Source organism: Tiliqua scincoides, chromosome 5 (genome assembly GCF_035046505.1).
Source record: "Tiliqua scincoides isolate rTilSci1 chromosome 5, rTilSci1.hap2, whole genome shotgun sequence".
NCBI lineage: Eukaryota > Metazoa > Chordata > Lepidosauria > Squamata > Scincidae > Tiliqua > Tiliqua scincoides.
In genome coordinates this window covers 84,085,747-84,156,462 of record NC_089825.1, presented here as the reverse complement: position 1 = coordinate 84,156,462, position 70,716 = coordinate 84,085,747, and the positions used below count along the sequence as shown (strand labels likewise).

General features: G+C 43.9%; 5 protein-coding genes and 2 pseudogenes across 6 annotated transcripts in view; 6 read left to right on the top strand and 1 right to left on the bottom strand.

Moving 5' to 3' along the window:
- The first annotated feature begins 1,017 nt into the window (after window positions 1–1,017).
- LOC136651103 (keratin, type I cytoskeletal 19-like) lies at window positions 1,018–12,263 on the top strand. Its single transcript, XM_066627232.1, has 6 exons — window positions 1,018–1,428; window positions 6,270–6,352; window positions 7,145–7,301; window positions 8,442–8,603; window positions 10,044–10,169; window positions 12,039–12,263. Exons 1-6 carry the CDS (start codon window positions 1,018–1,020, stop codon window positions 12,261–12,263), a joined length of 1,164 nt encoding a protein of 387 aa, XP_066483329.1.
- Window positions 12,264–18,961: 6,698 nt separating this feature from the next.
- LOC136651102 (keratin, type I cytoskeletal 12-like) lies at window positions 18,962–26,197 on the top strand. Of its 2 annotated transcripts, none has more exons than XM_066627231.1 (8): window positions 18,962–19,552; window positions 20,928–21,010; window positions 21,479–21,635; window positions 23,766–23,927; window positions 24,031–24,156; window positions 24,795–25,012; window positions 25,129–25,181; window positions 26,100–26,197. In XM_066627231.1, exons 1-8 carry the CDS (start codon window positions 18,962–18,964, stop codon window positions 26,195–26,197), a joined length of 1,488 nt encoding a protein of 495 aa, XP_066483328.1. The 2 variants fall into 2 exon arrangements, with proteins under 2 accessions (XP_066483328.1, XP_066483327.1); XM_066627230.1 differs by having other exon boundaries at window positions 25,099–25,181.
- A 6,547-nt stretch (window positions 26,198–32,744) lies between these two features.
- Window positions 32,745–32,860, bottom strand: LOC136654653 (5S ribosomal RNA; annotated as a pseudogene).
- A 3,890-nt stretch (window positions 32,861–36,750) lies between these two features.
- LOC136651953 (keratin, type I cytoskeletal 10-like) lies at window positions 36,751–44,307 on the top strand. The gene is made up of 6 exons (XM_066628729.1): window positions 36,751–36,978; window positions 39,647–39,729; window positions 40,809–40,965; window positions 42,275–42,436; window positions 42,578–42,703; window positions 44,086–44,307. The coding sequence occupies exons 1-6, from the start codon at window positions 36,751–36,753 to the stop codon at window positions 44,305–44,307; spliced, it is 978 nt and encodes a 325-aa protein (XP_066484826.1).
- Window positions 44,308–53,574: 9,267 nt separating this feature from the next.
- LOC136651167 (keratin, type I cytoskeletal 10-like) lies at window positions 53,575–62,857 on the top strand. The gene is made up of 6 exons (XM_066627347.1): window positions 53,575–54,003; window positions 56,648–56,730; window positions 57,011–57,167; window positions 59,862–60,023; window positions 61,364–61,489; window positions 62,636–62,857. Exons 1-6 carry the CDS (start codon window positions 53,575–53,577, stop codon window positions 62,855–62,857), a joined length of 1,179 nt encoding a protein of 392 aa, XP_066483444.1.
- An 835-nt stretch (window positions 62,858–63,692) lies between these two features.
- LOC136655061 (5S ribosomal RNA) lies at window positions 63,693–63,811 on the top strand (annotated as a pseudogene).
- Window positions 63,812–70,699: 6,888 nt separating this feature from the next.
- Window positions 70,700–70,716, top strand: part of LOC136651166 (keratin, type I cytoskeletal 24-like) — a 10,556-nt gene continuing 10,539 nt past the window's right edge. Inside the window, exon 1 of the mRNA XM_066627346.1 lies at window positions 70,700–70,716. This exon is cut by the window's right edge and continues 475 nt beyond it. Within this exon, the coding sequence (XP_066483443.1) occupies window positions 70,700–70,716 (17 nt within the window).

Below are 70,716 nucleotides of genomic sequence, written 5' to 3'. Positions count from 1 at the left end.
GACTTATCCTGGTCCTCAAACTCCCAGAGAGTTTGACAACCAGGGGATATTAGGAGAATTAGGCGATAAGAGTAAGACAAAGAGTGCTCTTTTGAAGCTCCTACCAAGCTGCAGAAATAAACCAGAGCAGGGTGCTAAACCTTACAGGATCCTAGGGAAATGAAAAGGGCTTGTAGATACCACTAACTCCTTGAGATGCAATAATCTTCTGTGATATGTCACAACTCTCTCTTGTGCTGGGTAGACCCAGGATTTTGACTATGGTAAGCCAGTGTCATGCTGGTCCAGGTGGACCACCAAAGTAATGGGAATATAGGCTTGCCTCGCTTGATTCTGTCCTGTCGCTACACAATGATATATCCATTGGTATGAATCAGATGCATAACCGAGTCCCCAACTTGCATCCCCATGGAAATGCCCTTTGCCCAACCTGTAGCAACTCAGAACACTCCTTGTTAACATGACTTGCTTTGCAAATAAAAGCTGGGAATTCATCGCTTCTGAAGACTCCATTCCTGCAGAGGTAAACTGACAAATTAAGGGTGGATTCAAGCACAAGCCTATCGCGTTCAAACTATTTTTTCTGTACAGTGGCACTTTCACCCCTCCTGTGCAGTGGCACTTTTTGTGAGCTTGTCCAGAGGGAGGGAACATATTACACACACCTTGGCAGGCCATAGAGACAGAGACAGTGCAATAAATCATTCAAGAGGTTGTAGTGTTGCTCAGAAATCATCATAAAGAAACCCGGATCCCGTGTGAACTTTGTACTGAAGTTCAGGTGAATTGTGGGTTACATGCAGAACGGTTAGTTGAAGTGCTCTTATTATCAGATGTTAGGTGGGGGCACCCACCTGACCTCAACAGTGTGTCAGCAGTGGTGGAGTTTAACACAGCTGCGCCGCCTTCATACCCAAACTATAAAAGGGTCATAGGAGTTTGCCCTGCAGAGTATTCTCTGCAATAAATGCTGTGAAGCAGCCAAGTTTCTTAGCTACTTCATCAAAAATATTACCAATGGCTTCCTCCAGAACCAGCTACATGAGGAGTACAAGTTCCACTCTCCAACCGACCACTACTCCAAGCGTAGGCAGTTCAATCTACAAAACATCTATCAAAAGCTACCGGACACCCAGCGTCCATGGAGGAGCTGGTGGTTATGGCACCCGTATTTCCAGCAGCTCTTGGGGTGGCCTGGGCAATGATTTTCAGCTCGGCACTAATGATCTGCTGCATGCTGGCAATGAGAAAATGACCATGCAGAATTTGAATGACCGCTTGGCTTCATACCTGGAAAAGGTGCGCTTCTTAGAAAGTTCCAACGGTCAGCTAGAAAAGCAGATCCGGGAGTGGTATGAAAAAAGTGCCCCTACCACTAGTCAAGACTACAGTGCGTATTATAAAACTATTGAAGATCTCCAAAACAAGGTAAGATGCTGTTTAATTTCTGAGTCATGTTCTGAGTGCCTGTATGATCCTGTACACACTGGACTAAAAAAGATTGTTGTGGATAGTCAACGTACCATTTTCCAACACACTGTTCTATTCTTACTGATGCATTAAATCAAGGTTGATGCTTCCTTTTAACTCTGACCAGGAACAACTCATAGCTAATCAATGCACCCATTTTCTCTCAATGGCAACATCACAAAGCTATCACAAGTTGCCTTTTTGCTCTGGTCCACTGTTTAAGTAAACATGCTGGCCTGATCCTGACAACTATCAAAAATGGCAGCTCTTTTATTTCCTGGCATCATCCACATTTCAAACACCTGCCTGAACTGGTGAATTATGACCTTGCATTACAAGCTGGGTGTTTCAGAACATTCACAACCTTGGTCCACACCCAAGGCCTCTAAGTGGAATTTTATCAGGGGGTGCAAAGTTTATTTGGAGCCCCTTCTGAAAGGGGTAGGGAAGGAGGTGAAAGAGGGCAGGGGAAAGGCAGTGATGGGGTTGGGTGGAACAGGGTAAGGGGGGAATGGGGTAAAGGAGAATGGCAACAGCCGGAAAAGTCTTTGGAGTCCAGGTCTACTAGGCTTCCCAATCTGGAGCCCAGGTCTACCTGCCTGATAAACCTCACCTCCTGGTCGGTCCATCTTTTGCTTTCCATCAGGCCAGCTGAGATTCCAGGAAATTCCTTTGGCCTCTGGGCTCCCTTTCTTATCCCTGTCCTGAGTCACAATTTACCTCCTGCACCCCTCTTTCATAGGCCCTATCTACACCACAAAGTCCATGAGTGGTAGATATCCAATGTGTAACAACTTACTTTGTATTTTTGCTCTGCACATTTTTGCTCAGTGAATAACTTGAGAACCATGCTTTTAAAAACAACTAAGTAGATCTGCCACTATTCTGTGTCACATCAGCAAGTTCCTTCAGAGCTCCCTTAGACCATGAATACCACCTCAGATTTCTTCCATATTAACAGTTTAATCTGGAATTTCCACCCTTTATTCACTGACATTAAATGAATGGTGAGGGGAGAAGCTGAATTACTGGTTACTTTTTTTCTCTTTTTCTTTTTTGTAATGGCCTTTTTTATTGCAACATGGCACTATTCCACTATAAAAGAAAGGATCAGGAAAAATGAAAGGAAACTAGTAACTGAAGCTTTTCTCCCCCCCCCCTCCCCCTGCACTGCACCCTCATGGAAAGAGGAACTGATGTTAAAAAGCAAAACGGTAGACGTTTTGAGATAAAATATAATATATAATATAATAATAATATACAGTATTTATATACCGCCTTTCTTGGTCTTTATTCAAGACTTTATTCAAGGCGGTTTACACAGGCAGGCTTATTAAATCCACGCAGGGATTTTTACAAATTGAAAGAAGGTTCTCTCTTTCAAGAACCACCACATTCAAGATGTTACACTCCGATCTGGTTTAACATTCTGGCCTCCATCCTCCCACGCTCCGAGCAGATGGAACAGCTCAGCTGCAGCTTGCCAGCTGCTTCAAGGTCGCACGGTGCCGGTGGCCTCGAACTGGCGACCTTGTGGATGTTAATCTTCAGGCAAATGGAGGCTCTACCCTCTAGACCAGACCTCCTGCCCTATAACAGGTAATCATGCTGCCCTGTTCCACAGAAAACAATCGAAATGGCAGAACTTGCCAGGAGGAAGCTACTAATTAAAGTTGCAAAGAACCCTTGCCAAATGGGACTTACGTTACCTTTGAGGAAACATTACAGAAGAAAAAGCAGACAAGAGAAGCAGAAGCAGTGATTAGACTAGACACAAGATGATGCTGAAGGGCAACCCAATCCTGAGCTGCTTGGCACATGGGGCTGCACCAAAAATGGCTGCTGCAGCTGCACCCAGGCAGCCACCACCACCTCCTTGGGAGAAGGGGACTTTCGTCTCCTTCCCCTGGGTAAAGTTCTATGACAACCCAAGAGTCAGTGTAGAATTCAGAGCCTCTGTGTCGGGCGGATAGCCCGACATGGAAGCTCAGGATCCAGTGGAGTGTCCCGCCTCCCTCCCCCAGGCACAACTTCTCCCTGCCCTCTCCCCGCCCTCCCTCCAGAACACCTCCTTCCCACCTCCCCCACGCCCCCACTACCTCTCTGCTGCCTGGCGGTCCATACAACCACTAAGCGGCGGAGATCTGGTCCTCCAATGGTATGAGCCCAGCACTGGGCTAGCACCGGCGCTCCACTGGCGCTAGGGCCCACAAACATGCCTTATGGCACGTTTGCAGCAGTGCGCGCTGGCAGTAAGCTGGTGCATGCTGTAGGATTGGACTCTGAGAGACTAAAGACACATACTGTACACATATAAGCCCATTTATACCCATAGTACGTACTAAAGACCCTAGTATGGAGCAATTTCAGTCTCATAACCAAATCAGAACAGATTAAAAGAGTCAAGAACAGCCAGAAATTATCAGGAAAGGGCCAATTATTGGTTTACAACCCTCTGTAAACTGCATTCCTATTTGTTTGTGGGGTAAGTTTGTGGAAGCTGCTCCACTGAATTTTTTTCATCTAGACAATAATGAAATGTGTTCTGAAACTCCGAGAGTTGTCTTATACATGCACCTTTTCAGTCACTGATTCCAGCCTTTTCTTATCACCTTCTTCTAGCTAATCTAATCTCTGTCATGAAGTCAGTCACACCCATGTAAAAGTAAATACATAGTAGATAATTACTTGGGAGGTGCCATTTATTGAAGAAGTGGGAAGGGAGAGTTCCAGTTCTTGTTTCTAAATTTATGGTAATTTCACCACTGTTGCAGATAACTAATAAATGTGTAGTTTAAATTAGAATCTGTCTCAACGTTCAGCATACTTATTCCTGTGCTACTTTTAGGAAGATATGACTGCTCATGAAATCATGCTAACAAATCCAAAGTCAGATTTAAAGATGTGTTCAAATCATACAGAAAAATATGTGTCTAAAAGAGAATGAGGTGATGGAGTAAATTTATGGCCCAGTCCTAGACCCATCATTAGTGCCACTGCTGGCACTAATGCTCTGGTGGCAAAATATGCTTCCCTGCTGTGGCAAATTGTGATCTAGAAGCATGTGTAGGCATGCGCTTCCAGACCCCCACTAGGTTGGCCACTTCTGGTAGGTATACTGTAGGACCGGGGAGTGGGGATCTGGCGTACACCCTAAGGTAAGCCAGAGTCACAAGAGGAGCCAGAAATGATCTCATGAGGTTGTCATGTTGGCAACCTTCAGTCTCGAAAGACTATGGTATTGCGCTCTGAATGGTGGTTCTGGAACAGCGTCTAGTGTGGCTGAAAAGGCCAATTCGGGAGTGACAATCCCTTCCACACCGGGAGCAAGTGCAGTCTGTCCCTGGTCTGTCTCCCTGGCTATGGGCCTTCCTTCTTTGCCTCTTAGCCTCAGACTGTTGGCCAAGTGTCTCTTCAAACTGGGAGAGGCCATGCTGCACAGCCTGCCTCCAAGCGGGCCGCTCAGAGGCCAGGGTTTCCCACCTGTTGAGGTCCACTCCTAAGGCCTTCAGATCCCTCTTGCAGATGTCCTTGTATCGCAGCTGTGGTCTACCTGTAGGGCGCTTTCCTTCATGAGGTCGAACGGCTCAGGGATGTAGCCTGTGATCCCTCAGGGTTAAATTGCAAAGCCCATTTTAAAGGCTATCAGACTTGGGATGAACAGAGCAATTTGGCTGCTCTGTTCCCAGAGCAGGTGGGGAAAACTAGGTGTTGGTGAGAGGTGACCTCTGCTTGGAGCCAGGGTGCTAATGCCCAATGGGGAAGCAACAATTGTTATGTCTCTTCTAGTGTCCATGCTTGCACTAAAGAGGCAGGAGTTGTAGTAGACAGGAACTGCTGGAGGATTTATACTGAATTGGATTTGTAAACAATAAAGTGACCCAAATAAACTGGCCTTGCCTTGTGTCGTTTATGGAGGGTGCCTGGGCAATGTACTACCCTACATCCACATTGTTACCCTACAGATGCCTGATCTTGTCTGATCTTGGAAGCTAAGCAGGGTCAGGCCTGGTTAGTACTTGGATGGGAGACCGCTTGGGAATACCGGGTGCTGTAGGCTTATACCATAGTCTTTCGAGACTGAAGGTTGCCAACCACATCCACATTCCTCAGAAACTGAGGTGAGCCTGCCTAAGGATGCACAGACAACTGGCATTGGAGGCATGAATTTCCCTTATCCCTATCAAATGTTCAAGAACTGTTTGAGTCCAGAGGCAGATAACCCTCACCTACCTTCCCAGTCACTGCAATTCAGCTGGTGACATTTCCTGATGGTTGAAGATGCACTACAGTATCCCCCTTGGAAAGATATGCTTCTAGGTGCCCCTCCTTTCAATCACCTTAAAACCTGCTGTAGGCACTTCCAGACTCTGTGTCAGCGTTGGCGATTACTACAGTCCTTCAGACACATGGGTTGTTCCAACCTGTTCTGCTCCCGGCTAGTGTGCATAGTGGCAGGCATTAGTATGAACTGGCTGTGCAACCTGCATAGCCTGTACTTCCCAGGCAAAGGATAGCATGTGCCAGAAAACATGGTATTTTCCTTTCCCCGGGACACTCCTAGCCATCCTAGCCAAGCATTCCAACACCCAATTGGCAGTAATGCAAGCTGCCTCTTGGGCAAAGCTTAGGAATCTGTTATCTTTACCAATAGCCACTGAGATTGCAAAGCAGCTAGATTCCCACCACACTTATCTTGCTTTGGTACACATATTCTGACCACAGGTCAGTTTTGGTGTTGGTTTGCTAAATTCAGATCCGTGACTGACTTCTTGATTTCTGCACATGTTGTTCCTCAGATTACTGCAGCACGACTAGAGAACACCCAGATTGTCTTGGGGATTGATAACACCAAGCTGGCTGCTGATGACTTCCGAGTGAAGTATGTACTATAAACATCAATTCCTATATATAGTAATATTTAATTACCTAAGGTTGGAGTGGATGTACTACCCTGCACAGCCAGTCTCTGCATTGTACCCCACAAAGGGCCAAGCTCTTCTTCAGTTAATGATCATATGATAATCACCAAAGCCATTGTCCAATCAATCCAAAAAGACATCTGAAAATGGAATTCAGAATTAAGCTAGCAGAGAGCACTCTGTTAGAGAGATATTGGCAGGGAAGGATAACAGCTGTGGAACCATTTACATTCTAACACAGGGGTGTCCAAAGTTTTTAGCAGGAGGGCCACATCATCTCTCTGACATTGTATTGGGGGCCGGGGGGGAGAATTAATTTACATTTTATATTTGAATAAATTTACATATGTTTACATAAATAAATATATTGAAGATGAACTTATATGAATGAATGAAGGTCTTGCAATAGCTCAAGGCCTATAAAAGGCCTTGCACAAAGCAAGGCTGGCCTTTCCTTTGCTGCTGCTACTGCATCACAGACGTGAAACAACAAGCAATGGAGGAAGCCCTCATACCACAGCTCATGCGAGAGGTCAAACAGTCGCCCTCACACCAAGAGCAGTTGCGTCAGGCCAGTGTGGGCTTCCACAAAGCTCTGGAGGGCCAGAGACACATTGGAGACTGGGGACTCCCTGAGGGCCGCATTGAGAGGCCTTGAGGGCCGCAAGTGGCCCCAGGGCCGGGGTTTGGGCACCCCTGTTCTAACAGCCCGGACTTATGCTTTCAATATGTCCTTCAAAAACATTCAATAGGTATGAGACCGAACTGGCACTCCGACAAAATGTGGAAAGTGATACAACAGGGTTGATGACAGTCATTGATGACTTGACACTGATGAAATCTGACTTGGAGCATCAGGTAGAGGGACTGAAGGAAGAGTTGGCTTACCTCAAAAAGAATCACGAGGAGGTAAGAAAACAAATATCCCATTGAACCAAAGAGTAATGAATTTTTCTCAGCTGCTGATGCAGCCTGGTCAGTATTTTATAATGGACACTGTATAACTGACAGCCCAATCCTATCTGTGCCAGCGCTAGCCATTGCAAACATGCCAGCCATTGCAAACATGCCATAAAGCATGTTTGCTACAACTCATAAGCAAGGCGTGCTGGCAGGAAGAACCACACCATCTTGCTGGCACTGAATCTATGCTGACAGCTGAGCACTAGTAAGAGCAGCACCAATAGTGCTGGTGCGGGGCAGCGTGGAGCAGAGGTTGGGAAGGGGTGTTTAGGGGTGGGGAAAGGGCGGTTCAAGCCCCAGGAGGGGACAGGGATGATGGAGGAGGCCTCTGCTGCATCCTAATCCCCTCCCCAGGCCTGAAATTCCTACATAGAGCTACTTGGACTTGCCCTTTCTGGACCTTGCCCTGCCAGAACTTGGGCCCGGTCCATGACAAAACAAACTATACAGTAGAAAACAATCTTATTTATTAGACAAGGGGGACCAAGCAGGCAACTTGTCTATCAAGGCCAGCTCTTAGCAGCTCTGGGTGGTGGGAGAGGAGAGGGGGAAGTTCTAGTGTGTTCCAGGCCAGAGAGGGGGAGGGCCAAGGGATGGGGAACAGGCTGGAGGTGGTGGATCTAAGTGGCAGAAGTACACACCAGAACCTATCCTCCACTTTCCAGCCCACCCTACACCCTTCCTCTCTTCAGACGTATCCCAGCTACATAGTTGGCATGAGTCCAAGGAGACCCATAGGCAGCCAGAAGGAAGGAAAAGTTTTTTACTTATCTTTGGTTGGCCTTCTGATTGCCCCCCTACTACCGCATGCAGTGCATGTTCCTTTGGCACAACTGTATAGCATGGCAAGGGATAGGACTGGGCTGTTGGTTGCACCAGCTGGTTATCATGAGATACGTCCAACGCACCATGACCAACTGATGCAGCTGAACATTTTCCTGAGCAGCCTTGCTTGCTTGATGGTCAAGTTTGCCTCTCAGGACCCTTGACTGGAATACGGGAACACTCACAATGACTGAATCCGTTCACTGGATTGATTTGGGATGGATATTAATATAGAATAATCATAATCACTTGTGCTTTCAGGAAATGGACAGATTGCGCAAGCAACTGGGTGGCACAGTCAGTGTGGAGGTGGATGCTGCTCCAAGCGTTGATCTAGGTCAGATTATGGAGAACATGCGCCAGCAATACGAAGTCATGGCAGAAAAGTATCGGCAAGAAGCTAAGGACCACTATGATAAACAGGTGCTTTTCTTATGGATGATTATTTCAACAGCCACATTACATGAATAAACCGCTTTACCATCTTGTGTTTAGTACTGAAATACTCCTGTAAAATAGTTCATTAGTTGCCCCATTACACAAATTGGGAATTGAAACTGCGATCGACTTCCAAAGGTCTTCCAAATTAACATTCCCACTAGTCCCACATTTAAAAAGACACAGAACAAGTTGGGTCATATCATTAGCTGGTGGAACGAGCATCTGAAATACAGATCTCTTCCATATAGAACTTCCTTCCAGGAAAGGAAAAGGGGAAAAGATGTACCCATGCATGCTGTTTGTCAAATCCACCACCGTGTGTAGATTTTTATTTTCCCAGGCACAGGAGAGAAGGACAAAGTTTTCTCCAACACTAAATTCACTTGGGGGAGGAGGGAAGCATTGAATAAAGAAGACAGTCATCATTGGAAATGATTTTTAAAAGTAGGAATGCAAGTCTGTATGGCTGAACAAGAATGTGAGGTTACCTCTTCCATATCAGAACCTAAAACTTTGTTCAATGGTCACTCTCGGAACTGACAGAACAAGCCTCGTTGTGTGTGCAAAAATCTCAGTTCAGATTGCTTGCTAAAATGGATGAAATCTACAAAATTGTAAATATGCCTAAAGAGGGAAAGGGGGGGGGGGTGATGATTGCTTCATCTGTGTGTGAAAGAAGTGGAAATGTCTCTTCTAAGATGCCACTTGCAGTTGTGTGGGTGGGTGAGTGGGGTCCAATTAATCAGAGCACTTTTTTAAACTACAATTGTATAGTTACTCCCAGGGATGTGTGTATAGTATACACCAGGGATGCCCAAACCCCCGCCCTGGGGCCACTTGTGGCCCTTGAGGACTCCCAATCCGGCCCTCAGAGAGCCCCCAGTCTCCAATAAGCCTCTGGCCCTCTAGAGACTTGCTGGAGCCCGTGTTGGCCTGATGCAACTGTTCTCAGCGTGTTCGACCTCTCGCGTGATCTGTGGGATGCATGCACATCTGTGATGCAGCAGTGGCAGCAAAGGAAAAGCTGGCCATGCTTTGTGCAAGGCCTTTTATAGGCCTTGAGCTATTGCAAGACCTTCATTCATTCATATAAGTTCCACCTCTAATATATTCATTTACGTAAATTTATTCAAATTTTAAATGTAAATTAATTCTTTTTTTCCCTGGCCCCCGACACTGTGTCAGAGAGATGATGTGGCCCTCCTGCCAAAAAGTTTGGACACCCCTTGTATACACACATCCCCGGGAGTAACTCCACCAAATGTACTCGTAGTTAGCCTTACTTCTGAGTAGATATGCATAGGATTGCATTGGCAGTTGATCCAAACATTTTAAAGCTATTAATCAAACCTACAAACCTACAGCCTTACAACAATCCCATTTGTCTTCTAGTCATTAGGATCTTTCTTCTTTTTATTTCAGGTTGATGAATGGAATGTGGTCGTGGAAACCACTACCACCCAGCTTGAAGGCCAGAAAACGGAGGTCAAGGAACAGAGACGCAAACTCCAGGAGCTGGAGCTTGAACTCCAGTCCCAGCTTAATGTGGTAAAGCCTGACTGTTCAAGTACAGCGATAAAGTTATCTCACTTGATTAATTACAAAATAATTTGAGATCCCATCCACTGATCCAGGACCTCTAAGGGCCCAATCTTATCCAACTTTCCAGCTCCAATGTAGCCACAATGCAGCTCTGTGGAAGGGAACATGTTCCCATACCTTGAGGAGGCCCCAGTGACTGCCCCTCCACCACAGGATGCAGCACACACCCCACTGGCACAATTGTACCAGCACTGGAAAATTGGATAGGATTGGGCCCTAAGAGGGGGGCACAGGGGGTACATACTGGATCCAAGGGGGCCCAGTAACCAAAATCACATTTGAAGGGAGAAGGGAAAGGGCCAAAAGAAACTTTATACCCCCCACCCCCACCCCGATAAAATTCCTCTCAGTGGCTTGGCTCTCAGTGGCTTGGCTCAGTGGCCACTCAAAATGGCCTCCAAGGGAAGGTACTACAGATCCTCTTCTACTATTACTCCTAGGTTTGAGGTGAGCTGGGCAGAATGGCCTGACATTAGCAAGGTGGAAGTAGGAGTGTGAGCTTCCTACCTTCCTTGAACAAAGACTGCTTGGTACAATTTCAGCTGTCAGTTCTATAGGCTTCTCTTTCATCTTCCTCCCCAAATCTCTATTCTCACTCAAAAGAGCTCCAGAATCTTTGTGTTCTGGCGGCTCAGGGCCCTTTACAGCGGGGCAAAAGATGGGCTGCTCTCAAATGCATCCAAGCCAATGCTGCAAATGGGCAAAGGCATGGTGGCACCAGCATGCACCTGGCGGAACCAGAATGCAACATTCCCTCTTTTCATACCTACTCCACCCCTTTTCTCTCCTTGGACCAACACCAGCTCTGTAGGTCCAAGGAGACACATGGTCCACCAGGAGGGCTACTCCTGCTTGCTACCTCCACCATTTTGATGTCATGTATGCTCTGTCAGCACAGCTGCATCAACATTAGTGATGGGGGATAGGATTGGGGCCCTAACCTGCAACACGGAGCAACACAAACCTGCCCAGAAACTTATATTTGACTTTCTCCATACTTTCCTGTCATCAAAGTTGGGGTACGTTGTGGTGACTGAGGAGGTCCTTTTTTTTTAATGGCACCCTAACTCTAGAACTTTTACTCATCTACTAGAGCTTCATCTACTACCAAGCCTATTCTCAGACCTTTTAGAACTTGATTTTTCTTGGTAGAATTTTTGACAGCCCTGCTTTTATTTGTTTATTTATTTATTTAAAGGATTTTTTTATACCGCTTTTCTAAAGCTGTGTACAACAAAACATAAATGCATCAAGATAAAAACACCAGAATAAAATATTAAAATAAAAACCATAAAAAACAATTTTAAAAATAACAACAAAAGAGTCGATAACAGATAAAATAATGTATAGCAGCATAAAAGTTAAGGGGTCCTTAGGGAGTACCTTCCTCCCCAAAGGCCAGGCAAAACTGATGGGTCTTCAAAACCCTCCAGAAACCATATACTGAAGAGCCTGCTTTCAGGTTTTCTGGCAGCTGGTTCCAGAGAGCTGGTGCCCCAACCGAGAAGGACTTACACCTTGCCGCCACCACCCTGGCTTCAGATGGCGGCAGTATCCTAAGAAGGGACCTCTCTGATGACCACAGGGGACACACAGGAACATATGGGGAAAGGCGGTCCTTGAGGTGTCCCAGTTCTATGCCATATACTTTTTTATTGAAATAATTGTCTTTATTATACACCGCTCTATGTATCCTTTCTGGGCTGAAGACCGGGGGAATAAATTCTATTTGTAAAATACTGAAATAAATAATACATGTTAATATAATTTACAAAGCCTAGAGATCTGAATGTCCCATCTGATATTTTCCTGTAGAAAGCAGACAGGGAGAATGCTCGTGCTGCTGTTGAAGCACAGTATGAAGCAACTTTGGCCCAAATCCGGGCCAACATTGCAATGGTGGAAGAGATGCTGATGCAGGTCAGAAGTGACATGGAGCGACAGAGTCTTGAGTACAACAGCCTCTTGGACATTAAGGTCAAACTGGAGGAGGAGATTGCCATTTATCGCCACCTGCTGGAAGGGGAAGATGCCAGGTGAGGGAGTCAGTCCCCAAAATGTTTAGATTGCATGCGCTAGCAGGCCGTCTTTGTTCGGTGAGAAGGATTCGATAAAAAAAGGACAGGCCTCTCTGGGACGACAGGAGGCACATGCACAGGCGGTGAGGAGAATAAGTGTACAGTTATTTGAACTGCAAAGCAATATGCTGAGCATTTGAAATGCCCTTTAAATGCTTCTCTCCATTGAGGGGATGGTGTCTATGGGTGCAGTAGGCCCTCAGGGTGAAAACTCAGCCTGCTGCCTGACATACACAAGCAGGTTTAGATTCTGCCCAAGCCCAAGGTCCTTGGGCAAAATGACGTGAGAAACCCACACGTGCAGCACAAACACTGATACCGAACTTTGTAAAAGTAACTAGGATTATGAATTTACAAATATACTATATTGGCTCCTTCTGTTTTTTCAACAGCACTCTTCTGGAGCTCGCCAAAAGAGAAGAAGCTGAGAGAGGTATGAGTTTCAGCCTCTTTCTCTTTCTCTCTCTCTCAATTGCAATTGGAGCATTTTTTGTTTTTTGTACGACTGCTGGATGGAAAGAGGCTTTCGGGTCCCTCTTATAATAACTGTCCACCTGCTCTTTCTCTGGAGGTCGGCAGCATAAACATTGCTTGACACAGCACAAATGTATTCTTTGTAAAGATTCTGCTGTGCTGTTGGGGCCACTCTTCACATAATGCACATATCTATGCAAATCATGTCTTTCTAGGAAGGCACATGGCGCCCTCCATGCCTAAAACTCAAGCGCATACCGCAGGACTTCACAGGCTACTCCAGAGTTCTGAGAGCCAGTTCCAGATGTCAATGAGCAGTTGCCAATGAGTCTGCCAATATCTGCTCATGCGAGCAGATTGTCAGATGACATCACTGATGATGTCATATTCATGTTTATAATGCTCAACTGGTTATAACGGCGTATCTTTATTTTCAGAAAAGAATAAAGTTCGGAGGATCAAGACTGTCATTGAAGAGATGGTTGATGGGGAAGTGGTCTCCTCCCGGGTCAGGGAGATGGAAGAGAAGCTGTAGCCAGGAATGGGGTGGGGACATTAATGTTATGTTATCCATGGCAAAAAAAATAACCTAATTTCAAAATTGCATAGGGTATTATGCCTGTATGAAGACAATAAGATTTTTTTTCCCTAGAGATTAAAGGGAGTATTTAATTACAAAGAGAACCAGCATGTTATTCATAAAGAAACAACCTATTGATTCTTCTGGATTAAAATGTCTGTATTCATGAAGCGAAAAGAGTACAGCTACCTTTGCTATCCAACTGATTGCAGAATGAGGACCCACGCTGCTGAAGCACACTCGGCCTTCTTGCTTGCTTGAGGTTTCATTCAAATTCAAACACACCTTTGAACGTGTAGGGAGAATAAACTGTTCTCCTTACATGGTCAAAAGGGTATTTGAATTTTGAAGCCAAATGATTTCCTTAGATAAACTATGCAGAGCAATGTTCCGGTGAACGACCAACCGAGTATACGATAGTGGTTCCGCCGAACTCACCAGGCTAGCTTCTCCCCTCCTTGAGCTGACTCGCTGGTGTCTCACACGCTTTCCATTGCACTTTCTGCAGCTAGTTGCTTCTCCTGGTCCTGCAAGGCATTCTGGAATGCTAAAGGGCTGCCACAAGGCATTCTGGGGCTCAACCAGGCAGCTATTAGCAGTTGTTAAGTGGGCCTCCATTCTGCAAACCCTTTTGTTAGATGCATCGTTCATTGAGACAACTGCTAAAGGCTGCCAGATTGAGCCTGTATTAATACCTGTAAAAAATCTTACCATTAAAAAAAACCAAATATTTTTAAAATGCTCCATAACCATAGGGCAGTTTCACTAAAGCCCCACTAATTTGGGGCTTCTCCCTCCCCCTGCCCCTGTATGGTACCCCTCAGCATACAGAGAGATGCACATGCAAATGGAGAAACCATGACTAGTTTTTTTTACACCAAGCTACAAACTATGTTTGCAAGAAGTAGCCTAGTGGGTGTTACCATGATATAGCGCAGGGGTGTCCAAACTTTTTGGCAGGAGGGCCACATCATCTCTCTGACACTGTGTCGGGGGGGGGGAGGAATTAATTTACATTAAAAATTTGAATAAATTTACATAAATGAATTTATTAGAGATGGAATTTATATGAATGAATGAAGGTCTCGCAGTAGCTCAAGGCCTATAAAAGGCCTTGCACAAAGCAATCCAGCCTTTCCTTTGCTGCCACTGCTGCATCACAGATGTGAAACAGCAAGTGGTGGAGGGAGCCCTCATCCCACAGCTCAGGTGAGTGATTAAACAGTCGTCCTCACGCTATGAGCAGTTGCGTTGGGCCAGCACGGGCTCCAGCAAGTTTCCGGAGGGCCAGAGGCTCATTGGACACTGGGGACTCCCTGCGGGCCGGATTGGGAGCCCCTGAGGGCCGCAAGTGGCCCCCGGGCCAGGGTTTGGGCACCCCTGATATAGAGTGATGCACATTTAAAGTGATTTTGAATCTGTACAGTCACTTCTTTGGTTTGCTTTTCCATGAATTGTGTGATGCTACATTGCATGGTTATTTGGTCCTGTCTTGTTATAGTACCTGATCTAGAATTCTGAACCAAAGGGCAAAAAAACTTTCTAGGACAAAACACTTCTAATGTTTGCATGTGGAATAAAATCTGTAAATCTGTATACATAAATATGGTTTTGATTCACTCATTTTTGATTCTGCTTACTTGGGGGAAGAAGACATCCAGGATGGATGAGGAATAGGGGCCAACAAATACGTAGGAGGGAAGGTGGAACAGAGGAGTGGAAGGATGATATTGAGCTGCCGAAACTGCAGAAAACTGCAGAAATACCTGAAAACCTGGATATATGTGCAACTATGAAAATCAGACTCTTTCTTTACCTTTTCATGATAATGATAAAGGCCTTCTTCTCTACTTTTCACCTCCAAAGTATACTTGTAGCATGCAAATATCCAAAAATGCTGTCTAGCTTTGGAGGACCTTTTTGTTGAAAAGTGGTATATAAATATTTGTAAATTCCTAGATTACTACAAAAGCCACTTCCACCTCTCTGGCTTTCATGGTCTCCTACACCAAATGGCTATTATTGCCCAACACCCTTAAGCATCTGTAAAAGTGCTACAGAAACAGAATAAAAAAATCTTGTTTAATAACTAAGGGCGCAATCCTGAGTGCACCTTGGGCCAGCGCAAGTTCCCAGAAGGTTGCAAACATGCCATAAGGCACGTTGGCGCCTTCTCAAGAGTCGGCCGGGCCGGCGCAGGAATGTGTGCCAGCCCGCAGAGGCTGAATCCAGCCTCTGCACCAATTCTAGCAGGGAGGGTTGCATCGGGTGAACTTGGCCAACGCAAGGGCCTGAGGAGGCAATAGGGAGGCATTCTGGGGCAGGGGGAGGGTGGGTGTAGTGCGGTCTCAGGGGCGGGTGGGGAACAGCAGGCAGGGCTGGGACCCGGTTCTTATGCCAGATCCCAACCCCCTTGCTCAAGCAACATGGAGTGACTGCAAGCTGCTCTGCTCTCCTTGGAATTATGCCACCTCGTGATGTGGCACAAGTCCGAGGAGACCCATTGCAGCTGTGGTGGCTTACCCAGGGGTAAGGGGAAGAGTTTACCAGCGGTAAGAGGCAAGGGTAAGGGGAGGATTGTGATGCATTATAAATAAGGAAAATAATTTGCACAGTAAAGAACTCTATTCTTTTTAGGCAGAATGGCAGGCTCTTAATAATGTTGTAGGGGCTGCTGTAGTTCAGTATATGAAGTAGAGATTCTTTGCTCCAAGTTCTTAATTCACAAATGTTTCTCAGAAATTCAAAAATTCTTTAAGCACAGGGCTTTGTATATTTCAAGAAGCAAAACAGGAGTTAAGACAGCACTAGAAGGAAGATGATCGGCACTGGAAGGGCTGAGAGCAGAGCTAGGGGAAAGAAACACTTCAATGAGCTTTGAACAATGGGAAATTATTCTAATGGAAGAGTTGGTGGGAAGGAGATTGGATGATGGCTCAATTCTCTTCCCTAAGTTAAATGCCACTGGGTAGCACTTTCCCCCTATTGCCTCGTGTACCACTAAGAATTGTGTCAGGAAAAGCACCTTAGGGTGCAGGGGTGCTTACACATCACTTACTTCCACCCAGTGTTCAGCCTGTATACAGAAGCTCCCCTATATATGAATATTCAACTTTAAAACCTCCAAAGATATAAACATGCTTGGCCATATGCCCATTGCCTATGGAGTGTGTGACCTCGAGTGCTGCAGAAAGCTGTGAGAAGCTCTGGCTAGTTAGAGCTTCCTTTGCCTGGCATCGTTGGGCAATGTGGTATTGTGAGAGTATCGTGAGACCAAGCTGCCAGCACTCTCACTGATTGGGGTGGATACCAGGTGCGGGGAGCTTTAAAGTCAGGCAGACAGTGGAAATGTCATAGCATGATAGTCTATGGACTTACAACACTTGATCAACTGACCCCTGGAGCCTAATATGTATGTTAAGACGGGAGCTTATGTATTTGTAGATACATCTGAATCTGGGTAGTGCTGCCCCATGAACTTCTCAAAAGCCAGGGAACGGCAGGCACATCACAATACAATGTTTTCTCTTAATAAAACAAACACAAAGTTGGTTTTTTTGAAAAACTCCCTTTTCCCCCTTTGATATACTTGATCCATGCAAAGAAGCCAAATAAGACACTCCTCCGTTTCACAGCCATGAGTCATCATTCACATCGATGCAAAAACAAAGCAGCCCCACAATTCCTTCTGCTTCTTGCACCAACACCATTCATAGGAAATCCCTGTCAAAAACCACACCCCAACCCTGCAGGGCTTGGATCCATTCTAATGTGATAAACCCAAGAGGACATCCCCAACAGACCCCATCAAACCCAACGAATGCAGGTTGAAAAAGTTATGCTTGCTGCAAGGCCAAGCGTCAGATTGCGTTTCAGGTTTCCTCTGTTTAAACTTATACTTGAAACCTAATATTTATTCTCCAGATGACTGTTCCAAACAGGAAGCTTAACCTACTGCTACCTGCTAAATGTCTTATCTCAAAATGACTTCATCATGATTGAAAGTTGTTGTGGGATGAGGTATTTGTACAAAGATGACTATATACACAGGTTCTCCATTCTTTTCTAGTTCCAGTGAACATCACTTCCCTGACCTGCAGCAGCTTGACAGCACAGTCATAATTTCCATTGTCGCTTCCTGCATATTTGTATTAGCTTGGCCTACTGCTGAACTGCTATTTATCATTCAAGTGAGCAAAAGCCTTCTGTGGTTGCCCTTTGAGTTAGATCACCATTATTTCTAGTTACCAATGGAGGAAAACTAAGTTTCAAAGGGATCCATCTCTATCCAGAGAGCAGGATCGGCCAAATGGCACACAAGAGTGGCATCAAGGGTTTGCCAGGTGTGGCAGTGGCCAAAAGCCCACATCAATGTACAAGGCCCTGATGCCTGTTATTATCCTGTAAGGCTCATATCCTTGGAAGGAATGTATGGGTATAAGATCATTTTGAGGCAGCATTTGCCAGTCTGTCCCTTATCGGTATGGAGATTTGGGAAAGCAAAACATTTTTTTCCCCAGGCAATCATGGTCCCCCTCCTGAAAAGAAGAACTGACAGACAACTAGCTAGGACCCTCCAGTTTGCCCTAAGGTTTTGGTACACCTTGGAAGAAGGCAGAGTCACCCCCCCTCTGGGAATGCTACACAGTTTTCTACACCAGAAATTGGTCCAGCTGTCTACAAGAAAGTAGCTATTACTGCATCCTGAAATCTCCCCCTTTTATAAGTTCCCTTTCTTCAAGTAATCCTTCTAGTCAGCAGCCTAGGGAATGGGGCCAGAGAGTAGTTCTATTCCTTTACAATAAATTCTACACTATTTGATTGGAGGTTCTCAGTCTCTCCCAGTTTATTTTATTTAAACGGAATTGTGGTGCAGCTCTCTCTCTTTCTCTCCAGCTTGCAACCAAGAAAAAGACTCCTTATCACGGAGGAGTCTAATTAATTCCCCTTGCAGCTTCCTTGATAACAGATGCAACTGTACTGTTGATTTTTTTTGTTATGCTTTGCAGTTACATTCATGGAAGCCCAGAATTTAGCGAACAGCAGTTATTCATTCAAGATCTGCCCTTCACATGCCAAGTGTATATATTCAGTGATATACAAACAGTACAATCTGAGAAGCAAAAGGAGGGGGGCAACATTGTGGTTGTTTTTTTCCTCATAATTCAAGCCCAGAAGGAAAAATAGGATGTCATAAAGGACTGTTGTTAACTTTTTTTTATGCATACAAAAGCAATGGAAATAAATAATTCACTAAATGTGAAGGAAATAATAAGGATGACATTTTTGGCCCCAGCTGCAGCAGATGGATGTTTTCAGGGCTTATCACCACTCCACCCAGTCCACCCTTGTTAGCAGAACAAACAGCCAGAGGGTACTGAATTTCCACACCGACAGACAATTTGGGTTGGCTTTGCACACATCATCCAACTTGATCAGGAGATAATTAAATAGCAAAAAGTTGAAAGCATGTTGCCTAAGGGGGCGTGGACTTTGTCAACCAAACACTCCCTTTGTTTCATATATAAAGTCAAAAACTGCAATGGGGCTACTCTGCTTCTCCGCATCACCACACCAGCTTTTGAGCAAGCGCCTTGTTGCACACCATGGCTCTCTCCATCCGAGCATCAGCGGGACCCCGGCAGTTCTCTTCTCGGAGTGGATTTGGAGGAGGTTCTGTTAGGCTTTCTAGCACCAGTAGCACTGGAAGTTTGGGGGGAGGATTTGGTGGTGGGTCTCTGCTGAACTTTGGGATTGGTGGTGGTGGTAGTGGTGGTGGATATGGATATTCACTCGGCAGTGGATATGGTGGCGGATTCGGTGGAGGACTGGGCAGTGGATATGGCGGTGGACTTGGTGGAGGAATTGGTGGGGGACTTGGTGGTGGATTTGGTGGAGGACTGGGAAGTGGATTTGGTGGTGGTTCGGGAGGTGGCTTTGGAAGTAGCTTTTCCACTGGTAGTGTTGGTGGAGGCGAGGGCAGCCTTTTGGCAGGCACTGAAAAGGAAACCATGCAGAATCTGAATGATCGCCTGGCTGCCTACCTGGATAAGGTGCACTCTCTAGAGGAAGCCAATACTGAGCTAGAACGCAAGATCCGTGAGTGGTATGAGAAAAATGGACAAGGTGCTGGCGGTCCAGGGACTGGCAGCGACTACAGTAAATATTACCCAGTAATTGAAGATCTCAGGAACAAGGTAAGTAATCATGTCCATTGTATATCTTTACAAACTGAATTCTTCAGTGACTAGGGCCGCAGTTCTTGCCACTACCTTGGAGTATGCCTGACTGAACTCAGTGAGACTTACTTCTGCATGGACATGTATAGTATTGGGCTGTCACTGAGGAAACAGAGCACACTAATTTAGATGGGCTTGATGACTGATAAAATATTATTAACTGTCATTGTATACATTATCATACAGTTTTGTAGTTAAGCCACCTTCAGGGGCCATGAACAAACCTCAATTATGTAATAAGGGGAAATTAGATTAGTTGTTGATCTCAAGGGAAGATGATGGATAGGATGGACAGAGCTAACATGAATCTGGGGTGGCCAGATTCAGGTCACCCTAAGCCACAGGCTTGATGCTTTAAGCAACTGCACGTGCCTGACCTCGTCTGATCTCGGAAGCTAAGCAGGGTCAGGCCTGGTTAGTACTTGGATGGGAGACCGCCTGGGAATACTGGGTGCTGTAGGCTTATACCATAGTCTTTCGAGACTGAAGGTTGCCAACCAACCAGTCTCTGTTCCCCATCAACAATGTGGGAATAAAAATTTGCTACTTCATAGGATTGTTTTAAGAGCAAAACCAATAAATGCTGTAAAATACACTCTGAATATTATATAAAGGATTAACAGCAGTCAGAGTGCCCATGTAGATAGCCAGATTTTATTTTTAATTTTCATTATATGCTGCTTCAGTCTAACTGGATCATTTTGTTCTCTACTGTGGAGACAACCATTAGAGACAATTTATAAAGCTGCAATCCCATGAACAATTTCTTGAGAATAAAGCCAAATGTAATAAAGTGGGACTTGCTCCTGGAAAAAAAAAAATCATGTAGCAGATGAAGCTCTACATTTCTTTTACATTTTTAAAAGAACGTGTTTGTTTTTTTCTGGACTATCTGAAAATATAGTCAATAATAAAAATAATGCACATGCTTGTATAACTGATATTCACAGATATTCTTTTCCAATAATGCCAAATGAGAATCAAGGCAACACTAAAATTCTATGTTTAGGCTGCTAGCTTGGGTGTTCAGCAGCACCCAACTGAGGTATGTCAAAGATATAATAGAAAGAGATGAATTGAACACAGTCATACTGTCCCTGTAGTAATTAATAAAGTTCCCATTTACCACTGAGCATATGGGAAGATCCCATTTCAAGAAAGAATAATTACATTTAAGTCTCGAAGATAGCTGCTGAGTTTTGAAAGGACAGTAGGGGGACCTTGGATTTATTTGTGTGCATTTATATTAGTACTACTAATGAAATCTAATATTAGTGAACACATAGATATAATTCTCTATGAACACATTCTCTAAACATATTCTTGTTTTCAGATCATCAATGTAACTATTGACAATGCCCGGATACTTCTTCAAATTGACAATGCAAGACTGGCAGCTGATGATTTTAGGCTGAAGTAAGTACAATTGTTTAAAGAAGAATGATGACAACTTCTAAATGTATTTAGAGGCTCATCCTGGCCTCTTTAAAGACATTTAATTCCTTTGAAGAAAGAGGGGGGAAAATGAATGTATAGAAGCAGAACTAAAAGAAGAAAGCGAAAATTCAGTTTTAGATCAAATCAGTTGTATAAAAGAAAAGACATCTGTGAGGAAACAGCTGTAAGACAGGCAAATATAAAGAAGACAAGTCAAGAGTGGAGAGATGAATGTATGCACTTCAAAAGCAATAATAAATGGGTTCTCTTGTGTGTAAATTTTCTTCTTTATGAAAATATTGATAGCAGGAAAATGATAATTTGTAAGGTCAGATATGCCCTCCCCTAAATGTCTCTGTGTCTGATGTAGCTCATTGAATAGAAACCCTGTGGTATCAGGTGAGTCCACTGGCCTTGTTGGATGCTCTACATTTGATTTCTTTTCAGATTTGAGAATGAAGTGGCTCTTCGTCAAAGTGTTGAGGCGGATATTAATGGCCTGCGTCGAGTCCTCGATGAGCTGACCTTGACCAGAACTGACTTGGAGATGCAGATTGAAAGCCTGAATGAGGAACTGGCATACCTCAAGAAGAACCATGAGGAAGTAGGCTACATTTTATTTCAATTTTCATTTTTCTCTTCAACTCATCTACTGAAGTTGAAGAGTTCTGAATTTTTCTCTTCAACTCATCTATTTTTTCTTCCTCATCTACTGAATTCAAAAATTAGACTGAAATGGATTGTATTGTATTGGCAACCTTCAGTCTCGAAAGACTATGGTATCACGCTCTGAAAGGTGGTTCTGGCACAGCGTCTAGTGTGGCTGAAAAGGCCAATCCGGGAGTGACAATCCCTTCCACACCGGGAGCAAGTGCAGTCTGTCCCTGGTCTGTCTCCCTGGCTATGGGCCTTCCTTCTTTGCCTCTTTGCCTCAGACTGCTGGCAAAGTGTCTCTTCAAACTGGGAAAGGCCATGCTGCACAGCCTGCCTCCAAGCGGACCGCTCAGAGGCCAGGGTTTCCCACTTGTTGAGGTCCATCCCTAAGGCCTTCAGATCCCTCTTGCAGATGTCCTTGTATTGCAGCTGTGGTCTACCTGTAGGGCGCTTTCCTTGCACGAGTTCTCCATAGAGGAGATCCTTTGGGATCCGGCCAATCCAACTGAAATGGATAATGTTTAGATATCCCCAAAGAACTAGGAAGGATACTTCCTTCTTTCTCTCAAAGAAGCTGAAAAAGAGGAGGCATCTCACTGATTTTCATATAAGCAAAAGGTGAGAGAAATGGAAAAATTCTGTACAGCAGTTAGTATACACCAGAACCTCTGTTTGAGACAGGAAGAGGGCCAAGAAGAATGTTCTGTTGCCATGTAAGTGATTCTGACCTTTACAGCCTAAAATGGTCGGGGTCAACATACTTGAAGGGCCATCTCTTCCTACGTGAACTTGCCCACCTGTTAAGATCAGTAGAGGAGGCTGTCTCACCAGAATGTAAAATCCAGGGAGAGCTTTTACTGCAGTTGCATTGAGGAGATTTATTTGGCCCATCCCTGCTGGTTTTCCATCAGGCAGCCAAAACATTTTTTATTACGACACCCTTTTAATCTCTGATGAATGACTTCTGGTTGTCCTGCTCATCACACCTCTTTTTCTGTGCTGTTTTATTGCTTTGATTATTATCTAATTTTGGTTTTATGTTGTTTTAATTGCTTTGAGTCGCCTGGGGCATGATTTCGTAATGGAGAGTTGGGATATAGATGTCTAAAATAAATAAATAAATGATAGTCAAGTTGGTTTGGTCAATTGCCAGATCCAGGCTCCACTTAAGCAATCTTGGGTGGCGAAGAAAAAAGACAAGCTCTGTTCACTGAAAGCAGGCCAAGATGGGTTCAAGATTCATAGTCAAGGCGAATCAACAGCACTGAGATAGATCAAATAGGTTTTGAGGTTGGTTCATGCCAGTGATAGCTATTCACATGGTGTACAAGAGAGAGGTATACTTCAGAAATAATGCCATGGGCACACATCAGGGAGCTGCAGCCACTATACATTTCTCCCTTCGTCACATTACATATCATAGCAAACACAGTGGACCGTTGACATACATAATTGGCTGCTGATAATGAGAAATGTATCTTCATAAAAGAAAGATCCTTTAATCCTAAATGATATCTTATTTAAGAATGGAAGTCAACATATATTCTTAAATAACATACTGCCCGATCCCATGAGCTGCCCACTGCCAGTGGGGCAGAGTCCCACCATTGTTAAGTGTTTTGCAGTGGCATGTATAGTGTACTGCCGGAGGCCTGCACCAGAGCACATAAGCCAGAGCAAAGGGCATTTTGTAGGTGGGGAGGGCAGGGGGAGTAACTGGGTGGATAGGAGGAGAGGAGGCAGAGACCATGCTGGGAGGGTGGATCTCGGTGGCAATTGCAGACGCTGAATCCAGTCTCCCTTGGTTCAGCCTGCATTGCCTGCTCACTGCTTTTGGACTTACAGCTATATAACTGGTGTAGGTCTTAGGAGATCCATAGGACATCAGGGCATTTATCCATACCTCAAGAAGACCTCCCAGTTGCCCCTGTCATAGGGTGCAGCACACACCCACATGGTTCAGCTGCATTGGTGAAAGTGGCAGGGGATAGGATTGGGCAGGTAGTTGCACATATAGCTAGGGTAGCCTTTTTGAGCATGACTGTGCAATGTCCCCCTCATCTCTCTTTGGCTTCTATAGGAACTCCAAGGATTCCAAAGCAATGCCACTGGGCAAATCAGTGTGGAAATGGATGCTGCTCCAGGGATTGATCTGGGCAAACTTCTGAATGACATGAGAGCCCAATACGAGGTGATTGCTGAGCAACATCGGAAAGAGGCTGAAGCCTGGTTCAACGAAAAGGTGAATCTCCTGGAACAAAATTTAGAACACTCAAATAGAACTGTTAAGTGTGCTTGAAGTTGTTGTGTCCTTTTTCTCACTGCTCTGGCATTTGATATTTCAGAGTGGAGAATTGAAAAAAGAAATATCTTCCAATACTGAGCAGCTCCAGTCGGGGAAGAGTGAAATCACAGACCTGAGACGTACTTTGCAAAGCTTGGAAATAGAGCTGCAATCACAGCTTGCTATGGTACGGTGTGGAGCAACTACTGGAATCAAACATTTCACAGCTTTCCAATTACATTTTGCCAAAATGATTACATTAGAATGGCACAGTGGGGTACAGCAAGGTGAGGAATGGAAAAGATGAGGGACAATTACTTGTGAATTCAATCAACGTGAGGCAGCGTGATTGAGTGGCCGTGATAGAAGTCTGATCCCACAGAAAGCTACCAAATGACTGGGTGAGTCGGTATAATCTATTTAGGCACCAAATTTCAAAGGTGAGCTAAATTCTGTAGTTAAGTAAGCTATGCCAAAAAGTTGCCCATGGTTCCAGGCTTAAGAATAATAATACAGTTCTAGCATACCTTAGAGGGCGATTACAAACATTACTGAGATAATCCCCCCACTGACACCATTTAGATTGTGAGTTCCTTGGGGTAGAGACATGTCTAAGTTTTATGTACTTAGTTATAATATTTATATCTTGCCTTTCCCCTTCCCATCAGCAGGTGCCCAAGGCACGATACATTTTTTTTCTTTCTACATCCTAGTCCTATGACCCATTACAAGGTGCCCCACCTGACAGGTAGTTACACACCAAGTCAAATGTCTCCACTTCAGTTTCATATACTTGATCACATGTTTCTATTTTGTTCAATGCAGAGAAAATCCCTTGAAGACACTCTAGCGGAAACAGAAGCAGGATACGGTGCCCAACTCTCACAGGTGCAGCTTCAGATTGGAAACCTGGAAAGCCAGCTTTTCCAGGTCCGGGCAGACATGGAGCGACAAAATGCTGAATACCAGCAGCTCCTGGATATCAAGTCTCGCCTGGAAATGGAGATTGAGACTTACCGTCGGCTACTAGATGGCGAGCTCAGGTAGGAGAGCCACCAGAATAAAACCATACTTTTGGTGATCTTAGTTTTATCTGAAAGCTTTCCTCCACCACCAGGCAATGTTTAAGTGGCCTAATATTTCTACTATCTCTTTGCAGCTCATTTGAAACTGCTTCCGTGGCAAGTACCCAGTCAGTGGATTCCACTCGTGGTAAGCTAATGTCAGGATTACAGCTCGGCTTTAAGGCTAGGGGCATATCCTTGAAATGCCAACATTTCATTGAAATGAACATTTCATTTCATTCATTGAAGGATTACAGCTTTATGGCTAGAGGCATAGCCTTGAAATGCCCATGCCAGGAATGTATTTGAGTGGGGGGCAGGGGGGTGTTGCCTCTATGATCCTTTTATTTTATTTATTTTTCACATTTTCATACTGCCCTTTCTCCAAGGAGTTCAGGGTAGTATACATAGTTCCTCCCCTTTTAGCCTCACAATGACACTGTGAGGTAGGTGAGGCTAAGAGGGTGTGACTAGCCCAAGGTAACCCAGGAAACTTCATGCCTGAGTGGGGATTTGAAGTCCAACTCCCAAACCACTATACCGTCCTGGCTTTTACTTCCCTTAATTCTCAGTTTGTTTTCCTTAACCTACAGAACATTCTGACTATGAAATTAATTTACTTTTTACTCCTTTGTAAAGCAAAATTTGGTAGGAAATAAAACTTTCATTTAAAAAAGAGTACATAGCTTATCTTTGAATCTGATAGATTAGTTGTAAAAGCTAATCTGAATCCTGGTTTATAATTCCAAATATTCCATATAATGTGAAAATATTCCATCTTGTATATATTTCATGTCATGTCATGCATTCCATAATGCTGTTTCTTTTAGCACTGGTTCATTATTGTGCTCTTTGCCCTGGCATGGCGGACAACTATTCTAACCAGTTGGAGCAGTCTGTTCTGGGTTAATCGGCATCTATTGCCTGCCTGTTAGATGCAACAGTGTCTCCAATAATTCGGTTTCACTCAGCCCTCGACTTTCAGGGAATGAATCCTCCATGCTAATCAAGGTATTGCAGTATAACCTTGGAACGCTTTCATGAATCTTCATCTTCTCCCATTTAGATCCAACCAAAACCAGAAAAATCAAGACAATTGTTGAAGAAGTGGTGGATGGCAAAGTAGTTTCATCCCAAGTTAAGGAAGTTGAAGAAAAAGTGTAAGCAAGAGTGAAATGCAATGATACCTTCTGCACATTCAAGAAATGATTAGATTGACTCCCCTTTTCTCTCTCAAGTATGAAATTTTACAGAAGCTAAGATACATTTGGAATTTCCCTCTAGTCAAATGATTCAATAAACATTCTGTTGCAACTGACACGGTCTATTCTTTGCAGGTCAAATGTACATTCAATCCTACATTACTGCTCTTTAGGAAAGGCCCCATACTTAAGATTTCCAAGGGCCAAACTAGATGTGACGCTACATGACTTCAGCTTCTGGTTTGGGGGATTTTTTAGAATTTGCACTTGTGAAACTTTAGAGAGGGAGTAGAAGTTCTGGGGACTGGGGGCAGTGCTTCTAACTTCCTCCTTGATCTGCATCTTTGCCTGGGAAATGTAGTTTTTTTGGGTTTTTTTAGGGAAATATAGATTTTTATTTAAAAAGTTTCATACTACAATAAATAATACAAAGGGAAGAAATCACATTTTACATTTTCAACTACAGTCACATTACATCAACTGTTTAACTAGAACACAGATACATCACGTTATAGGTGGATTTGCCCCATCTAACCACTCCCACCATTTTTTCCACCTGTCTCTACCAGTTCTCACCCTTTCGTAAGCCGCGACGCCGTATACTCTGGAGACTACAAAGCGGACCCATCCCTGCGTGTTGGTGGACTTTTTCTCCTTTATTTCTTTGCCCCTTTGGATGCCCAGCACAAAAAAGGACATACAGATTTATCAATCTTACTGTAGACCATGGCACCTCCCACCTATGGTCTCCTCCCCTCCATTGTCCTGCATTACTTGTTCTCTTGGGTCCCCTCATACCTCCCGCCAGCTCCTTCCCAGAGAGTCTCCCAGGCCTGTTGGGCCAGTTCAGGCCATTTAAAGGCCCTCACTATGCCCCTCCACAACTCCTTCACTGGCATACACTCTTGGATGAAACGGGCTACCATTTCTATCAGCGGCGGGGTGCCTACCAATCTAGATTATCCCGACCCCAAACAGGTTGGCCTCTTGCACCTCTTCTGATCTTCTTGCAACCATGGGTTTGCCACTCCCACCCTGAGGACCTGATGGAAAGCCCTCCACCTTAATTTCCATGAACATCTTCTCGCTAAAGGCACTGTGCGCCATCTTCTCCTGCATGAGGCACACGGAAAGGCAACTTTGCATGGGGCTTAGAGGGTAGACTCACCATGCAGATAAAGTCAAGCACAAAGACTCCACAAAAGCCTCCTTCCCAGTTAGGTGGAGAATTCCCCCATTCCTATTCAATAGCATGTAGCCATGGGTCCGGTAACACAGCAGCAAGATTCTGATAGAGTTCAATAAACAACAGGCAGGTGAAGAGTTAAAACACACAAAGAGTTAATACACAAAAAAGGGAAATTTTTTTTACCTCCTTGTATTATCCAAACAAGATTGAAAAAAGGCTTGGGCGTTTACAGTGTCCAGGTGTGGATCTTAGCAAAAGTACTATCAGGTTGTTGCAGGTAAGGCAAGATAAAATTCCTCACATAAGTAGATTGCTAATCTGCCTGTACTTACATCCATGGATGGATGGATGGAACTTGACCACACACAAGTTCCAAGGGGGCCAAGTGTGAGCACACAAAAAGAGCATCCTTGGGCTTGAGCTTAAGTAACATAGTTTTTATGAGGTCACTGCAGTATTGGATTATGGCCACCTGGTATTCCAACCGTCTCTGAACTGGCAAGTGTACTGGAACACCCACTGGACTGGCATATGCCACTCTCAGTAGGTGGGCTGCCTAGGATCTATTATTTCATGGTGGCCCAGTGAAGGAGACAAGTAAACCACAAAACAGCCTATGTCTTGCCATTCAATCTTTCTGCAATGGCACTGAGCTGGCAAATGAATTTGTGGATGTCAAGCCCATAGTCGCTATTTGCATGTTGACAACCAGAGTTGCATTAACAATCCTGATGTTAGAAATCACTATGCTGATTATCATTAATGTGAAAAATGGACTTCTGTTAAGTCTGGAATTAAATAACAGCTTCCTCAGTATTATTTCTTATTTTATAACTCTTGTATCCCACTTTTCTCAAATCTGAAACAAAGAGGCTAACAAAGTATCTATAGGTGAAAAAATGCAAAAGTGGGAGAGGGGGGATATAATTATTTTTTTATAACATCTACCAGGGCAAGTCAACATAAAAAGGCTTAAAAAAAAACAAAAACTAAGTTCTATCTGCAGATTTATAGCCTCGGAGACTGGACAACCTCAGAGACTAAACACACAAAGGAGAGAAAACAGGGTCTTAAAGAAAGGCTCCGATAGAGAATGCTCAGCAAGCATTGGAGTTTTTAAATTAATATGCAAACAAAAGGATCATTGAAAAAATGAGAACAAATATAAGAATAGCAGGTCCACTGAAGTGTGTTTCTGTTAAGTACAATGGCAAGCATCAACTTAAAAAGTAGAGTTTAGCTATCATAGATTGCCATCTACTGGAGACTCAGAAAACAACTATTCAAAAATTTCATTTTGTATTAACATTTGTGCCCTCATCCCATGGCTGTGGTGCAGACTGATGGGCCAATTTCATTCATTCATTCATTCATTCAGGCAGGCAGGCAGCCTGATATTTATTAGAGCAAAGAAAAAGGTAGCCCATTACATATTATTACAGTTCAAAAAATTCACCAATTCAGCATGTCTGGGTGGGAAGACCATGGTTGGATCAAAGGATTAAAAAGGTCCTAAAAGGACATTTTTAACAACACAGATTTTAATCCTTTGACCCATCCACGGTCTTCCCACCCAGACATGTTAAATTGTTGGGTTATTGCTGGCCATGAAAACCTATTGACATATATGTCCAATATATATAGTCCCTTTCTTGCCCTTACCCCAGGGAAAGCCCCAAGCCAAGCAATGGGGCTTCTCAAGTCTGTGCCAGCTATTTTGCCAGTGCAGACTTGAGAGACTCCATGTCAGGCCTTCCAGCCCAATACAGAGTTCAAGATCTGGTGGGGCAGAGCTCCATCAGTCCTATCCCCTCCCACTGAGGTTCAGTGCTGGTGTTGGGTGAGTTTAGGATTGGGCCCTTAATCTCCTTGTTTGGAGAATTTTGAGACCCCATGTAATTATTATTATCAATATTTTGCCATCAGGTTACACAGGGCCAGTCCTCCAGTTGGGCCTTGGTAGGTTCTGAAAGTCACGCAGCACTTGTGGAAGCAGGAAACAGAATGCACCCCAATTAGCAGCCCTTCATTCCCTAGCATATTTGCAGTGTAGCACTTTATCTCTTCTTGATTTGTGCCTAAACCATCTCCTGCTAGTGCACTGCTCTCCCAACTCACCCTGCCCCTTTTTTCAAATGGCAAGAGTGGGGGTGGGTGGCTGAGGCAGGGAATGGTGGTGGAGATCTGTGTGGGGTTGAAGAAGGATGATTAAGTGCCATCGCTGCTCCTGCCAAGTCAGTAGGGAAGGGGAGATGAGGAAATGTGGCACATCAAACATTTAAAAAAAATATAGCAGGAGTGTGTGCCAAACCTCCATTAGTCCCTAGCACCAGGGAGGATTGAGCTGGGCCTGAGTATGCAAGACACAGAGTTACCTCAGTAACATACATATATGCATTCCTGCTCCTACAGTCTAAACCAGGCATTGCAGAAACAACAAGAGGAGGGAAAAGCAAGAGCAGGAAGGAAAGAAGAACATAGGCAAATGTCATTACATGTATTTAAAGCTTGCCTCCAATTCGAAATTAGTATTAAGTGAACAAATCACAAGACATATTTGCCTCCCTGAACCTTTTCAGTGATGTTTCACTGTTTGATTTTATGCAAGCCACCCTGGAAGCTGAAGGGTGGGGTGCAAATGCTTTAAATAAACAAAATTTCGCCTATAACAATAATTAAACGGGAAGGGGAAGAAATCGACTGAGATGGCTAACTTCAATTTTATAATTGAAGGATGCAAGACCCAAAAGGGATATGGAGGAAGGAGAGAGCGTTGGTTCATAGCAGAACACCAAAGGCAAAGAAAAGGTTCCAGGGATTGTTAGATAGGGTATGGAGTAGGGTGGTGCAATTATGTGACTTGGGCAGATATATAGCAGAGGAGAAGGAAAAAGACAGTATGAATTTAAAACCAACTGAGTCAGTCAGTCTTTTGTTTCTTTGGGGGGAAAAAAGTGCTCAGCAGCATGACGGCATCTGCAGAGACAACGAAACAAGCTGAGGGCATAAGGATTGGGAATTCCACTGGGCAGTGACACATTCAAGTCAACAACCTCCGGATTACTAGTTGCTGGTGGACAAACAAAAGGGAAGGACTGTTGCCTTACAACTTCCTACAATTACACTGGTGTTCAGTTTGGCTATTATAATTCAGAGTCTTTGAGAGACCTTTCCTTCTCAACAAATCCACACATTCCCCTTCCAAAGCCAGTGAATTGGAGTGAGCTTTTCAGAGCTAGGATTTTTAACTTGAATTACCCAGGCTTTGGAGTTTTAGCAGACCTCTAGCTGTGAGAAGTTTGTGTTTTAAGTCTTTACCAATTTTTCTTTAATGTAACGTTTTACGTCTCTGCTCCTTAGTAATTTCAGTGTTTTGTTTTTAGTCCTTTGGTAATGCCCTAAATATTTGAGGGTGAAATGTTAGGAAGATCTAAACTTGCTAAGAGCCCAACCCTGAGCTCTTCAGTGCCGGCAGTATACCATCGGCGATGGTGTCGCAAATGTGCCTTAAGGTACGCATGTGACACCCTGTGCTGAATCAGCACTGGTGCCAGCCCAGTGCCAGCCAGATACTACCCAGAGCTAGGTAAGAGTTCCAGGCAGTGGTGAAGACCTCAGGGGCAGAGGAGAGGCATTCTGGGGCAGAGGGAGGGTAGGGTGGGGGAAGGAACAGGAGTGGGAGGGTGTGGGACCGGAGCAACTCTGCTTCGCCAGATCATGAACTCTGTGTCAGGCCAGGCCTGACACATAGCTTCTCAAGTCTGTGCCAGCAAAACTGGCGTTGTTGCACCTGGTGGCGTCTCTAGGATTGGACTGTTAATGTGGTCCAAAATCCTATAAGAATTCCCTACCTCATAAGAATATATTCCCCTACCTCATAAGAACATAAGAACAGCCCCACTGGATCAGGCCAGAGGCCCATCTAGTCCAGCTTCCTGTATCTCACAGCGGCCCACCAAATGCCCCAGGGAGCACACCAGATAACAAGAGACCTGCATCCTGGTGCCCTCCCTTGCATCTGGCATTCTGACATAGCCCATTTCTAAAATCAGGAGGTTGCAGGATCTCTTCTATTGATTTCTCATTAAAAGGAGATTTTGAGCTATACCCTCTACTGCCTATCAAAGCATTCAAATCTCTCTTTTTTTGCATTTAATCTGTGTAGTTATGCAAAATAATTGCTGTGATTATATGGCAACTTGTCCCAAACTGATTACTCGCAGTGACGAATCAAAGCTGATTTACACAAGCATGGCTTTCCAGTTCCGTGGACACGCAAGAACTTTTCATGGCATGCTGTTGACCCTGGAACAAAGAATGAATATTGAGGCTGCTGCAAATAGACTGAAAAGGATTACAGAATTATTTGTTCCATTATTTCAGGAAGACAAAAAAACTCACTGTTTCCAGGATTGGCCAGGCACAGGCGTGGACCCAACCAGCTCCTACCTATGGAGTCAACTCTGCCCAAAAGGATCCTGCTAACCCAAGTCCACTCTCACCCATCACCATACTTCTTCATAGAAGCCAATCATGTCTGAAAAGATCCAAAGAGAAATCAGAAAGACCAGAGCATGGCATGGCTGGGTGCCTTGACTTCTGCAATACAAAATATCCAAAAGGGCACAATCGTGCTGCAAAGATCACTCAGCACCAAGATCACTCAGGGCAGGCATTTGAACCCTTCTGTTCCGAACCATCTTCTTCTTACAAGTAATCTCAAACTAGAATTCAAGAATTGGGATATATCTTGTATTGGATGCATCTCAGCCAATTAAAAAAAGAAAGAATTACAATTGACTAGGCATGATCTGGGTAAACAAAAGATCTAAAACAGCAACTAAGGTAGACAATAGAATACTTAGACTGAGAATGAATGAATGAATGAATATCACTACCTAGCCTTGGAAATAAGGCATGTCTGGAAATTGCTGATACCCCACTTCATATCAATGGCAGGAATTGTCCCAAATACCCAAAGGCAAACTTAGAACAAGCGGCAACCGGCAACCGGCAACCGGCAACCTTTTGTTGCAGTGCATCTTTAGCACTCTGCTCAGAAAACAGAGCTGTGATTAGGCATTGTTTAGAGTTTCCTCAAACCCAGAGAATCGCTGTGCAATCGGCTCTTGGTATCCATGGGGAATCCATCCAGGACCCCCCGGGGGATACTGAATTCTGCCGATAATGAAATACGCAGCTGGTGGGCCTCAGAAGACCTCCCAGATGTGACTGGAAGTCACTGGCATGTACTGGAAGTGCCTTCCAGCCACGCCCTCCAGCTGGTTGGCAACCTTCAGTCTCGAAAGACTATGGTATAAGCCTACAGCAGCCGGTATTCCCAGGCGGTCTCCCATCCAAGTACTAACCAGGCCTGACCCTGCTTAGCTTCTGAGATCAGATGAGATCCAGCATGTGCAGGGTAATGGTCTTGGCATCCACAGATTCTGAAATGTTCTGATGCAGACCCTACAGATAAGAAGGACCCAGTGCAGTTCTATAGAATTCCTTTCGGGGGCCCTGCTGGCCCTGAATAAGAGCTCAGTAGCAAGAGCTGCTTGCTAACTGACATATTAGAAGGACATATTTGGTACCTCTTTTAATCGCAAATAGCAGCTACATTTGGCCAAAACACAGACTGGAACATAAGAACAGTCCCACTGGATCAGGCCATAGGCCCATCTAGTCCAGCTTCCTGTATCTCACAGCAGCCCACCAAATGCCCCAGGGAGCACACCAGATAACAAGAGACCTCATCCGGGTGCCCTCCCTTGCATCTGGCATTCTGCCACAGCCCATTTCTAAAATCAGGAGGTTGCGCATACACATCATGGCTTGTACCCCGTAATGGATTTTTCCTCCAGAAACTTGTCCAATCCCCTTTTAAAGGCATCCAGGCCAGATGCCGTCACCACATCCTGTGGCAAGGAGTTCCACAGACCAACCACATGCTGAGTAAAGAAATATTTTCTCTTGTCTGTTCTAACTCTCCCAACACTCAATTTGAGTGGATGTCCTCTGGTTCTGGTGTTATGTGAGAGTGTAAAGAGCATCTCCCTATCCACTCTGTCCATCCCCTGCATAATTTTGTATGTCTCAATCATGTCCCCCCTCAGGCATCTCTTTTCTAGGCGGAAGAGGCCCAAACGCCATAGCCTTTCCTCGTAAGGAAGGTGCCCCAGCCCCGTAATCATCTTAGTCGCTCTCTTTTGCACCTTTTCCATTTCCACTATGTCTTTTTTGAGATGCGGCAACCAGAACTGGACACAACACTCCAGGTGTGGCCTTACCATAGATTTGTACAACAGCATTATAATGCTAGCCATTTTGTTCTCAATACCCTTCCTAATGATCCCAAGCATAGAATTGGCCTTCTTCACTGCCGCCGCACACTGGGTCGACACTTTCATCGACCTGTCCACCACCACCCCAAGATCTCTCTCCTGATCTGTCACAGACAGCTCAGAACCCATCAGCCTATATCTAAAGTTTTGATTTTTTGCCCCAATGTGCATGACTTTACACTTACTGACATTGAAGCGCATCTGCCATTTTGCTGCCCATTCTGCCAGTCTGGAGAGATTCTTCTGGAGCTCCTCACAATCACTTCTGGTCTTCACCACTCGGAAAAGTTTGGTGTTGTCTGCAAACTTTGCAACCTCAGTGCTCACCCCTGTCTCCAGGTCATTCTGAAAGTCTAGCTATATAATGTCCATGGGTTCTCCCACATCCACATGCCTGTTGACCTTTTCAAAGAATTCTATAAGGTTCGTGAAGCAGGACTTACCATTACAGAAGCCATGCTGATTCTCCCTGCACGCCTGTTCATCTGTGTGTTTTGAGATTCTAAGTAGAAGTAAGAACAAAGGGTACATAGCTGTTTCTAGGACAAACAGCACCCATTGAGGGCCCATTGTAATTCCCATGATTGGGAAAGAGGTCTTCTTCCCCATAGTGTCATACTAATCCAGGTCAGTCTCCTCAGCAATTAAGACAAAAATAACACAAGGACAAAGGCACTAAACAGGCACTTCTCCGAATGTGTATTTGACCCTCTGGTTATGTAAGAGTCAGCCTTGGCTCTAACTGTCACACCTTGTCCTCCTGAACCCATATTAGTCAGAAGAAGGAGTCCAACTTTCAATAGCACAGGCAGAAGCTGCACCAAAGATACTGTTCTTTTTTCTTTTCTTTAATTTCCAAATGTGCTGATCATGGTTGATGGAGATGACTAATAGGGTAACAAAGCTTGTGATCTAAAAACACAATTTATGTTTCAGGGTTTGGCAAAGGGTTTGTATTACAATGTATACAACATGGTTTTAGCTGAAAAGGAGATTTAGCTAGTCAACAGTCAATATAGACTTTAAGTAATTAGTGGAATTGAAACAACTTTACCTGCCCTTTGAAAGCAGTGAAGAAAATATCCAGTTTAAGAAGGGCAGTATCATATACTTAACTGCTACTAGTCATTGACAGCATAATCATTTTTCAATCCACAGACATGACACAGAATTAAGATGATGATTTTATAATTGCTTTCCAAATGAGGACTTCAGTGACATCCAAAATGTATTTTGACCTGAAAACAACAGGGCCTTTGACCATAGGAAATGGTATATTCAAATGGCCAGGGCTCATACAACTTTTGAAGTCCTTCAGTGATATGCCATCTTGCTTTCAGCTCAAATAAAAATGCCACTATCCTCTAAGTTACAGGAGGCAGGAGGCCTCTAAGTTACAGGAGGGCAGGAGGTCTGGTCTAGAAGGTAGAGCCTCCATCTGCCTGAAGATAACATCCACAAGGTCGCCAGTTCGAGGCCACCAGCACCGTGCGCCCTTGAAGCAGCTGACAAGCTGAAGCCGAGCTATTCCATCTGCTCTGAGCTTGGGAGGATGGAGGCCAGAATGTGAAGCCAGATCGGAATGAAACACCTGAATGTAGTGGTTCTTGAAAGAAAGAACCTTCTTTCAAATTGTAAAAATCCCTATTTAATAAGGGATTTAAATAAAGCCTGCCTATGTAAACCGCCTTGAATAAAGTCTTGAATAAAGACCAAGAAAGGTGGTATATAAATACTTGTTGTTGTTGTTGTTGTTGTTGTTGTTGTTGTTGTTGTTGTTGTTGTTGTTGTTGTTGTTGTTGTTGTTGTTATTATTATTATTATTATTAAGTTATAAGTATTTTGCTAGAATTATGGATTTCTAAATCACTGCATTAAAGAATCATCCAATGCTCGAAAGAAAGAAAGAAAGAAAGAAAGAAAGAAAGAAAGAAAGAAAGAAAGAAAGAAAGAAAGAAAGAAAGAAAGAAAGAAAGAAAGAAAGACCCCAATGTTTTCCATAGAATGTCCTTTCTCCATGCTGTCTCTTTAAATGGAACAGGAAATGTGGGGAGCATTGGGAACAGTCCCAGTCTGCTCTGCATTTCCTGCTTTGATTAAAGAGCCTGTGTGGAGGAAGGAGAGAGATTGCCCCAGTGGAGGCTGCTTGGTTCAATACCAGCACATAGCATGTAGTGCATACTGCAGGCAGTCCCTGGATGTGATTGGATCTCTAGTGTGGCAGTCCTAGACTAAATATTCCATCTAAAATGTCCAGACTTCAGAATTTTTAAAATTATAATGAATGAAAGTGTGAAGGTAAAATAGAGATACATAGTTATAAATGAATACAGAGACATAGCAGTGAAGCTATAAAAAAGGAAGTAATTACTCAGTTTTGTTCCAAAGATGATACAAGGTTTGACCTTGTAATGAAAGGTTTGACCCATGTTGCTCTACCTCTTTTCCACACTGACATACTGAGAGGGAAGAGCCCACATTAGGATTAGCTATTAATTGTTATAATTATTTAATGATAGGCTAGGCTAGTAATTGGCCAAAATACCATATACTTAAGAGTATGATGCAATTTTAAATTTCTCTATAAAGGGGTTGAAATGGGCTTCTGAGGACAGCTCCAACTTAAGCTACACTTCTACGCCAGGAAGGTCCTCTGCACGCTTTATTGCAAAAATGAGTTTCTTTAGCCAGTCAGGTAGACAAATCTCTTCTTCCCGCAGCAGTAGAAGTCAGGTGAGACTTCCTGGTAGTGGAACCTGCAGCTTGAGTGGTGGTTCCAGTAGCAGGATGATTAGTGGGTATTCCAACAGTGGTGGTAGCATAAGAGGTACTGCAAGGGGCATATGCAATTTCAGTGGGGCATCAGGGAGTCAAGGAAGATGGAGTTCTGGTAGTGCAGCATGTAACACTGGTGGGTCCTGGGGTTTCGGTGCTGGATATGGGGTCACCGGAGGTGGCTCGGCTGGAGGCTCAAACAGCTGCATGAGTGGAGATGGTGGTCTTTTTTCTGGTGATGGCAAGCAAACAATGCAAAACCTGAACGATCGCTTGGCAACCTACCTGGACAATGTGCATGATCTAGAGGAAGCCAACAGTGAACTTGAGACCAAAATTGCAGAATGGTATGAGAAGTTTGGAGGAGGGAACAGAGATGGAGAGAAACGTGATTACAGCAAATATTATGCACTCATCGACGACCTAAAGAAACAGGTAGGAAAATGAAACCAACTTATGGAGTCTTACAGCTTTTGATCAGATTTTCTAAAATTCTTGAATTATAAAATCTAGTTGATTGAAAGGAGTCCGAGGGCCATTCATTGCAATAGTTATTGCAGGAAACCTATTGTATCTGGGTCTGCGTTATACATGTGATATCTACCATATACAACAATTTACAACGGAATGTTAATTTCATCGACACATTTGCTTTTCTGTGATGTTTTGAGTGCATATAATAACAACAACAACAACAACAACAACAACAACAACAACAACAACAACAACAACAACAGGCAGTGCTTTTTTGTAAAAGAAAAGGTGCAGGAACTCACAACTTGTTAATCTTTTATTTATTTATTTATTTATTTATTTATTTATAAACCATTTTTTATTGGAGAAATAAAATCTTTTTTATGTGCTTTCCCCCTAAAGATGAACTTACTTCTGAGTAGACATGCATAGGATTGGGCTGTCAATCTCCACATTCCCTTCCCCCTAGCTACTTTATCTACACATGGGGAAAAATACTGTACAGGTGCACTTGTAGCGTGTAGTATGTAGTGTGGCACTACTTCGAGGAGAGGAAGCAGTGAATGGATTCTGAAAAATGGCTTACATGAGTTCCATGTAGTAAAATTACTCTAAGCAACTGTGGGAGTAAGAGCAAAAAAGGAATTCTTACACAAGAGGGGTTCTTAGGTGCACATAGAAACAGCTACGTTTGCAAACAAGCTATTAAATATGGTTTAATTCAGGTATCAGAATACTCTGTGTCTTTGGGAAGGCGCCTGGCATGCAATTGTATGTTCTCTGCTGCCCTGAGCAGCTGCTGTGCATTGCTGGAGAGGAGCTGCAAACGCTGGCTGGCGGAGGGCATGCTTGTGGGGGAAGGATGAGGAGGATCTCTGGCAAGGCTGGACAGCACATTGTAAACACGTAGAATCCCTTTTCACCTGCCCTTAGCATGTGAAAACGGGTGCAGATATATATCTCTGCCAGGATTAAGAGCCCAATCCTAGGTATGTCTACTCTGAAGTAAGTCTCGTTCTAGTCAATGGAGCTTATTCCCAGGAAAGTGCCTAGGATTGCAACCTAAGAGCCCAATCCTATGCATGTCTACTCAGAAGTCAACTTTAGTGAATGGGGCTTACTGTGGATAGGATGGCAGCCTCAGGGTCCAATCGTGTGCCTGTCTACTCAGAAGTCAGTCTCATTAGAGTCAATGGGGCTTCCTCCCAGGAAAGTATGGAGAGGACTACAGCCTCAGAGCCCTTCCTCTGCCTGTCTACTCAGGCTGCAAGGCTATGACACTTTCCCGGGAGTAAGCCCCATTGAACACAATGGAACTTACTTCTGAGTAGACATGCATAGGCTTGGGCTCTCAGGCTGCAACGCTATGCACCCTTTCCCAGGAGCAAGCCCCATTGAGCACAATGAGACTTACTTCTGAGTAGACACGCCTAGGCTCGTGCTGCAGATTGACATGGGGGCTGCACCAGCCAGCTTCCTTCCCCTCCTCCTCCGCCAAGCCAGTACCTGGGCGTTCCATGGGTGCCGCAGCCCGTCTCCCTGGCTGGCTGGCTGGCTGGCTGGCTGTCCATCCTCCTCCTTGGCGCATGTCCCCCATGCCCTCCACCAGCTTGGAAGCTGCGCAGGGAAGCAGAGTGCAGGGGGAGGGGAGGCGGGCTGGGCTCAGGCAAGAGCTTGGGGATGGGGCAGGAGGGGGTCGTTGTGCGGTCAGGCAGGGGCCAGGCGCCTGCCCACCCTGCACCCCCCAGCACCTACCCAGCGAATGCCTCTGTTTTGCTTCCCCCCTCCTGGAATGCCTCCGAAGGGGAGGGGCCCCTGCAAAAAGGTGCCGGAACTCCGTCCCCCCGTGTTCCATTAGAAAAAAAGCCCTGATAACAGGTATTTATATACCGCCTTTCTTGGTCTTTATTCAAGACTTTATTCAAGGCGGTTTACATAGGCAGGCTTTATTTAAATCCCTTATTAAATAGGGATTTTTACAATTTGAAAGAAGGTTCTTTCTTTCAAGAACCACTACATTCAGGTGTTTCATTCCAATCTGGCTTCACATTCTGGCCTCCATCCTCCCAAGCTCAGAGCAGATGGAAATAGCTCGGCTTCAGCTTGTCAGCTGTTTCAAGGTCGCACGGTGCCGGTAGCCTCGAACTGGCGACGTTGTGGATGTTATCTTCAGGCAGACGGAGGCTCTACCCTCTAGACCAGACCTCCTGACCTCCATTAATAAAATTTAATTTAATTCCATCCATTAAATTTCCAAGTTATGTTATAAAACTCCCCTTAGTACTATTTTTAAAAAGTCAAAAGTAAAGACACTTAAAAATTATGCATTCTAGAATTTCCTATATTAACATTATTTTCCATAGTTAAGCAGACTTTTCTTTATTTCTCACCAAGAAACAGTTAACAACATATGATAAAATAGCCATTATTCAGCATTTCTCAATACATGAAATGTTTCACAATTTGCTTCTCATTCATACTTTCTCATAACAAACCTATATGAAAGGCTTAGGTAGAGCGGCATTGATTTGTGAAAGGTCACACAAAGAGCTTCAAGGCTGAGCTGGGAGTTGAAACTGGTTTGTTCACATCCAAACTCAACACTCATATTTTTTCCCCCACTTTTCAGATAATTGCTGCAGTTGTCGAAAATGGAAGAGTTGTTTTGCAGGTTGACAATGCCAGGCTGGCTGCTGACGACTTCAAACTCAAGTAAGTGGAGCAAAATGAGTATAAACGTCCTGTGCTTAGACTGTCAATCAGCACAACATGCATGACAAACCAAGAGTCTGATGTATCAACAAGCAAAGCCAAAATACGTAATAGCTCTCAGAATGATCAATACATTGAAGTTCTAAATTCATACACATGTAAATATCATCTCTCTGTTTTAGAGAAATGCCTCAGCGATACACTGGAGGAGATTATCACTAAACCAACAGTTCCCAAACTTTTACGCACCAGATTCACTTTCTAAAATGACTATTAGGACCCACCTAGCTTAATGTGACAAAAAAAAAAAAAGAGTTTAACTTTACCAGCTGCTCAAGCCTCTGTTTTTTACTATGGCTAGTGGGACTGCTTCCTGGAGCATATGTTTAGCTCCATGTTCATTGGATTGGGGCCATTCTGGTGGCCTCGTGTTCTCCTTCACCTGGTATTTGATAAGAGCTGAGGTGTGTTTGCCTACTCTTGAGTAAATATGCACATGTAGCTCCATTTCACTTTCCATAGGGCTTGATACATTTGCCTTGTCAGCTATCTGCTTGTCAGTTTCATGACCCTCCAAAAATCAGGTCGCAACCCACTGATGGGTCTTAACCCACAGTTTGGAAACCACTGCACTAAACTATTCTCTCCCCCCCCCCCATTCATTCATTCATTCATTCTATAAATAAAAAACTATTATTTATATAATATAGAACAGAAAACTATGATATTCTGAGAAGTCTGGGGGACATATTCTATGATGGTTGGATGCAATACAGTGGAACATAGAGCATGAACGGAAGATCCACCAGCCAACTGAGCTTGTACTCCAGTTACACATCATTAAAGTAGGGCAACAATTGGGTAACTCCAGGTTCATTTCATGGAATATGGGAGAAGCACTCCTAATGCTAAATCTTCCTACTTCGATTTTCAGACTGAAGACATCCAACCTACCTTGTTTGATATACAGTGATCCAGCTGAAACTGATGAAGGCATTGAACAAAACCCCATTTTTCCTCTGCCTATTCAGGTGTGTTCTACACATCTGCTGACATCCCTTTTAATCACTTTTGTTCAGGTATGACAATGAAGTGACTCTCCACCAGAGTGTTGTAGCTGACATCAATGGCCTCCGTAGGGTCTTGGATGAGATGACAATGACAAGGAGTGATCTTGAAATGCAGGTTGAAAGGCTAACCGAAGATCTGGAATATATGAAGAAGAATCATGAGGAGGTAACATAGACCTAGGTTATTTATCTGTTTGATTACTCATTCAATCAACATTTCTATCCAACTTTTTAGCTGAAAGGCCTCGACGTGACTTACAAATATTAAATAATATGACATAAAATTAAAACAGCGTAAACCTATGCATGTTTACTCAGAAGAAGTCACACTGTGGGGCGTACTCCAAGGAAAGTATGAATAGGACTGCAGCTCTTAAACACAATGGTATTTACTTCTGAGTAGGCATTCATAGGACTGTGCTGTTAATTAAAATCAAAAGCACTCCAACCAAATAGTAGCAGTAATTATTTCAAGGTATAAAACTGTAGCATGAAAAGAAGTTACACAAATTGGGGGGAGGGAACTAATTCATTGCAAGAAGTCTAATGAAAAAGAATAATCTACAAACCACCAGAAAGAAAAAGAGGAATACATAGAACAAAGTCAAAATACATTCTTTGGAGCCAAGCTACAAAGTTATCATCAAAGAGAGGCCTGCAGTGGACCAAAGACAGCTCAGCAGAGACTCAGGTGGTGGACTTTTTGCGACCCACCAATAATCAGGCCATGACCCACAGTTTGAGATCTGCTGGTAAAGATGCTTCTCACTCTATAATGAACCTGCCTCAATAGTCCAGTGTCAATCCCACCCATTTATGAGAAACCTCCTACCAGGCAGCAAACTTGTGATGCAACTGAGGCTCTGATCCCAATCTCATCAGCTCCAGCTTCTTGCAGTGGCCCCCAGTATTGGCCTGGCACTATCAAATGTCTGACGCCTTTGTAAAAATCAAAACTGGCACTACCACTTGCTGTCTCGATATCTAATCTCAGTATTTATATCAACCTAAGATTGTCAGGAATTGTATTTTAACTATGGTTGGCAACCTTCAGTCTCGAAAGGCTATGGTATAAGCCTACAGCACCCAGTATCCCCAGGCGGTCTCCCATCCAAGTACTAACCAGGCCTGAGCCTGCTTAGCTTCTGAGATCAGACGAGATCGGGCATGTGCAGGGTAACAGTTGCTGACATTTTAACTATATGAAAATAGAATTGGTTTTACTAATTATTTGAAAGTTAAAAATATTCTCAGTATTACATGAACCTTCTGGCTCTACTGTTCAGTGACTCCACTGTATACTGCAAACCGTATACACTGTATACAGTAAAACTACTGACTGTACACTACTAGTGCTGTATACTACTAAACACCCTGACTACAGAACTCTGAATGTAGTCAGTCATTAAGAAAGAATCAGTCTATTCCGATCAAGTTTTTGCAGCAGGTTTAAAAAAATATCTCTGTTGACACAGGACATGAGTGTTGTACATGATTCCAGCACTGGAGATATTGATGTACAAATCAATTCCCCTCCTGGAGCTGACCTGACTGCTCTCCTTAACAAAATGAGGGCCGAATATGAGGACATTGCCGAGGATAACCGCAGAAATATTGAAGCATGGTTTAATGAACAGGTGAGAGAAATGCTCATTGACTTCATGGAGAACTCTTCTTTAAACAACACAGAAGACAACTCTCTTTTTAAAATTGCTCTTTTAAGATTTTAAATCTCTCTCTCTCAGAACAGCTCTCTTTTAAAAATTGCTCTGTTTCAGACTCAAGAATTGAACAGGCAGATCAATACCAGCGTTGAAGAGACCAGCAGCAACAAGAATGAGATAACCGAACTGAAACGCAGTTTGCAGAGCCTGGAAATCGAGCTGCAATCCCAGCTGTCTCTGGTATAAGACTTCCTCTCTTTTCTAACTCATGATGCAATTCCATGCATAACTATCTGGAAGTACACCCCACTGAATTCAGTGGAACTTACTCCCAGGGAAGTATGCTTAGAATTACAACCTTAACAGCTGTGCTAAAAGATGCATCTTATGCATTTATTAAATGTTTCTTTCAGGAAAAAAAGAGCGAGACAGCAGACATAGCCCTGTGTTCCAGTTTCCAAACTATAAATACAAAGAGTCAAATCTTAAAGATGATTGTCATTCCCAAATTACAGCCCAATCCTATGCTTCCCAGCACCTGAAGGAACAGCGGTACTAAAATGGTGACTGCTGTAACCTTCAGGTACCAGGAAGCCACCGGAAGTCTCTTTGAGGGAAAGGGGCTTTTATCTCCTTTCCCCAAGGAAGGCTCCAACCTTTGCAATGGACTTCCTTGAGTCTACACCAGCTGGCACAGACCTGTGGAACTCCATGTCAGGCTTGCAAGCCCAACACAGAGCTTTGGATTTGGTGGAAGAGACCTCCACTGGTCCCACCCTCCTTCAGGGCCAGTCTCTCCCCCCATTCCACCCTCCTCCCCCCCCCCACTCAGTTCCACCTCCTCCCACCACAAAAAGGCACTTTAGTGGCAAGATTTACTGCTGGCTGTGCTGCAGAGTCATCTTCCCAGTGCTGAGGCCCAGTGCTGACTCCCTCCTCACTCGGTGTTGTAAACGTGCTTTATGGCACACTTATGACACTTTGTGCTGGGCTCCAGCACCGGTGCTACAAGGGCATAGGTTTGGGCTCCAAGTCACAGTTTGGAGTCCTGGTTTAAACTACTATATTGTGAGCAAAATCTATAATTACACAAAATGGCAACTATGCTTTGCCAGAAATTAGAAGTTTGCACTTCCATTCTCTCATCATCATCATCATCATCATCATCTTCTCAACATATGGAATAATTTCAAATTCTAAACTATGAATTAGAAATTTGATCTCAGATTTAAGATAAATGAAATTTGGTTGGATGATCTCTTGACTGCTTAACATCTGGCATGTGTCAAGTATCAAATACCATAAGTTGGCAATCTATCAAAAAATGTCAGATACGAAACTGCACTACATGTCAGCTATCAAAGATATTCAAATCATATATAGAAAATATCAAAGTCAAACAAGGAAATGAAATATCAAATATCATCAAGGACACCGGATACTGTCATTGAGTATCAAATATTTGTAGGATATCTGAATACTGATTTAAATAATCACCCAATATTGGACATCAAAATTAATAGAGCAGGGAATGTAAGGGAATGTAAGGAAAACACTGAGTCAAGTTCCTAACAAATTGATCCTCCTATTAACTTTCAATATTATGTATTTTCTTCCAACAGAAACAATCTCTTGAGGCCACCCTAGCAGACGTAGAAGGTCAATACTGTGGCCAACTTTCTCAGATACAAGGAGTGATAAGCAATGTGGAGGACCAAGTACAGCAGATCAGGGATGAGATGGAGTGCCAGAATAGAGAATATGAGCAACTCCTGGACATCAAAATCCGCTTGGAGAATGAGATTGAGACTTACCACCGACTGCTGGATGGGGGAGATGGGTGAATAAAGGGGAATGTGGTGGTGGTGGGAATTCTCCCTGTCCTGGATATTTTTTATCTAGATCCTCCTTTATCTAAAGATTTATTTATATGCCTTCATATTACTTGTAGCCCAAATCTATCCCCCCCACCTTTAAAACAGTGGGACACGATCCCACTGTTAGTAAATTGTTGCAATTGGCTACAGGTGGTGCACAGAACATGCTGTGATGGCCATTTTCAAACTGCTGTTGCAAATCAGATGCATTCCAGGGCAGGGGGAGGGTGGAACAGGGGAGCAACCAGCCTGGGAGGGGGGTGGGTCCAGCAGAGGATCCTATGCCCGGTGTCAGGCTCGGAAGCCCAACAAAGGACTTCTCAAGTCTGTGCCAGAGATTTAGCTGGCGCAAACTCAAGTAGCCCTATTACAGGGGCTGGGGCTTTATTCAGTTGTGAAAAGGACAATTGTCCCCTTCCCCCGAGGAAATCTCCTGTGACTTCCTTGGCCTCACAGGATACAGCAGTGGCCATTTAGTCACCAGTGTAGCCTGCAGTGCCAGGAAGCACAGAATTGGGCTGTCCATGATCTGAAGTCTGTGAATTCTAACAGCTCTAAAAGTTATTGAATACATTTTAACTTTAGATGTGCATCACCCACACGTTGTTATTATTACGTTTTATGCAAGCAACTGGATATTGCCTTTTCTCATCACATTAAAAACTCAGTTCATAGTTATAGTAAGGACTTCAGTAAGGTTGACAAACTATATTCACATGAGTATAAATTAAGGAAACCTTTTTGGTTTGTTTGGTTAAATGATTTCACAGTGATTTTGGATCTGGAAACACCAGTGGATCAAAAGGTTCAGGAACAAGGAATATGAGACCTTCAGAAGAGCAATCTAGAGGAAGAACAAGTTCAGGAGCAAAAGATCTGGGATCCTTCAGCTCTGGATCAAAAGTGTCAGGGTCTACAGACTCAAGATCCAGAGGGTTAACATCTACAGAGTCGAGATCCAAAGGATTTGGATCTTCTGGTTCTCCATCTAGAAATTTTGGATCTACAGACACCAGGTCTAGAGGTCAAGACTCTTCCAACTCTCAGTGCAAAGGATCTGGGTCAGCAGACTCCAGATACAAAAGTTCGGGTTCTATAGACAAAGGTGAAGGTTCTGATGACTTCGGATCAAGATGCGGAAGCACTGCCAGAGGTAAGATAATATATTCTTATTTTTCATATACACTTTTAAAATAGCCAGTATTTCTAAAAATAATTTTGTATTGTTATTAATTTAAAGAATAAAATAGCTTGAGGAAGTAGTCTAGTAGTCTCCTAAAATGGAGAATTTGTGTTATATGGTTGGGTGTTTAAGAGTTGCTTTGAAGAAAAGTTCACATGGAAGAGGAGATAAGCCTTGTGCTTGCTGGTTCCACCCCTACTGCCCATGCTTTCAAAGTTCCATTTGTACAGGGTACACATCGTGGGTAGGCAGCCCTGTACAGAAGGAATACTGAAGGCAAGGTTGTCAGAGCTAACAGGTGGAATCCCAAACCCAACACGATGCACAGGAAAAAATGCCCAGGAAATTAATTCCATGACTGCAAAATCATCTAATATTGTACATACTCACCATCACCACCCATGCAATGGACTGGAGAGTTTTATCCAACAGAGAGAAGATGCAAGCCAATGCCCTCTGCACAGCTTCACTCGTCATAGTGGCGAGGCAAAATATAGCCGAATGTGTAAGGTGCATCTTTGGCTCCCATAAGTTTCAGTTCAGCCTTCCTGTTCATCAATACAGGATTAGTCTGCTGCATTGGGGGATCAACTAGGATTTTTTTACTCTCATCCCATGCTGGCCATGAATGTGTTTTTCTTCAGCTACTTTGCACTTAAAGGTTGGGGAAGCAATAATACCTAGCAGGTTGATTATGGTAATCAAGTTAATTAATCCTTCACAGCTACCAGGAACAGTGCGCGTAGGACTTAGAAAAGGGGAAGGATTGATGAGCACTCTGAAGCATCAGTTGTGGGTTAAGTAAATACCAGTCACTCCAAACCAGTAGATTTGGGGTGGACAATACATGGGGGATAGAACCTTCCTGGGACATGGAACCCTCTGCTTCACCTATAAAGAGCAAAGCCGCATGAATGCATGCAACTCAGATAGGCCTCCCTGAAGACATGCATTTGTGGTAGTGAGATGCCAGAAGTTATGGGCACCGAGCCAGGATGGAGCTTGCCCAGATTGGATTGGGGTGGGTGGGGTGGGGTAGAGAATTAATTCATCATGTCTCAGCCAGAAAGTTATCTGCACTGTGGGAGGTTTCGTAAAGTTAACAGACTTATTCATTAAAGATCTTTAAATGTAGTTCAATCAAGTTGGGACACACGTTTTAAACCTAGTGACACTGTCCCACCTCTTTATCCCCTAATCCGGAGGAAAAAATTCTCTTCAGAATGAAACATAAAATGATTGCATGTTCTTAAAGTGTCCATCACACATTCTTCTTTTATACCAGTTTTCATGCTTAAATGAGAGCCTTGGGTTCTGCGTACTTAAAAATAATTACTGCTCGCTTTAGTCATGCATGAACTTTTCCATTACACAGATGTACAAAAAACAAGAGTGGTCAAGACAATAGTGGAAGATAGAATCGGAGACCAAGTGATCTCGACTCATGTTCAGTCCGTCGAAGAAAAGCCAATTAAATAAGCAACATCAAATTCCCTCTTCAATGGCAAACAGAGAAAATGAAAAAAGCTATTCAAAGATGGCAGCAACTTAAAGATTTCTATCTAAAAATTATAAACTTCGACTCAAATATTCTATATTTTTCTGCTTCTCTCGCTGCTTGTTGCTGAATTTGCTGAGCACTATCTCTTCCCTGAAAACCAAGAGAAAATGTTGGTCTTGTTTCTCTGACATTCTATAATAAATATTTTCTACTGCAGCAACTGAAACGATTGTGTCTTGGTCATGATTTTTATATGTAATTCAGTGCACACTGTGAGGCTGCAATTGTATGCACGCTTTCCTGGGAGTAAACCCCGTTGAACACAAAGGGACTTACTTCTGAGTAAACAAGCATAGGGTTGTGTTATGAGCAAAATTTAACGCTGCTTTCTAAATATTGCCTACAACATTAATGGCTGCCAGTCAACAAAGCCTGTTGAAGAATCTAGGATAAATAAAAAAAAATAGCTGCTGGTCAATCAAATGTACCTGATTGCAGTTTTTGAGGCATCCATTAATTATATATTCAAATATCACCTCAATCAAATTTTTTTCCAATTTTTTTTTCCAAAAAATCAAAGATCTTTTGATCAAGTTTTATCTCAACAAGAAAATATCAACTTTCAAAAATCACTCTTGGGGATGATTACAATGGTCTGATAAGGACATAATGGCAGCCCACTAATTATCACAGATATGTAATACCACCACCAGGCTAAATGCCATCAGCTCTCATGAAAGTGTGGAAACCAGCAGACAGTACAGTAGTCCAGCAGTGCTGAAATGGCTGCTACGGTATCCTGTGGGACCAGGGAAGCAGCCAGAGATCTCCTTGAGTAAAAGAACTTTGGTTCCCTTATCCTGTGTAGAGCCCCGGCAGCCCCAGTGGGTCTACTCATCTCTGCGCCAGCTCTTTAGCAGAACCAAGGAGACCCATGTTGGGCTCTGTGGCTTGGGAAGAGGGATAGGGTTCTGTGGCAGACTCTGCTGCAGTTCCCACCAGCTTCCTGGGCCCCATCCAGTTTATGGCCTGCCCAACCGCCACCCAATTCTACCCCCTTCCTGCTTTCACCTGTCCTCTCCCCCCAGAACCCTCTTGCCGAGCGGTGGTGGAATTCACCGCTCTGTGGTGAGCCAGTTGTCCATCTGGTGCAGAGGTCCAGCACCAACTGGCATTGGTCTGTCCACCTGTTCTGAGTGTCTCCCGCCAGTGGCGAAGTGCCATACAGCACTTTTGTGACACCCAGTGCCCGCACTGAGGCCTGTTAAAATTGGGCTGTAAATATTCTCTATGCTGCCACTTGTGCAATCACAGTGACCCTTTTTTTTCAAATAACTGTGATTGCACAAATAATAGCAGCTGCGCGAACCGCCCCCCCAGTGGAAACTACAATGCTCACAAAGAGCAGCTCCATGTCGGTATTACCACACTGCTAGACCAAGAGCCCCATGTACTCCGAAAGCACTTTACAGAAGCTGCCATGATATATGCACCAGGCAATTGTGTTCTAGGGCAGGGGTCTCCAAACCCCGGCTTGGGGGCCAAATGCGGCCCACGCAAGCCTCTACCCAACCTGCAGTGGGCCTCTGGATTCCTGCAAGCTTCTGGCCCGCTCAACCGAATGTGACGAGAGCTGTGCTCCAGTTGCACCTGGAGTGTGCTCTGAGGGCCAGGGAGGCCATGAACCTCCTCTCAGAATGCCTTCGAAAGGCCTTAAAACATCAGTTTCTGGTTTTCCTAAAAAACCAGAAATGATGTTTTTGGGCCATCTGAAGGCCTTAGGCTTTCTAAGTCTTTCTAATTTATTTAAATTTTATATTTAAAATTTATTTATTTTTCTGGTCCTCAACAAATGGTCGGCAACCTTCAGTTTCGAAAGACTATGGTATAAGCCTACAGCACCTTACCCTGCACATGCCCAATCTCATCTGATCTTGGAAGCTAAGCAGGGTCAGGCCTGGTTAGTACTTGGATGGGAGACCGCCACCATGCCAGATATTTGATGTGGCTTTCTGGCCTAAATGTTTAGAGACCCCTGTTCTAGGGTATTGTGCACTAGAAATAGGACTAGGAACCGGGGGCAGCCTCAGATTCAGTGGGTGGTGGTGACAAAGTAAAATGGGAATTATGGTGGTCAAACTCATGTGGTTGTTGGGCAGCCCCCCCCCCAAACGAAGGTTGGAAAGCACTTTGCCCATTAAAATTACTATATAAATGATTACTAATACTAAATCCTAGCCTCACTTAATCTGTCATCAGTTTTCAAGGTCAAAGACCACACCCTTTGGCAACACAATGTTGCTATCAAATGGGTGCATTCTCCATTGCAGAAAATCAAGCTGCCTTCCTCTAGAAAACGACACAATATCTTCAGTACCCCATGCTGTCCAATACAACAAGATGTGCTAATATGATCAATAAACTAGGTTTCTTCACTTCTCATAATAAAAATGAACTGAATCAAACAACGGGCTATGGGAGGGATGGAGGAGAGAGTAGCAGAATCAGAAGTGTTTCTGGAGGGATGGGGAGGAACCACTGGCGTCGCTAGGGGGTGCGGGGGGTGCGGGCCGCACCAGGTGATGTGCTAGGGGGTGACACGCCCTGGGGGGAGGACGCACTAACATTGCAGGGTTAGGAGCTACCGCATCATGCCATACACCGTTGGATGTGGAACGGCCAGCAGAGTGCAGTGCAAAAAACAGAATCAAAATAGCTCGTTCAAAAGTTATGGCTGAAAAACCAGAAGGAAAAAATGCATGGAGCCCTACGGAAAGTGAAAGTGAGTCGTACCGCGTGTTTACTCGCGAGTAGGCATACGTGCCATAGTCCGTTGGAAAGGACAGGCTGAGAGGAATCCACCACAATGGTCCCGATCCAATGAATGCAGCCCCCCCAAAAACACCCGAGAAGCTCCCGCCTCCCAGCTGCGAGTCTGAGCCCGAAACGAAGCCATGTGGCCACGTTTACTCGCGAGTAGGCAGACTTGCCTTAGTCAAGGCAGGCTGAGAGGCTCTGTCAGAATGGTCCTCATCCAATGAGTGCTGCCCCCAAAAACACTGGAGAAGGAGGTTCCTCCATCCAGCTGCCTCCCTCCCAGTCTATAGAGCCCTATGGAAAGCAAAGCAGCCTCACAGTCGCGTTTACTTGCGAGTAGGCAGACGTGCCTTGGCTGGTGGTCAGGCCAGGCAAAGGGGAATGTGAGGACACCAGAAGGGTCCTGATCGGATAGAGCTGCTCCAGAAGGCAGCCTCCCCCCCCCCAAAGAACAAAAAAGAGGCTTGAATGATAAGGGGAAAGTTTTCTATTTTGCACTTGTGAAGGCAGGTGGGTCTTTATTCTGATGTGCCTGAAATAGAAGAACTTTAAACTAGGCACTGAAGAGCTCACTGATTCTTTTTGGGGGGTTGTTATTGCAGGCAGACTACAGAGTAAGCCCCATTAACCACTATGGGACTTACTTCAGAGTAGACATGCATAGGATTGAGCTCACAGGCTGCAATGCTACCCACACTTTCCCAAGAGTAAGCCCCATTGACCACTATGAGACTTACTTCAGAGTAGATTCACTTGATGGAACAGGACTGATTCCCCCTTATTTAATTATTTTATTTTAATATAATTATTATAATTATTTATTTTAATTTGCTTGATGATGTCACTTCTGGCCATGACATCACTTCCAATGGGTCCTGGACAGATTGTCATTCTAAAAAGTGGGTCCCAGTGCTAAAAGTTTGAGAACTGCTGCCATAAGGTGTTAGTAAGTTGACATGGGTATGTGTGCGTGTGTGTGAGAGAGAGACTCTACGAGTTTTAAAAATCACTAATATCAGAATTTGGAGGAATAAGATCATCATGTTATATATCAATCAATGCATAATTTCATGCAGAATGCAATGAAACAACCCACACTGAAATATCTGTGTTATAACAAAAGGTACAGCCCAAAAACCAGTGGGGGCAGGGTGACGGCACATGACCTGGGGCGTTGCCCCGCCCACTACATGGGGTGACACACAGGCCTCCCGCACCGGGTGATGTGATTCCTAGCGACGCCACTGGGAGGAACCAGGGGTGAGAGGAGCCAGGAGGGGTGGATCTGGGGGCAATGGTGCATGCTGGATCCTGTCCCTTCCTTTTTAAACCTCCACAACCCTTTCCTCCCCTCAGACATAAGCAACCAAAAGAGGTGGCATATGTCTGAGGAAACCCATTGCCATTCACACAGCCTAAAAGGAGGTAAGTAGAAAATATTTTCTAACCTCCTGCAGGCTGCCTGTGTGCCCCCACAGTATAGGATGCAGTATGCACCATTTTGGCCCACATTCGTTGACACTGGTGGGAGGGGGAGAGGATTGAGGCCTATGTGAGTGTATTTGAGTGGGATCACTGAGAACTTGGCCATGTGGACTGTGAAAATCAGATATTGTAAATGAGCGCATTTGCTCTTTGGCAGCTTATGTTCCCATTATCTTTAGCAAGTTGTAATCTTTAATATATCCTATGTAGAACAACCTATATAGGGCAACCCAGAGTACGCTCATGTAGCACAACCTCTCAATCAGAAATTAGGATCCATTCATGGTATGTTTAACAGAAGGACAGCTGATTATACATCAGGTGACTGGGTGTTGACAGGGAAAGGACAGTTCCTGATCATGACCCATTACATCCAAGAACCACCATGTTTAAAAGTTGTTTGAGACAGAAAAATCTGGCACACCTTTTCATATCTAACCGCATAACTTGTGCACAATGTGGAACATGTTTAAAGACCCATTTAAAGGTCAACATTCCATTTATGATGAACAGATTTGTCTTGGAAAGGAGACAAGAAAGCTCTGGAGCTTCTTTATTCAAACCATAAGGATTGCTTTCCTAATCAGACCAAAGTCCATACAGTCCAGTCCAGTATTCTGTTTCTAGCACAGAGACAACTCTGGGTGATCACAAGTAAAGCATAGCCCTCTTCTTTGTGAAACATGGAGGGTGTCTTATGCTTCCTGAACTTAATTCAGTTTATAAAAGTGATTCAACAATTGTCTTAGAATATGCATTAGGCCATTATGGATGTCTAAAATAACCTTTGGGTTGACCTTACATTTTGGAGTCTGACAGGGAACTAGGGATGGAATGACGCAAAACAGTGTTTCTCAACCAGTGCTACTCAGACCACCAGTGGTACTTGAGGTGGTGTCCAATGGAATGCGCAGGACCCCTAGACCCTCACTGCCTGGCAGTGAGACCAGCAATGCAACACAACAACACAGCAACACACAACAGTAGAAGGCTCGGTTCAACAGGCAGAGCTTTGATGTGAGGTTTTCATGCACTCAGAAAAGCCCTCCCATCTGCCCTGAGTCTCTTACCAGTGTTTGTTATATTGTGTCTGGCCTCCCAACCCAGAAGTAACTGGTGATAACATCATCACCACTTACTTCCGGTGGCACTTTCAATAGGTGGACCATGCAAAGTGATACAGCAGGGGACAAACACTGAGAAACACTGATACAATACAATCTTATCTCTGATATTGCCTTCCTTTTTCACAGCTATATCTCAGAGGGTTTGGATAAACCTGATTCCTTTGGCAACACCGGATTATCTGTAATCCAGCATCCTGTCTGCCCAAATCTTCTGGATCTTTCTAAAGCAGATAATTATCATCTTCAGCATGTATTATGTTCTTCTTAAGAACAAGTAAGTCTTCAAGACTAGTTGATTCAATACAAGGGATCTAGTCACTTGCTCTGTGTGTCTTAATTTCAAAAGCATGGTTTAAGTCTCCCAAGTGCTCTAAATGTTATTAAGTTGGTTGCTGAAATGCCTTTTGTTTGATGGATCCTTGACAATGTGAAAGCAATAAGAAGTTTCAGGAAATAAACCTAACATCTCATTACATTCAAGTTTGATGCTGTAGCAAAGAGCTTAAAGAAATAACACAGAGGGAGGAAAAAGCTTCCAGATGAGAAAATTAGACAGCTAGAACAAAGCAAAGTTTCTTTTGCAGAGACAATTCAATACGAAACGTAGCACTTTGCACCACCCAGGGTGGAAAAAATAACGACAAAAAGGAATCATCCTTGAAAGCAGTTTGCACACCCTTCTGTCACAAAAGAGTGCGTGTTGCAAGTGTGAGTGCGATAGAGTAGAAATGCAGTGAAATATGTTCAGAATGATGGGCTTAAAAAAAACAAACAAAGCATGGCGGAATGGGGCTGGGAGAAATTACTCAACTTTGCTGAAAAGATAATGAAGGTTTCAGCCTGGTCAAATCCACCCATTCGCCATCTTGGAAAAAAAAATCACAAATGGCCTAAGGGGAAATTAACAGAATACTGGGTCTGGTTATTAATACCCATCTGTCATGAAGGCCAGAAATGATAAATTAGCCAACCAAACACTGCAGCTAAGAAAATATGTTCCGAAGAAGAACACACCCTTTGAAAATCTGTGTATAAAAGTTTGAGACTATTCTTACCACTCAAACTCTTCTTGGGTGACACTTCTGCTTTTCTACACTAGCTTGAAACTCTACCTTGACACCATGTCTCACTTTAGCTATGGATCCAGGCAGATGACCTCCTGTCACGGTGGTGGGGCATTTCTAAAGCTTCCTAGTTGTGGAATGTATGGTGGTGGCTCCAGTGTAGGAACCTTTGGTAGTGGGAAAGCCTGGGTTGCTGGTTCAGGATGTGGTGGCTTTGGCAGTAGCTCTGGTGGTTCTTTAAATATCTATGGTTGTGGCACCGGTGGCAGTGATGGTGGTCTTCTTTCTGGTGGTGAAAAGGAAACCATGCAGAACCTTAATGACCGTTTGGCCTCCTACCTGGCTAAAGTGCTTGCTTTGGAGGAGGCAAACAAAGACCTTGAGCAAAAAATCAGAAACTGGTATGAGAAATCTGCACCACACACTGATGGAGGACTCCGTGACTACAGCAAATATTACAACACCATAAATGACCTTCAAAATCAGGTAAGCAGACTATTGTGAAAGGTTGTGCAATTTTACTGTTGAAAGGTTATCAGTGTAATTCTTACAGTACAGAGTGATGCAAAATAGAGCCTCAAATGAAAAGTTGGTGGGAAAGATACAGTGTAGACAAAAAAAAGACACTTTACAGGGTGGTTTTTAAATATTGCAAAGTTATTAAGAATTGCCTTTTAATAGACTGTGGTGAGCTGAACTGGATTTGAGCTGCAACAGCATAGCTAGGGGCCCCAGAACCCGGGGCGGTGAATCAACATTGCAACATCACTTCTGGGTTCTCCCAGAAGAGGAGGATGTGGTGGCTCCGCAATCTGGCCACCACCCCTTCCTCCTCTGTTGGAGGTTGGGCAGCAGGCTGATCATCTGACCTTGCCAGATGCAAGGGAGGGCACCAGGATGAGGTCTCTTGTTATCAGGTATGCTCCCTGGGGCATTTGGTGGGCCGCCGTGAGATACAGGAAGCTGGACTAGATGGGCCTATGGCCTGATCCAGTGGGGCTGTTCTGATCTTCTTATCATGCTGCCACCACCTCTTAGTGTTTTTTTGTGGACTCCCACCACTCCCTTCCTCCTCACTTCCCCCTGCCTTGCACTACTGCCACCTCTTATTGTTTCATAGTGATCACTGATCAAGATAGAAACCCTAAGAGACGGTGGCCGCCTGTCTTGGCTGGGCCTCACATGGTACCCCCTCACATGACACTCCAGCACAAACCTGGGGTGCACTGCTCCCCTCCCCCACTTGCTATGCCACCGTTGGGCCGCGTTTCCTGATCATAAGCCATCACATCCTAGACCCACTGTGTTTTAAAGTATTTCCAGACATTAGGTACGTTAACCTGGTAATGAGCTGGAGCATCCACATACCCAACTCAACGTACCATGATTACTTCAGAAATGATGTTAGCCACAGTATTAAAATAGTTATATGAATCAACTCTTAATATCTCCATATTAGTGGAATTCTGGAGTGCACCCACACAAGCTGACTTTTGTGCAATCCAAACAAGACATTGTCCAAGCAGGTAATGTAGCCCACAACATGTCTCGTAATCTGCCACCTTTAGGATGGGGGGTCTTTTCCTGCACAACACCTTATACCTTCTTCTGCTTCCACATGATTGGTTTGGACACAATCTTGCTCTGGTACTCTTCATAGCCTTACAGCCCAAACCCGACGGGTCAGCCATCATTGTCGTGCCTCTTCCCCCGACTGCTGTAAAACAGTCAGTTCCACTTATAAAAGGCACTCCTGCAGCACAGTCAGTAGCACACTGGTGGGAAGGCCAGAGCCTTCCTGCCTGCACCAGCTGATGAGGTCCTACCCACCGATTCATGTTAGATAATGGAGGAGGCAGGAGGGGTAGCAGGAGAGCAGAATGGGCCAGGGGAAGGCAAATTTAGATGGGGGATGGGGGCAGAGGATGGGTAGATTGGGTCCAGGAAGGGGGCAGATTCAGTGGCAGCAGCAGTCGCCAAATCCTAACCCCCTTTCTGGACCCCGTGGAGGTTTACCTATGGGTAGGGAAACAATTGTTCCCTAATTCAGAGAAGATTTCTACAACCAGCACCACCACCACCACAACCCACAGGATGCAGTGGTAGCCACTTTGGTGCCAATGCATTGGTGGGGAGTGGAACTCAATAGGATTGGGCTCTTAATTGTCTTGCCCTTCCTCCTCTATTATCAGAACATATTTAAAACGATTTTTAAAAAAAAACAACATAGAGTTTGTACCATGGCTACCATACCCTCATTTATCACAGGCCACTTCTTAAGTCCAGCAGTGGCTGGCAACCTTCAGTCTTGAAAGACTATGGTATAAGCCTACAGCACCCGGTATTCCCAGGCGGTCTCCCATCCAAGTACTAACCAGGCCTGACCCTGCTTAGCTTCCAAGAACAGATGAGATCGGGCTTGCGCACTTATTCCTTTAGCTGAAACTAAACATACTGCCATACTGCCTTCAGAAGCCCAGAATCCAGTTATTTCATGATTCTATTTAAATTTGTCATTTCCCCCTCCCCCACACACATAGATTTTTGGCAAATGTATGGGGAAATATATACACGTACGGCATTTATTCTGCATTACTTTTATGAATAAAGAGAACTTTGTAAGCTTTTTGTCCTATTACGAGAACGAACATTATTTTGGAACTTGTCATTCCAATATATTATAGATAACGTTGATTTTTCAATACATGTTTTGCTTGTTGACTAGAACTCTAGAACTATTTATCAAAAAAAGTTATAGCCAAATAAATATAAATTGCCATAAGTGCAACTGTCCAGATTTTAGACCAACACTGATGGTAACTCTTTTTTTTTTTTTTTACAATATAAAGCAATACACAGTTCTGCAGTCATTCATAATGCACCTGGCTTTAGTGCACGCAAACTGAAATATAGGGAAAGCACCCAAAGAATGACAGGAATTGCACAGCTTCTGTAGTAAAAACAAGCTGTGATTTATGCTAAACCAGGACCTAGAAATATGTATTGAATATATTTCTTTGTTTTTCCAAGTCCACTTTAATTGCATTCATGATGTGAAGAAACCTAATGAATCTGGCGCAACACTTTGGAGTTCATTCTCCCTTCTTGTTTCAACATTTTCCCTACCCAGATCGTTTCAGCGACTATTTCCAATGCCAGCTTTCTCCTGCAGATAGACAATGCCAGGCTAGCCGCAGATGACTTCAAAATGAAGTAAGTTTCAATCCAAGCCACATATATCTACGTCTTCAGTCCTATACCCACACATACTTGTCTGGGATTAAGCCTCATCGAACATAATTGGGCTTACTTCTGAGTAAACATGAAAAAGATTGCACTGTAATTTAACTTGTAATACAGTCATAGCAAAAGCAAGCAGGACAGCCCAGAATTCTCAGACAACAGCAATCAAATAATGAGTTCAGGAACACAATAGCCAAAATTACTTGCATATCCTTCTGGTATAAATGAGAGTTAAATGCTTCTTTTTTAGATATGAAAATGAACTGTTCCTCCGTCAGAGTGTTGAGGCAGACATCAATGGCCTGCGCAAAGTATTCGATGAACTGACTCTCACCAAGAGCAACCTGGAAATGCAGATCGAAAGTCTGACTGAAGAACTGGCTTATCTCAAGAAGAATCACGAAGAGGTAAGATAGCAGATTTGTGCCGACAATCTGTTGAGACCCACCCGAAGTGATGTCATTAACTTGGAAGTGATGTCATGCCCAGAAGTGACATAATCAAGGCTTCAAACCTTAGCTGCAATCAGCCAAAGGTCCCCTTACACAGCACACTATGTCCAGTTATTTTGCATAGCTCGGAATTTGAATATTCCAGCTCAGAAGTTAAAGCAGAACGCAGACTTGGATCCTTCTCCAACCATGCAGCCCTCCCCCCTTTCTAGCATCCCATCTTCCTCCCTATTCAGGGCAAAGCACCAAATTGGCTCGCAACCCCCCTAGTGGGTCCCCACCCACAGTTTGAGAAATGCTGGACTACAGTATATTAGCTGTAGGTTTTCAACTTTTTTCATCTCATGGCACAATGACAAGGCCCTGAAATTTTCAGGGCAGGCACACTATCAGTTTTTTGATAATTGACAAGTCACACCATACTGCTGGTAAGAGGATCACATCCCCAATGGCCCTAAACAACCTTCCCTCAACTCTTCTGGCACACCTGTGGACACCAATGCGCCAAGGCACAGTGGTTGAAAATCACTGTTTAGCAGCTTCACTGGGCCTTTTTCATAATCACAGCTTGCCTGCTCATTTTGCAGCAAATATGAAATGCTCCAGTCCTACAATTGATGTTTCAGGAGGTGATCTCAGTTCTATTTGCCACAGCCTTTAAACAACTCAAAACGATTAACTTTTTCACAGTCTTGAAATAGAGCACGCCATATTTGAATAACAAATGGAATGCGGTTAGAGTGGTCCCTCACCATCCACGGTCTTGGTATCCACAGATTGAACCATCTGTGGATGGCAGGGAACCACTTCTGTGTTGCAACAGATGCTTTTTTAAAAAAAAAAAAAGATCCCTTAAAAAAAAAATTTTAAGTTAAAAAAAAAGTTTTAAAAAGCATTCCTTACCTTAGCGCTGCAAACCACACTGGCTGCAAAACTGTCTCTGGCACTCCCAGAAGCCACTTCTAGGTCATGCCAAGTCCCACAAGCCCCTCCATTGGCCCTGGCTCATCTCAGAATGCACATGGAAGCATTTAAGAAACACTTCCACAATTCATTCTGAGGCGCTCCAGAGCCAAGGGAGGGGGTCGTAGGCCTCGGGGGTGACCAAGAAGTGACTTCCGGGAGGTAAGGTAAAGAAGAATTTTTAAACCTTTTAAAAAAAAAAAAAAACTTTTAAAAATGTTTTCAATGCAGACTCCAGTATTTGCAGATTTCTGTATCCGAGGGAGGTCCGTAGGCCAGATTTCCCATGGATACTGAGAGACTACTACTATATCCCTGCCTTGGGTCCCTTTGGGGAGAAAGGCAGGGTAGAAATATAGTGAACAAATAAATAACACGAAAGGTACAATGACAAATTTGGAACCATATGTTCTATTTTCAGTTATTTAACTTGATATCTGCATTTATATGTTTGAACTTTTAAAAAAAAAAAATAAGGAAGGGATTACAAATTAATCTGGCCAAAATTCCCCACTGAAAATTGAGTTGCCACGATTCATGGGTTGCTCTGTGAAGAGTAGTAGACTCTAAGTGGATTTCTTCTTCTTTTCATTCTTCTAAGATGAAAGGGAATTAATTGGGGGCTTTCTGCCACCCTTAGGATATGGAAAGGCAGTACATTTAATCGAGTTAAGAGAGTTGAGGGGGAAATACCACCATCAATTAAGCAGCAGTAGCAACTAATGTTCCAAACTGTTTTTATTTTTTATTTTATTTTTAAACTGCCATACAGGTATGAGGCAATTACATTGCAGACAAGTTCTGATTCATCCCTCCAAGAAGTCAATTTTATGTGACCTGTTGGGAATTTAAACTCATGTAAACTTATTTTAAGATGAAAGACAATGTAACTTCAGTATGACTGTAATCATGTAAAGGGACTATGGCCCCATAATCACCCCTTGCATAATAAAAAATATATATTAGGCTACGTGTTCAGAATTATATGCACAATGTTATAAATTTTATTTTATTGTTATTAGTATCTACAGTCATACTACCCTGAATGCTCCCGATGTGGTCTGATCTTGGAAGCTAAGCAGGGTCAGACATAGTTATTGTTACTGAAGATAAAACTGGTCTGTGGAACTCCTTGCCACAGGATGTGGTGATGGCGTCTGGCCTGGACGCCTTTAAAAGGGGATTGGACAAGTTTCTGGAGAAAAAATGCATTACGGGTTACAAACCATGATGTGTATGCGCAACCTCCTGATTTTAGAAATGGGCTATGTCAGAATGCCAGATGCAAGGGAGGGCACCAGGATGCAGGTCTTTTGTTATCTGGTGTGCTCCCTGGGGCATTTGGTGGGCCACTGTGAGATATAGGAAGCTACACTGGATGGGCCTATGGCCTGATCCAGTGGGGCTGTTCTTATGTTCTTATGTTATGTTAAAACCTTGGAAATGAGCACTACCGGATCATTTTTGCTATGCACATGCATCCATGCTCTTCTCCTAGTACTGTGGTGTACTCCAGATGACAAACCAAGGGGTAGAGTATTTCTAGATGCAGACATTTTAATATCTGAATGCTGAACGCTGAATCAATGCAATGCCACGGTGCGTATGTAGAGAACACACCACTTCTTTTAAGTTTTCCGCAAGACAACTGAAAATGGGTTTCTTTCCTTTCCTGTCTCCATGTAGGAAATGAAAGGGCTGCAAGGCACCGTGTCTGGGAATGTCAATGTTGAAATCAATGCTGCCCCAGGGACTGACTTAACCACTGTTTTGAACAAGATGAGAGCGGACTACGAATCTCTAGCAGAGCAAAATCGCAAAGATGCTGAAACCTGGTTCAATGAAAAGGTAAAAATGTGTCTAGAAACCTACACGTGTCTTTGCATAAAATGTCCACTGACATGCAGCCAGCGACCTATCCAGGATAGGGCAAGCCAGGGTACAAGCCCTGGGCACCATGTAAAGCCCTGGGAGCCACTGCCCCTGTGAGTGTGAGCATGCTCCTGTCACTTTTTGAGTTGGGAAGAGATGGGAGTGCCTGGGATGATTTTGCCCCAGCCACTGCTGCGAGTGCATGTGTTCCTGGCACTTCCAGGAAGTGATGTCATGTTGTGTCATTATGTTGCATGCCATCATGTGACATCACACTGTTATTGTCTGGGGCACTACAGCCCAAGGTACACCACTGCATGCAGCACATACTGATCTGATTCTCTAGCGGCAGAGGACAATGGCTCCTCCCAATATGGCATCATACTGACATTCACATGATGGACTTACATCCTAGAATGGTTGGAGGCATCATTAATCTGCCTTTAAAAATGAAACTGTATAGCCCTTCATCAAGGCATGAATGCTTATGTAAAACACCACAATCCACCATAAATAGGTACTTACATGGATGGGGTGGGACTAATGTCAGCTGGGAATTGTTGCGGGGGGGGGGCGTAGTTGATTAAAGTTAGCCTTACTGGAGTTCACTGCTATTAGACCTGGACTCTGCATCAGAAATTAATGTAAGACTCTTTAGAAAGGAGTTGAACAAAGGCAACTTGATACTGTTAGGTACTGCAGTAGGTACTGCAATATTGAGAATAGTGTGCCATTCTATACTACCACATGTGCTTTATGCACAGTGGCACAACAAAGATCATGTTCAGTGGAGTCATAGATAGGGGGCTGCATTCCTTTCTACGGTGGACAAAGGCATCCTAGAAAGGAATGGAGACAGAACATTGCTCCAGTGGCATAGCTGGGAGGTGTGCAAAGCACTAAGTTTTGCAGGGAGTCTTACCACAGCATGCAAGCGGCCCCTCCCCCTCCTCTTCGGAGCCATTCTGGATGGTGGGAACAAAACGGAGGCAAATTGGTCTTCCAAGGGCTGAAACTAGAGTCCCACAGCTGGTGCCTGAGAAGATCCTTGCTGCCTGAACCTGGTGCACAAACATTAATTAAGAAGGAGTTATCAGCAAATCTATGAGAAGCCTTGAACATGTGCAGAGTGTTCCCCTTTATTAAAAAAAAACTATGAATCAGGAGCTCTGGAGTACAAACAGTGGAGTCAAAGTACTTTCCCACCTTCCATTTTCAACCTAGATGTTAAATTTCTGAAAACCAAATTCAAATGCTCAAAAAAATTTTCTGTCATTTGAATACTGTCTCTTCAACATTTTATTGCATTACTGCAGAGCAAAGAATTAAATGCAATGATTAACGTGAGCACCAAGGAGACCAGCACCAAAAAGAACGAGATCACAGACCTGAGACGCACCCTGCAAACTCTGGAGATAGACCTGCAATCTCAGCTTGCTTTGGTATGGGTGGAGATCATAACCAAATATCTTTAATTGCAAAATTAAACCACACTTCTCTTTCCAGCATATAGCTTGATGTTAATAACTGTAGTATATAAAGAGTATGTAAATCAGAGGTTTATGGTTATCATATTCTAAATTAGAATAACCCACACTGTTAAAGCCCTTTCCCCTTCCTAGTTCTTTGTTATCCTGGGATAACAACCTGCTAATTTCCTACCTAATTTATTGTTATTTACATATTCAAACTTTTAAAAGGAAATTAGTTGAAAAATCAGGTAATCTGGATGTGTCTCTTCCATTACAATGTAAGTGGCTGAATTGACACGAAGCATTTAGATGAACCGTCGGCCCAGGTCATTACAAGGTGGCTCTCTGTGACCGGAGAAAACTCCCACACACAGCCAAGTTCTCCATTTCACTCATGATATAAAGAGATCAAGAACTAAATGTCATCTCTGTAGTTACAGGAACTCATATAGATTATGTATTAAATTTATTTTATTTGGAACCTACCCCGTTCCACAAAGAAGTAGGACAAGCAAAAACGTGTTAGAAGTAAAACCTGCTCAATTACAGAAGTTAGGATCCAAAAGTACCAAAAAGAGCTAGCTTTGTCTATCCAAGCAGGTTTGGGCTTGAGTTTTTTCAACCAGCACCCCACCAGACCACGTAGCAAAGCACTTTTAAAACTAAGGGGATTTTCAAAAATGGCATGTGATATGAAGGGGCAGTTAACTGTGCAGAGACCAAAAATAAAAATCTCACTGGGTCTGCCTAAAGTAGTTATTTGGATCCTAGCCAAAATCGTACGGTTCTTGTATTTTACCCATCGGAGCAGAGCTCAAGGTTTTTCTCTAAAATCAATGCATATACGTAATATTACTTTTGCTGGAAATACAATTCAGCATTAGGAAACTCAGTAGAATTTGCACATTTAATAGTGAGTAGAGTTTACTGCCATTTAGGATGTGAATGACTCAATAGAGTTAACATTGGGTTGCATGTCTGAGAAAGAGCCTGGAATTCCTTTTTCATGTAGGAAGTGATTATTTTTCCAAGGCGTATGGAAGAACCGTCTTTGAAAATCTGATTCTCTAAACTTAGCTCTAGGTTACGTTACCATGTCACTCTTTTCTCTCTCAGAGGCAATCACTTGAAGCCACTCTGGCTGAGACCGAAGGCCGCTACTGTGCCCAGCTCTTACAAATACAAGGGCTGATTGGCAATGTGGAGACTCAAGTGCAACAGATCAGGGAGGACATGGAGTGCCAGAATGCAGACTACAAGCAACTCCTGGACATCAAGACTCGCCTGGAGAATGAAATTGAGACCTATCGGCATCTGATTGATGGAGAAGCAAGGTAGAGAACAAAAAGAATGTCAAGTGCCTTGAAAACTACATGTCCCAAGGCTCTTTGAATCTCAGATATCGGTTGCGTTCTTTTTTTAGCTTTAGCTTTTGGCTAGAAGCACTAGAGGGCTGGGGTTCTTTTTTCAGTTCCAGCATGCTAGTCACACTTGAATTTCTCCAAGCACGCTCAAAGCTAGAACCCATTCTTGCCTCACTTCCACCTATTTTCCTATCTAAAGAACAGAGGAACCTGTCAAAAACACAGTGGCTTCCATCGTGTATGGGGTGTAGTGTAAAAACATGGCGACCTCCATACAAAGATTTGAATGAGGAGATGCCATTTTGTCATTTTCAAAATAACCACACTGAAAGCGTGCTAGCAGCATGGTAGAAACATTACTTACGCCTATTTCCCTAGGTAAAAAAAAGAACGCAGCCATTGTTAACCGTATGCTTAGCAGTGTTCCAGGTGCAAGGACCACTGGGATATGCAATATCCAGGACACTGGGCATCAATATTAAGGACTCAGTTGCCTGAAATACTACCCAGGACACAATTGTTACAGTATTTCAAATACTAGGGAGGGAGGCGCACAATTTGCATTTTACCGGAGGGAGGGGGATACATGGCCAGTCTGAGAACAACTCTGGAGAAATATACCATGTGATTAATAATTGCTGCCTTGGGTGCCCTTCGGGGAGAAAGGCGGAATGCAAATCCAATAAATAAATAAATTGAGCCAATCTGGACCTGTTCGTATTCTAAGCCAGGTAAATATGAACTTTGGCAATCATCTCAGCTGTCAAGTATTTCTGTGTGATTCCCCCTTTTGGCACTGATTTTCCAATGATAACAGAACTGTTACCCTGCACATGCCCGATCTCGTCTGATCTTGGAAGCTAAGCAGGGTCAGGCCTGGTTAGTACTTGGATGGGAGACCGCCTGGGAATACTGGGTGCTGCAGGCTTATACCATAGTCTTTCGAGACTGAAGGTTGCCAAGCAAAAGGCTTTAACCATGTAGTGCCCCTGGGGTGCCACTTGCAAGCAGGCTTAAACCCTCAACGCTTGTCTCTTTGTAAGCTACGCATTTTATTATGGTACTATCTAAAACAGATTTAATGCAAAACCATTGTAGGTTGCCAACGATTATGGGCTGAAAATTGAATACCTTATATTCAAGACTCCATTTTCCACTGGGTTAAAAGAGTATGCTAGACATATAATCAACCAATTGTTACAATAATGAACCCACTACCTATTTTAGTGGAGCAGGAGGCTATGGAGAGAGCGGGCATCAAGGCTCAAGAAATCTAGGATCTGGAACAGGATCAAGAAATCTGGGATCTGGAACAGGTTCAGGACCAAGAGTGTCTGCATCTGGTGATAGAGGCGCTGGGTCTGGCACAGAATCTGGTTCTAAAGGAAATACTGCTATGCACTCTGATTCAACCTCCAAAGACAAAGGTAAACATCATTTTTTGTTTTTTGTTTTTTTTGTCATTAATAGGCTGCCAAGAATCACCAGCCACAGAGCAGTTTTCAGACTCTGGCAGCCCTTTACGGACAGAGCAGGCTGTTGCATGCTTGAGGAAACACATGGGTGGCCTTCCACCGATAGCATGGACCCCATGTTATGTGAGATTTCTCCTGGGTGTGGAACTATGTCTGGAGCAACAGTGCAGGACCAGCCTTAAGGAGCTGCGGGACCCAATGCAAAACATTTTTTTCAGAAGGGGGCCACCACCGCAGGGGCCCCTCCTCCCCAGGAGGAGCAGCAGCAGTGAGCTACCTAGCAGTGGCATCACTGCTTCGGGGGCAATTTCAAGCCAATCGGACCCAGGGGTGAGAGGGAGGGAGGGCCAACCGGCAGGAATGATCCACTTACCACACTCTCCTTTCAGTGTCTTGGCGTGGAAGATTCCATGCCAAAGGGTCAGCTACAGAGTGAGTTGCCAGCTGCAGCTGTGGGGACTCCGCTTGCCGTTTCAGCGTGGGGGCCGCTCCAGGCACAGGGCCCAATTTGGCCGAATTGCCCTGGCCCTGCAACAGAGACAGCAGATCCAGGGGGAGGAATCGTAGGGCCTATGAAGCCTGTGCACTGTGTTGAAACATCTCAGTCAGAGCACCAAAGAGGAGAGGAGTGGACACACAACTGAAAACCCGCTGATCTGCAGAGTAGCTCAAATGCAGGGTACAGGAGTGAAGCTGCAGAGACACCAGGAGGAGGAGGAGGAGGAGGATACGGGTGTCTGCTCCAACCTTCTCCTCTCCCTCCAACATATCTGAGGTGCTAATGAGGTGGGAAGGTGATGGCTCCGAGAAGAGACTCATGCTGCTATAAAGCTTATGGTTGACTTCAGCCTAGCATTTTAACCTGGGTGGATTATATTTGTTCCCTTTTTGCCAATGCAGTTACATTAGAAGTAACTATCAACTTTCCCCCCCCCCATGAACCGTCCCATAAACAGCATTCTAGTCCTTCTGCACACCCCAGCTACACGGTGCTTGCATACTGGCAGACAACTCCAGTTCATCGCACATGCTGAACACTTGCTGACCCCCCTAATGTGCGTGGCTGTTAAAACCCCCCAAATGAGTTAATCAGATAATTGCAAGAGAAACCTCAAGTCGTGTCTTCACGTCCCTTCTTTCTGCACATTCAGTTGAACGCTATAAAGTAGTGCTCTTCAACCTGTGGGTCGGGAACCTGATGGGGTTGTGTTGGGTTGCGGCAACCTTCCAAAGCCTGTGCAGGAGAGGATTATTGGATTTAATCCAATAATGGCACTGCCTGATCAGAACCGAGTTCTTGATATAGTCATGCGCAATCTCTTCTCACACGCTTGCCCTGCAGCCCTTTATGTCGCCCCTGCTCAGGTTGCTACCTCGCAGGTTTGTCGTGAAGACACAAGAGATAGGAGAAACAGAGTGGGTGGGGGTAGGCAGATCAGGAGGACGGTGGGTTCCCAATCTTGTACTTTATCTATCAATCGATCTATCTACCTATTGGGGTTATGGCATGAAAGAGGTTGAGGACCACTTCTCTAAAGCATGAGATGGGAGTTATGAAAAGCTTTCTGTGCAGATGTGCCCATAGATTCCTATTGAATGACCAACTCATCACTGAAAAAATTACCGATATAATTCATTCACAGGCAATTCTTTCAGTCAGAGATTATTTTTTTAAAGTCACCCAATACACATTAATTGTCATGTCAGAATAGATGCCAAGATGAACATTTTACAGCACCGCCCTAGGGATTTCTGCTCAGAAGTAAACCCTATTGAGTTCAATGGGATTTACTCCCAGGTGAGTTTCCACAGGGTCACTGTCTTAGAAGAAGAGTCTGCTGAAGGATGAAATTTACTTCTTTTGCAAAGGCTTTTGGTTTTGACAGTGTCAACTACTTGCTCTTTTTGTTTGTTGTTTCACCCATAGGTGCAAAGAAAACCAGAATGATTAAGACAATTATTGAGGAACTGGATGAATATGGGCGAGTAACATCCTCCAAGGTGCAGTCTGTCCAAGAAAATCCAATTATATAAACAAAAAAATTTCCATCCAAGAAGCACTTTTCAGAATGATGTTGCAGAGCAAGAAATATGTGCTTATCTTTCTAATTAATGTGGCAACGTAGCAAGGATCCAGTGCAAACGTTTACTTTCTTTAATAAGAAATCTGCTTAGATATTCCCATCTCTCTCCTTAAAAATCTTGTACATCAAAAGTAGGCTCCTTCACAAAGGGTTTCTGTGATTTAATATTTTCTGCTCCGGTGGTTAATTTTTATAAGTTGCCATGACTGCTCTTATATAAAAGGTATTTCCAAATCTATTTTTATGCTGTTTCTGTGGGATGACCGCAAACAACCAGTTTGGAAACTCTGCCAGGGTTTGAAACTCCTCTCTACAATCTGTTACTGCCATCAGAGGCTGGAGTAGAATTGCACTGATGTCTACTGTTATGTCATACTCCAGACATAATAATAATAATAATAATAATAATAATAATAATAATAATAATAATAATAATAATAATGCAGCCAGGCAGAGACCCCACCATCACTTATGCTTTTCCATTCTGCAGTTTCTTCCAATCCATGTGACCTTGCATCCTTGCCTGCTCTAGCTACTTCTTTCCTCCTAGTCCCAGTCCTAGTCCCAGTCCCAGTGGGCTTCCTTCCCCTTTGTAGTATCCAGGGATGTGCCCCAGGTCTGATTCACATAACACTGAACATGGACAGTGTTCTTCTTAAGCCTTCTATTCAGAAGTTAAGATACAAAACTGGTCTATTAGAAGTTCCAGCACGCTATTAGCGTAAGCGTCAAATGAAAAACATCAATTAAACATAAGCAAATTTATGTTATGGCATGAAAAGCCTTAACATAAATTCCGCGTTGTCAACTCCAAACACCACGGATCCAGGTGGCATCGACATTTCGCCGTTTACTAGCACAGGTAGCTAAGAATGATCAGAATACAACTCTCATCACCAACATGTTTGTACAAAATACCCCCCTCGTTTACCAGGCACGTATGGGCTTGCTAGTCTGCCACCACAGCAGAACACAAGAAGCGCACCGAGAATGGATCCAAGTTGAGCAAATCATCCAACCTGCAGGCGTGGGGGTGGAGTGGGGGTGCCCTCACAGCAAGCCAGATGGCTATAATAAAGCATTCTTCTCAAGCACATATCGTAATATCAGCATCCCACAACGGAACTGGCTTCAGGATACTTTGCAATTGCATGCCAGATCCCATCCGCATTCATGACAAATGCTTCAAGCCAGTGGTTTGCCAGAAGCACAGCGCCATTTGGGGTTCAGAATAAAATGAGCCAGTCATTCACATTGCTGGTCCTTGGCCGCAATGGAAAAGGACGAGGCAGAGGGAGAAAGCAAGGGGGAGAACCTGTGGCTGCGGCTTCTCCTTGCCCTCGCTGCAGTTCACTTGTTTACAAGAGAGCAGGGGCAAAGAGGAGGGGGGAGAGTGGCAGTCTCTCGCCCCTTTCTTCTAGGCCAACTGGTTCCCAACCTGGGGTACATGAACCTCCAAGGGCACTTGCCAGGACCTTTAGGAGTACTTGAAAAAAGAACTGAATAATGGCAGGGAAAAGCAGGTCTGTATCAGAATGCCTTGCAGGGCTGGCAAGGCAGGAAGGAAGGCAGCTAGCTGGCTGCAAAAGCCCCACCAACTGCTAGTTTCTGGTCATCAATTTGTGTATTATCAGATATGGAACAGTAGTTGAAAATATTTAAATTGAAATAACAGCAACTGTATTAATTACAAGCATTCTGCTACTATGAGGGGTACAATTTATGGAAATGAGCTGCCAAGGGGTGCACAAGTGGGGAAAAAATAAACAACAACAGGGAACCACTGTTCTAGGCAGTCATGGGGATTGGGCCCAAAAGGGAGAATGAGAATAAGTGGGCAGCAACAAGGGCCACTGAAAAGACCTTGTTCTCCCCCCCCCCCCCCCGCCGCCAAATGGCAGATGAGTTTCAGTGTAAGTGTAAGATCACGCACATTGGGGCAAAAAATCAAAACTTCACATATAGGCTGATGGGTTCTGAGCTGTCTGTGACAGATCAGGAGAGAGATCTTGGGGTGGTGGTGGACAGGTCGATGAAAGTGTCGACCCAATGTGCGGCGGCAGTGAAGAAGGCCAATTCTATGCTTGGGATCATTAGAAAAGGTATTGAGAACAAAACGGCTAATATTGTAATGCCGTTGTACAAATTGATGGTATGGCCACACCTGGAGTATTGTGTCCAGTTCTGGTCACCACATCTCAAAAAGGATATAGTGGAGATGGAAAAGGTGCAAAAGAGAGCGACTAAGATGATTACTGGGCTGTGGCACCTTCTTTATGAGGAAAGGCTACGGCGTTTGGGCCTCTTCCGCCTAGAAAAGAGGCACCTGAGGGGGGACATGATTGAGACATACAAAATTATGCAGGGGATGGACAGAGTGGATAGAGAGATGCTCTTTACACTCTCACATAACACCAGAACCAGGGGACATCCACTAAAATTGAGTGTTGGGAGAGTTAGAACAGACAAAAGAAAATATTTCTTTACTCAGCGTGTGGTCGGTCTGTGGAACTCCTTGCCACAGGATGTGGTGACGGGATCTGGCCTGGATGCCTTTAAAAGGGGATTGGACAAGTTTCTGGAGGAAAAATCCATTATGGGTTACAAGCCATGATGTGTATGTGTCACCTCCTGATTTTAGAAATGGGCTATGTCAGAATGCCAGATGCAAGGGAGGGCACCAGGATGAGTTCTCTTGTTATCTGGAGTGCTCCCTGGGGCATTTGGTGAGCCGCTGTGAGATACAGGAAGCTGGACAAGATGGGCCTATGGCCTGATCCAGTGGGGCTGTTCTTATGCTGCACCATACCTGCACGTGAAGCACTATGAATGGTATATTGTGGTGTACTTTAGCATGTGGCAGTGCTTGCTTGTATGTGGCATGTTGCATCATGTTTAATATGCATGTAGCACATGTGTGTGACATGTTAATGTGTGTTGCCATTGCCTATGTGGTGTGTTGCAGCCAGCTTGCATGCAGTGTGTACTTGGTGTGCAGTGTGCATGCTGGGTGTTCCTGGGGCTGCTTGTGTGTCACATATTGTAGCAGGTGTGAAGAATGTGGCCATGCCTGCTTTTCTGTGGTGCGTTGTGACACATGTGCATTGTGATGTTGCTTCCATTTGCTGCAGTGCATGACATACTATTTGCATGACATACTATCAATTCAGATCCAAGAGCACTGTTAACCATATAAGTCTACTGTAAAGCAAAAGGAAGATTAACTTGCAGTGTGGATAAATTCTAAAAAAAGCAGAGCTTTTGCAGGAAAGAAACCCAAGAACAGAAACATGACAGAAGAGCACCTGAAATCTATGTATATTTTGCTCATTTATTAATAATAATAATAATAATAATAATAATAATAATAATAATAATAATAATAATAATAAACAACTTTATTTATATCCCACCCTTCTCCCAGTTATAGGAACTGTATCTACACTTAGGGATTCAATCCACTGAATTAAGCATCAGTAAAATTGGCAATCTGTATGTGAATTAACTTGTCCTAAACGACAGATTAAAAAGAAATTCTTGTGTGTGCTAATCCCAGTCCCCACCTTTCATCTGCATTTTCTAGAACTTGCAAAGACAGGTTGCACATCAAATAAAATCTTCAGATTTCACATCAAAAATGCCTTATCTCCATCCAAGAGCCAATTAATAAAACAGGGCAAAATGAAACTTTGAGCCTAATGACAACAGTCTATTTGAGATCGGCTTCTTTTATAGATTAGAAAATAATAAATACATGCCAGACCTAAGTATAGTATAAGGGTTGTTCGTACATGTCAACCGAAGCTTTACTTGGCTTCCTGTTTCAATTACAAGCGCGATGCCTAGAGGCTTGACATACAGAGAATGTAATATAGATATTAAGTAAAGTTAAAAGGAAGGGGAGGTGAAGAGAGAAAGAAAAAAAAAAAGCTTTGTTCATCAAAATTTAAAAGATAAAAGGAAAAAAATAGTTTGGCTGATTCACCACCATCCAGATTTTTGGCATAACAAATACCCGCAGGATACAGATTTCTGCAGAGCTGGACTATGTGCCTTCAGTTCTTAATTAGACAAAATAATTACCTAATTATGAATAGTGCAGCATTGACTTGGCAAAGGATTTTGCTGTGGTAGGGAGAAAAAGATACTCCCAGTTTGCTCTGCATATAAACGTGAAAAGCCCACCAACTGAGCGCACTCTTTCTAATCAGCTTGCCTTGCTAGGACGGGACAGGTCACATTTCTTGCTCACACACCATGGCTCTTTCGGTCCT

Coding starts and splice junctions, on each gene's coding strand:
- LOC136651103 (XM_066627232.1), top strand. CDS start 1,018: ATGGCTTCCTCCAGAACCAGCTACATGAGGAGTACAAGTTCCACTCTC. Junction 1,429..6,269: donor TTGAAGATCTCCAAAACAAG/GTAAGATGCTGT, acceptor GTTGTTCCTCAG/ATTACTGCAGCACGACTAGA. Junction 6,353..7,144: donor GCTGATGACTTCCGAGTGAA/GTATGTACTATA, acceptor AACATTCAATAG/GTATGAGACCGAACTGGCAC.
- LOC136651102 (XM_066627230.1), top strand. CDS start 18,962: ATGGCTCTCTCCATCCGAGCATCAGCGGGACCCCGGCAGTTCTCTTCT. Junction 19,553..20,927: donor TTGAAGATCTCAGGAACAAG/GTAAGTAATCAT, acceptor TCTTGTTTTCAG/ATCATCAATGTAACTATTGA. Junction 21,636..23,765: donor TCAAGAAGAACCATGAGGAA/GTAGGCTACATT, acceptor TGGCTTCTATAG/GAACTCCAAGGATTCCAAAG.
- LOC136651953 (XM_066628729.1), top strand. CDS start 36,751: ATGAGTGGAGATGGTGGTCTTTTTTCTGGTGATGGCAAGCAAACAATG. Junction 39,730..40,808: donor GCTGACGACTTCAAACTCAA/GTAAGTGGAGCA, acceptor ACTTTTGTTCAG/GTATGACAATGAAGTGACTC. Junction 42,704..44,085: donor TGCAATCCCAGCTGTCTCTG/GTATAAGACTTC, acceptor TTCTTCCAACAG/AAACAATCTCTTGAGGCCAC.
- LOC136651167 (XM_066627347.1), top strand. CDS start 53,575: ATGTCTCACTTTAGCTATGGATCCAGGCAGATGACCTCCTGTCACGGT. Junction 60,024..61,363: donor AAACCTGGTTCAATGAAAAG/GTAAAAATGTGT, acceptor GCATTACTGCAG/AGCAAAGAATTAAATGCAAT. Junction 61,490..62,635: donor TGCAATCTCAGCTTGCTTTG/GTATGGGTGGAG, acceptor TTTCTCTCTCAG/AGGCAATCACTTGAAGCCAC.